The sequence below is a fragment of the Anser cygnoides genome, chromosome Z, assembly GCF_040182565.1.
Source record: "Anser cygnoides isolate HZ-2024a breed goose chromosome Z, Taihu_goose_T2T_genome, whole genome shotgun sequence".
Classification (NCBI taxonomy): Eukaryota; Metazoa; Chordata; class Aves; order Anseriformes; family Anatidae; genus Anser; species Anser cygnoides.
The window spans coordinates 47965645-48037733 of NC_089912.1; positions in this window are offsets into that span (position 1 = coordinate 47965645).

The following is a 72089-nucleotide window of genomic DNA, read 5'->3' on the forward strand; positions in this document are numbered from 1 at the left end:
AAGCCCTGCTACAAGTGGCTTGCAGTGAATTGTTATTTTTTCATGTGAACACTGTAAACACTGGAGTTGGGAAGAACCTCTGAAGGGCATATTCCTTCCTGACATGGGCTGAGTGCATGCAAACATGTTCAGAGCCAACAGCAAAGATTCAACATATTACTGAAAACATACCTGTGCTCTAAAAGCAGAGGTACATGAGGGATAACATGTTGGTCTCAGCACTTCTGTCCAGCTCATTGTTCTCATGTTACTTTCATCACCTTGCTGCTTGCTTTGTTGCACATTGTTTTCTAAATCGTTCAGTAGTAAGGTGATACCAAGACCCAAAACAGCAGTGACTGTTGGCAGAGTTGGCATATTTGTGGCCTACATAGTTGACCAACAGCTCATCGACTTGGAGTGAAGGATGGTCTGCTCAATATAGACCCAAACCTGCTTTCCCCAGAGCACAGTGTTATAGGGACAATGTCCATATAAATAAGATTAATTTGGTCATTCTCAGTTGTGCTTCATTAATAGTAAAGGCCATTCAATATGTATATGTATAAATATTTGTAAGGACCTAAACAGCCCTCCATTGCTATAACACTGTCTCTGCCGACGACTGCATGTGTATAGACACACGGAGCACTTTGATATGTCTGTGGACACCATGCACTTGCACACATACACAGAGACACAAGTGCGTAAAACAGATGTGTGCACAGGAATCTCATAAGGATTTGGATTATTAAAGAATATTATACAAGATTATGCCAGCAGTTGTAATCCTGGCATGTTCATGATCACTCTCTATATTTCACTGTGACAAAGGAAGGAAGGAAGGAAGGAAGGAAGGAAGGAAGGAAGGAAGGAAGGAAGGAAGGAAGGAAGGAAGGAAGGAAGGAAGGAAGGAAGGAAGGAAGGAAGGAAGGAAGGAAGGAAGAAAGAAAGAAAGAAAGAAAGAAAGAAAGAAAGAAAGAAAGAAAGAAAGAAAGAAAGAAAGAAAGAAAGAAAGAAAGAAAGAAAGAAAGAAAGAAAGAAAGGAAAGAAAGAAAGAAAGAAAGAAAGGAGCTCTCATTTTTCAATATATACTGCTCTGTAAATTGCATCTTGTATGCATTATGATCCTGATATCCTTTTGACCCTATTATTGTTATCTGTCTCAGTTCATCAAACTGGCACAAAACTAACCTATTGAAACGGGAGAGGGATAGTTTTTTTAGCAGTTCAGTAGGTTACATCCATCCATGTGTGGTCTGGCAAGCTATTAGAGATGGTGGAAGAAAAGGTATAAGACAGGTGAAAAATGGGCCCACTTCAAAGGTCGTAAGATGTTGAATCTGTTAAAATGTATGTTGAAACTAGTCCATTAGACTTCAGGATATTCACAGAGAGCCAAATTGCTGATTATAACAATTTGTCTTTGGACATTTTGTTATTACATTTTTTGAATTAAAAATCAATTTTCTGTTGTGAATTTCTGTTGCTGTGTGGCAAGTGTCCTGTTATAAATTCATAGAAATGATACAGTGAAAAGCTGGTCTGAAGCTATCTGCATCCATTTCAACATCATTGATCTAAAAATCACATTACCGAATGAATCTTTAAAAAATCTACTGTTAGTAACAAAAATAACACATTACAAGGTTTTCACGCTTTTCCTAATCTTGCCATTTGCAGCTTCTACAGATCTTTTGCCCATGGATACTAAACTAAGGACTTCAAAAGAGAGTCTCAATGTCTTTATTTCAGAGTAAAACTGCCAGGCTTCAAATAACCAGTAAGGCTCACAGTACACCATCTGAGTTTCTGTTCTAACAGCCCTACATTCATGTAGTAAAATAAATGGATCTTGGAATAGCATCACAGAATAGTCAAGGTTGGAAAGGATCTCTGGATGTCGTCTTGTCTTACCTACTCAAGGAAGGCACCTACAACAGCTTGCCCAGGACCATGGCCAGGTGGCTTGCGAATATCAACAGAAAATCTTCAACCTCTCTGGGAAACCTGTGCTTCACCTCTCACACAGTGGATGGGTTGGGTCGATAGGCAGAGGCCAATGAGATGAGGTTCAGCATGACTAAGTGCCAGGTCCTGCACTTTGGCCATAACAACCCCATGAAACGCTACAGGCTTGGGGCAGAGTGGCTGGAAAGCTGTGCAGGGGAAAAGGATCTGGGGGTGCTGATTGATTCTCACCTGAACATGAGCTGGCAGTATGCCCAGGTGGCCAAGAAGGCCAATGGCATCCTGGCTTGTATCAGGAATAGTGTAACCAGCAGGATGAGGGAGGTGATCATCCCCCTCAGCTCTGCTCTGATGAGGCCGCACCTCGAGTACTGTGTTCAGTTTTGGACCCCTCACTACAAGAACGACATCAAGGCCCTGGAACGTGTCCAGAGAAGGACTATGAAGTTGGTGAAGGGTCTGGAGAACAAGTCCTATGAGGAGCAACTGAGGGAACAGGGGCTGTTTAGTCTGGAGAAGACGAGGCTCAGGGGAGACTTTATTGATCTCTAGAACTACCTGAAAGGAAGGTGTGGAGAGATGGGATTCATCCTCTTCTTGCAGATAACTAGAGATAGGACTAGAGGGAATGTCTTCAAGTTGCACCAGGGAAGATTTAGGTTAGAAATTAGGAGAAATTTCTTCTCAGATACCATAGTTAGGCATTGGAATGGGTTGCCCAGGGAAGTGGCAGAGTCACAGTCCCTGGGGGTGTTTAAAGAAAAGTTGGACCTGGTGCGTAGGGACATGTTTTAGTGGGTGACATTGGTAGTAGGGTGGTGGTTGGACCAGATGATCTTGGAGGTCTTTTCCAAATCTAATGATTCTACAATTCTATGAAAAAAAAAAAAAAAAAAAAGTGTATCTTGATGTTCAGACAGAGACAGATACAGTTTATGCCCATTGCATCTTGTCCTTTCACTGGACACCAACAAAAAGAGCTCAGCTCTCTCTTCCTTGCACCCTCCTTTCAAGTGTTTATAGACACTGATGAGACCACACCACCAAGCTTTTTCTGCTCCATGCTGAACAGTCCCAGCTCTCTTAGCCTTTCCTCACTTCTCTTAATGTCTTAAAAATCACTGGTGATTGAGTAACTTCCGTCAGATGCTTATAGAACGCCTCATCTGTGTCTTCATCCTGGTTTGGCAGTCTATAACACACTCCCACCAGGATGTCCACCTTGTTGGCCAACCCCCTGATCCTTATCCACAAGGACTCTACCTTTTCATTCCCAACCCCAATCTCAACAACATTGAAACACTATCTAAAAGAGAGAGGTACACCACCACCCCTCTTTAGTTGCCTGTCCCTTCTAACGAGCTTGAAGCCATCGCAGCACTCCAGTCATGGGAGTGGTCCCAGTACATTTCAGTGATGGCAACTAGGTCATAGTTAGGCCTGCCACATGATGGCTTCCAGCTCTTCCTGTTTGTTGTGCATGCTGCGTGCATTGGTGTAGATGCACTTCAGTTGCGTCATTGCCCTCACCCTGAACCCTGGGACTGCTTCTCCAGGATCATCTCTATCGAGCTTCATTTCTCTTCTGTCCCCCTTCATACCTACTTTAAAGCCCTCTCAATGAGCCCTGCCAGCTCCCAGGCTGGAGTACGTTTCCTCCTTTGGGACAGGTGGGACTCATCGGCAGCCATCAGGCCAGGTGCCAAGTAAACCTCCCCATGATCAATAATAATAATAATCCTGCGATGACACCAGACTTTCAGCCATGTATTAATCAACTGGACCCTCCTGATCTGCTCAATATCCCTCCCCACCACTGAAGGGGTAGAGGAAAACACCACCTGCACACCCACTCCATCCAGTAACCTTCCCAGTACCCTGAAGCCCCTTTTGATAGCCTTCAGGTTTCTCTCAGCAATTTCATCACTGCCAGCCTGAATTATTAATAAGGGGTAATATTCGGAGGGGCAAACAAGGTCAGGAAATTTCCTTGTAATGTCCCTGACCCAGGCCCCAGGTAGGCAGCAGACTGCCCTATGGGTAGAGTCCAGCCAACTCTTAACCAACACTCCCAGGTCCCTTTCCACCAGGCAGCTTTCCAGCCAATCTTCCTCCAGCCTGTAGCATTGCATGGGGTTGTTGTGCCCCAAGTGCAGGACCTGACACTTAGCCTTGTTCATATTCATACAGTTGGCCTCAGCCCATCAGTCAAGTCTATCCAGATCCCCATGTACAGCCCTCCTACCCTCTAGAAAATCAACACTCATGCCTAACTTGGTGTCATCTGCAATCTTACTCTGGGTGCACTTGATCTCCTCATTCAGATTATTGATAAAGATATTAAAGAGAACTGGCCCCAGTACTGAGACATGAGGGACACCACTACTGATTGTCCTCCAGACAGATTTAACTCCATTCACCACAACTCATTCAGCCTGGCCACACAGACAGTTTTTAACCCAATGAAGCATACACTTATCCAAGCCATGAGCAGCCAGTTTCTCCAGGAGAATGATGTGGGAAACAGTATCAAAAGCCTTACTGAAGTTAGATAGACCACACCTATATCTTTTCTGTCATCCAGTAAGCACATTACCTTGTCATAGGAGATCAGGTTCGTAAAGCAGTACTTGTCTTTCATAAGCCCATGCTGACTGATCTAGGTGACCAAGCACCTAGTTGTCCTATATGCATTGTGTGATGGAACTCAGTATGATCTACTCCATAACCTTCCCTGGCACTGAAGTACAACTGATAGACCTGTAGTTCCCCCGACCCTCCTTTCAGCCTTTTTTGTAGATAGGCATCACATTTCATAGCCTCCAGTCAACTGGCAGACTGATAGCCAGGACTGCTGATAAACGATGGAAAGTGGCTTGGTGAGCACTTCCACCAGCTCCCTCAGTATAATCATGTTAAACCCATCTGGCCCCATAGACTTACATACATCTAAGTGGAGTAGCAGGTCACTAAATTTTCCTCTTGGATTATGAGGGCTTCATTCTCTCCCTGTCCCTTTCTACCAGCTTAGAGGGCTAAGAACCTGGAGAACAACTGGTCTTGCTGCTAAAGAGCGAGACAAAGAAGATGTTAAGTACCTCTGCCTTTTCCTCAACTCTTGTCACTATGAGGTTGGAGATTCTCCTTAGTCCTTCTTGTTTATGTATTTGTAAAAATATTTTTTATTGTCCTTAAGGACAGTAGCCAGATTGTCCTCAAGTTGGGCTTTGGCCCTCCTAATTTTCTCTCTGCACAGCCTCACAACATCTTTGTAATCCTCTGAGTGGCTTGCTCCTTCTTCCAAAGGTCTCTCTTTTTTTTTTTTTTTTTTTTTTCTCCTGAGCTCTAGCCACAGCTCCCTGTTCAGTCACACCAATCTTCTTCTGCACCATTTCATACTTCTTCATGTGGGGACAGCCTGGTCCTATTCCTTTAAGATTTCCTTCTTGAAGAGTGCCCTGCCTTCCTGGACTCCTTTGCCCTTAAGGACTGCCTCCTCAGGGACTCCATTAACCAGTCTCCTCAATAGGCTGAAATCCAGCCTCTGGAAGTCCAAGGTGGCAGTTCTGCTAACACCACTCCTTACTTCTCCAACAGTCAAAAACTCTGTTAATTCATAATCACTGTGCCCAAGATAACCTCCAGCCTTATTATCACCCACAAGTCCTTCTCTATTTGTGAGCAAAAGGTCCAGCAGAGCACCGTCCCTAGTTGGCTCACTCATGAGTTGTGTCAGGAAGTTACCTAACACAGGCTTCAGAAAGCTCTTGGACTGTTTCTTCTCTGCTATGCTGTACCCTGTATCTTCAGCAATGTGTACCCTGGCACACATTGCTGATTAGTGGCCTTCATATCACTGATCACATCCTAAGCACAGTCATTCAGCCAGTTTTCAATCCATGTCACTGTACTGAGTCTGTATCCAGTCTGTACTGAGCTTCTGTGAGAATCTTATGATAATGTCAAAAGCCTTGATGCAGTCAAGGCAGACTACATCCACTACTCTCTCCTCATCTAATAAGCCAGCAAGTGTAGGTTATCGAGTCAAATATTATTTCCTGTTGGTAAATTTATGATGAATCATAGAATCATAGAATCATAGAATATCCTGAGTTGGAAGGGACCCTTAAGGATCATCAAGTCCAACTCTTGATACCGCACAGGTCTACCCAAAAGTTCAGACCATGTGACTAAGTGCACAGTCCAATCTCTTCTTGAATTCAGACAGGCTCGGTGCAGTGACCACTTCCCTGGGGAGCCTGTTCCAGTGTGCAACCACCCTCTCTGTGAAGAACCCCCTCCTGATGTCGAGCCTAAATTTCCCCTGCCTCAGCTTAACCCCGTTCCCGCGGGTCCTGTCACTGGTGTTAATGGAGAAAAGGTCTCCTGCCTCTCGACACCCCCTTACGAGGAAGTTGTAGACTGTGATGAGGTCTCCCCTCAGCCTCCTCTTCTCCAGGCTGAACAGGCCCAGTGACCTCAGCCGTTCCTCGTACGTCTTCCCCTCCAGGCCTTTCACCATCTTCGTAGCCCTCCTCTGGACACTCTCCAACAGTTTCATGTCCTTTTTATACTGTGGTGCCCAGAACTGCACACAGTACTCGAGGTGAGGCCGCACCAGCGCAGAGTAGAGCGGGACAATCACCTCCCTTGACCTACTAGCGATGCCGTGCTTGATGCACCCCAGGACACGGTTGGCCCTCCTGGCCGCCAGGGCACACTGCTGGCTCATATTCAACTTGCTGTCTACCACGACCCCCAGATCCCTCTCTTCTAGGATGCTCTCTAGCGTCACATCGCCCAGTCTGTACGTGCAGCCAGGGTTTCCCCGTCCCAGGTGCAGGACCCGGCACTTGCTCTTATTGAACTTCATGCGGTTGGTGATCGCCCAGCTCTCCAACCTATCCAGATCCCTCTGCAAGGCCTTACCACCCTCATTCGAGTCCACAACTCCTCCAAGTTTGGTGTCATCAGCAAACTTGCTCAAAATACCTTCTATTCCTACATCCAGATCGTTTATAAAAATATTGAAAAGTACCGGCCCTAAAATGGAGCCTTGAGGGACCCCACTGGTGACCGCCCGCCAGCCTGACGCAGCCCCATTTACCATAACCCTTTGGGCCCTGCCCATTAGCCAATTGCTCACCCATCGTATGATGTTTTTATTTAGCTGTATGGTGGACATTTTGTCCAGTAGGATCCTATGGGAAACCGTGTCAAAAGCCTTGCTGAAGTCCAAAAAAATCACATCAGCTGGTTTCCCTTGGTCCATCATACAGGTGATCTTATCATAAAAGGAAATCAGGTTAGTTAGGCAGGACCTGCCCTTCACAAACCCATGCTGGCTGGGACCAATGACTGCTTTGTCCCCCAGGTGAGCCTCAATAAGTTCGAGAACCATCTTCTCCATGATTTTACCAGGCACTGACGTGAGACTGACAGGCCTGTAATTGCTAGGGTCTTCTTTCTGACCCTTCTTGTAAATCGGCACAACATTTGCCAGCTTCCAGTCTACCGGGACCTCTCCAAATTCCCAGGATCATTGAAAAATAATTGAGAGAGGTTCCGCGATGACGTCCGCCAGCTCTTTCAGCACCCGGGGATGAATCCCATCCGGACCCATGGACTTGTAGGGATCCAGGTGGAGTAGCAAATCCCGCACACGTTCAGGGTCGGTTGGGAGTTTGTCATCCCCACCGTCCCAGTCCTCTAGCTCAGGGCACCCTGGGTCCCGAAGCCCATCATCAGCATTGAAGACAGAGGCGAAGAAGGCGTTAAGCGTCTCTGCTTTGCCTATGTCATTGTCTGTGAGGAGACCTTCCCTATCAAGGAGCGGCCCTATGTATTCTTTAGTTCTCCTTTTTCCATTCACATATCTGAAAAAGCCCTTTTTATTTTCTCTCACAGACACAGCCAGCTTCAACTCTAGGTGTGCTTTGGCCACACGAATTTTCTGCCTACAAACACGAACGGCATCCCTGTATTCTTTCCATGACACCTGGCCCTCCTTCCAGTAGCGAAACACTCTCTGTTTCCGCCTAATCTCCATTAGAATGTTCCTGGTCAGCCACGCCGGCCTCCTGCCCCGCCTGCCTGACTTGCGATATTTAGGAATTGCTTGATCTTGTGCTTCTAGGAGGCATCGCTTAAAGAATGACCAGCACTGGTGGACATCGAGGCCTTCAAGAGCAGTTTCCCAGGGGACCTTGCTGACTAGTTCCCTGAGCAGCCTGAAGTCCGCTTTCCCCATATCTAGGGATGAGGTTTTGGTGGCACTTTTCTTTCTGTCACCGTAAATTTTGAACTCAACCACTTCATGGTCGCTTTGACCAAGGCGGCCACCAATCACCACATCTCCCACCAGACCCTCTCTGTTTTCTAGCAACAGGTCTAGGAGGGCACCTTTCCTAGTTGGCTCCGTTAGCACCTGCACCAAGAAGTTATCATCTAGGTGCTTCATGAACCTCCTGGACTTGCTCGTGTCAGCCGTGTGGCACTCCCAGTTAACGTCTGGCAAGTTGAAGTCCCCCATAAGGACAAGGGGAGTTAATCTCGAGGCCTCTCTTAGTTCTGTAAAGAATAATTTATCGGCGCTATCGTCCTGGCCAGGCGGTCTGTAATAGACTCCCACAACGACATCCCCTTTATTCGTTCGTCCCTTGATCCTTACCCAGAGGCTCTCAACTTTGCCATCTCCGACCTGAAGTTCCACACAGTCCAGCCCCTGCTTCACATACATCGCCACCCCACCACCTCGCCTACCCTGCCTGTCCCTCCTGAAGAGCCTGTAACCATCTATCGCAACACCCCAGTCACAGGACTCATCCCACCAGGTTTCGCTTATGCCGATGATATCATAGTTGCAGGACTGGGCCAGGACTTCTAGCTCATCCATTTTATTCCTCATACTGCGTGCGTTCGTGTAGAAGCACTTCAGGTGCGTCTCCTTACACTCAGCACCTTGTGGATCTGCCCGAAGGACCTCACTGGCACCCAGCCCCTCTGATTCTAGCGTACCTTCCCTTAGGTCTTCACCGGCGTGCCTGGTTTTAGCCCCTTCCCCCTTCGACTCTAGTTTAAAGCCCTATCTATCAGCCCTGCCAACTCCTGACCAAAGATCCTTACCCCTCTCCGAGAGAGGCACATCCCATCCGGTGCCATCAGGCCCTGTGTAGCATAGACCTTCCCGTGATCAAAGAACCCAAAGTTCTGCCGGTAACACCAGTCTCGAAGCCACGAGTTTATGTGAACAGCACGCCTTTCAGCTTCGATCCCCCCTATCGGAAGGACAGAGGCAAACACAACCTGCGCCCCTGATCGTCTAAGTAGTCGCCCCAAATCCCTAAAGTCTCTTTTGATCGCCTTCGGACTTCTTGTTGCTACTTCATCGCTACCAGCCTGAAAGACCAGTAGCGGGTAGTAGTCAGTGGGCCGTACCAGGCGCTGGACTTTCTTGGCGAAGTCTCTCACCCGAGCCCCAGGGAGGCAACAGACTTCTCTGCGGGTTGGGTCCGGTCGGCATATCGGTCCCTCTGTCCCTTTCAGAAGGGAGCCCCCCATAACAATAGCCCTTCTTTCTTTTTTGAAGGATGATGTGGCAATGCAGTGTGTAGGTCGCCTTGTTTTAGGCGCCCCCTCCAGCTGGGACGGGTTTTTATCTACTTTATCGTTCGGATTGTCTTGTTCTAGTCCTTCATATCGATTATTTAAGGGTAGATGAGAAGGTGAGGTGGGCAGAGAGAGGGCTCGCCTACCACCCCGAATAGGCACCTGCCTCCATTCCCCCCCTTGATCTAGGTCTCCTCCCGCTGCCTGGCAGGAGGAGGGAACCTCCGTCTTCTGCATAACAGGAGACGCCTGTGCTGTGGCAGGCTCATGAGCCTGCCTCAGAGAGGGTAGAGTGCACCTCCACCAGTCAATTTCCATCTCCGATTCCCTGATGCTTCTGAGCCTGTTCACCTCCTCCCGGAGCACCGCTACCTGGCTGAGCAGTTCTTCAACCTGGGCACACCTCCCACAGGCATACCCACCACTGCTGTCAGAGACCGACAGAAGGCTGGGGCACACTCTGCAGCCCAGAACCTGGACGGCTGCGTGTTTCCCGGGTCCCTCCGTCTGAGTAGCCACCGTGGTGACCGTGGCTGGAGATGCCGCACGAGATGCGGAGGCCACGGTTTTCTGCCTGGTTGATACCATGGTCAGGTTCTACGCAAGCAGGTTACAAGCACGGAAGGGAGAGGTAGCTGCAACAGAGCGACGATGGATCCCCGCCCTACCTGCCCGCCCTTCCTGCCCGCGCTAACTGCCTCGCTAACTGCCGCGTCACTCCCCCGCGTCACTCCCTGTTTGCCGGCCCTGTTCGCCGCGCTCCTGGTCGCTCGCGCTCCCTAAGGGCTGCCTTTGAACGGCCGGGGGGAGGAGCTGTCGCTGACGCTGCTGGCTCCGCCTACACCTCGTCAGCCTCCCTCACGAGGGCTGCCGGTGCCTGGCGGCTCCCTCACGTAGGCTCGATGCCCGAAAAATAGCCCTGCCTGTCCCGATCCCGCGCTCCGCTGCAGCACGCGTCTGCCCCGGAGCCGGTCGCCTCGGCAAGTGAATCTGCCTGATCATTGTGTTTCATGTGCCTGGAAATAGTTTCCAGGATTAGCTGTTCCATCACCTACCTAGGGATCAAGGTGAGGCTACATAACCTATAGTTTTCCAAGCCCTCTTTGTTCTTTTTGAAGATAAATGTGACTTTTGCTGACTTTCAAACCTCAAACACTTCTGCTAATTGCTATGATCATTATCAGGAACAGCTCTGCCAACTGCCAGCCCCTCCAGAACTCATAGGTGCATCCCATCTGGGACCCTAGGTCCCAGTTTGCATAAGTACTCCCTGACAGGATCCTTTTCCACAAGGGTGTGTCTTTCGTTGCTCCAGACTTTTCATCTGGTTTCAAGTACCTTGGATTCCTGGAGATGGGTCTTGCTAGTAAACAGAGGCAAAGAAGGCTTTCAGTAACTCAGCCTTTACTGTTTTTGTTTGTTTGTTTGTTTGTTTGTTTTACATGTCTCCTGTTTAATTCAGCAATGGGCCCACATTTTCCCATCTTCCTTTTGTTTTTGTACTTTTGCACTTATAGAAACCTTTCTTTTTGCCTTTGACTTCCCTCACCAGGAAAAGTTTTAGCTTTACTAATTGAATATTGCATGCTTACACAGTGCCTTTCTATGCCTCCCAGATTTCCTGTGCATGCTTCCACCTTCTACATACTCCTTTAGATCTGGATTACACCAACACATACTTGTTCATCTACTCGTTCTTTCAGGCATTTTTTGCCTGACAAGCCTATCATTGGGATGGGCTGCTCTTGATCTTGGAGGAGGTATTCTTTGAATATCAGCCAGCATTCTTGGGCTCCTCTTCCTTCCAGAGCCTTATCCCATGGGACTCTTTCAAGCACATCTGTGAATAGGTCAAATTCTGCTTTTACAGCCCAAGGTTGTGATCTTACCTTTTGCCCTCTCCCTCATCTCAGAATCCTGAATTCCATTGTCGCATTGTCACTGCAACCAAGGTTGCTGTCAACATTCGCATCCACAACAAACACTTACTCATTTGTGAGTATGAGGTTCAGTAGAATATCTCTTCTCATTGGTTTCTCTTTTACTTTGTATTGAGTTTACATGGCAAGGTTTTGGTAGCAGGAGGATGCAAGGGTGGGCCATATGAGAAGAATACACGTTAGATAAGGGCCAGTTTCAATGGGCTCCAAAAGGGATCCACCACTGGCCAGAGATGAGCCAGAGAGCAATACTGGTTGGACCTCTAAGATAGCATATTTATGAAAAGGAAAAAAATCCTGTGTAACAACATCTAGGAGGGAGAGGAGTGGAAAACAGCCCTGCAGACACCAAGGGCAATGCAGAAGGAGGGCAGGAGGTGCTCCAGCCGCTGAAGCAGAAGTTCCCTTGTGGCCCACAGAGAGGCCCCTTGTGGAGTAGTCTGAAGCCCATGGGGTACCACAGCAGAGCAGATTTCCATGCTGCAGCCTGTACTGAAGCCCACGGTGGAGCAGGTGGGTGTGGCCTGGAGGAGGCCGTGGCCCATGGAGAGCCCCTGCAGGAGCAGGCCCCAGGCCGGAGCTGCAGCCCATGGAGAGGAGCCCATGCAGGAGCAGGAGATCTAGGGGGAGCTGCCACACATGGGGGAACCATGCTGGAGCAGTTTGCTCATGACGGATGGACCCTATGGTGCAGGCCCATGCTGGAGCAGTTATTGAAGAGCTGGTGCCTGTGGGAAGCCCCCGCATGATCAGTTCGGGAAGGATGGCATCCCGTGGGAGGGACCCCATGTGGAGCAGGGGAACAGAGTGGCCATGAAGGGATAGCAGAAACAAAGCATTAGGGACTGACCGCAGCCCCCATTCCCTGTTCTCCTCGCTGCTTGGGAGGAGGAGGTAGAAGAGGGTGGATGAGGGGAAGGTGTTTTCAGTTTGCTTTTAGCTTCTCACTGTTCTAGTCTGTTAGTAACAGGCAATAAATTATTTTAATCTCCCTATGTTTGTTTTGCCCATGATAATAACTGCTGATTGATCTCCCTGTTCTTAACTCAACCTTGTAACCCTTTTCATTGTATTTTCTCCCGTTACCCTTTGAGGAGGGAGGCAGAGAGCACTCATGTTGGAGTTCAGCTGCCCAGCTGGGTAAAAGCACCACATACCTGGGTCAGGAAGTGCTCATCAATGTTCTTCAAGAACTGCCTGGGTTACTTGTGCCCAGCTGCTCTGTTCTTCCTCCAACAGATATCAAGGTGGTTGAAGCCTCCTGTGAGAATCAGGGAATATGAACATGAGGCTAATTTAAGCTGTCCGTAGAAGGCCCATTTAACTTGCCTTTCCTGGTCAGGGGGCCTATAGCAAGTACCCACTGAAGAGGCACCCATTTTCATCTGACTTTTTGTCTTTACCTGGAAGCTCTCGGTTTATCATCCATCAATGGGCACAGCTCCATGCACTGTGGCTGGTCTGTCACATAAAGTACAACTGCACCTCTTCATTTTCCCATCCTGCTCTTGTATCACTCCATTGCAGCACTCCAGTCATGGGAGCCATCCCATCATATTCCCATAGTCTCAGTGAGATCATGTCCTCACAGCTGCACACAGACTTTAATTCCTTTTATTTTCCATACAATCCTTGATATCCAGATAGCATGTGACACCTCTTTCCTTTACCCTTGTAGACTCTAAAATAGTGTAGTTTTATACATACTCTTGACGGTTGGACAAGATGATCATGGTGGTCTTTTCTAACCTTAATAATTCTATGATACACCTTAACGATAATGCTCCCTACAATACTCTAAATCCAGATCACTGTCCAGCAGCAGCGAGGGGTACACGTGGGCATAATCCAAAGCACGGTACAGACTTTTAAGGGAGTTTAGCATAGATTATGATGTTCTTGGACACTGTCTTAATTTACTAATGTAGACATAACCACAGATTAATTTTAATCTGAATGAGGCAAAAGGGAAATTGCTGATTATCATTTTTAGTTGTTACTTTAGAAGATAATCAAAAGCACACAAGGTCTTATTGCTTTGAAGAAGACCAACAGTAATACAACTTTGTCTTTCAGTCTTTTCAGTATATGCACATCCTCAGACTGGGTGCTGTCTAATTCTGGGGACAACATAATCTTTTGTTTTGCATAGAGGCAACAATGTTTTTGTGAGGAAATTCATGTTCTGAGATGGCATTCTCTTCATAATTCAAAATGTTTCTTTTAAAACACATAGTGAAATTAAAACTCTGGGAAAGTCAATGTCAAAGTGTTGGCTGCTCTGTAGATCGATTCTTTTTTAAGTCTTCTTTATTTCTTATTTCCTTTTTTTTTTTTTTTTTTTTTTTTGGGGGGGGGTGGGGGGGCAGGGAGGGAGAGGGAAGAAGGATATTAACTTTTTCTTCCCTGTCTAATTAGGTTAGAAATGTATAGCTCTGTTCATTTGTTGGAAATAATATTAATTTATCTTCAAACGAATATAGAGGTTCCCTTTAAAAATACACTCCTAATCAAACCCCATAAACTAAGCAGGTAGCTGTGTGTGACACAAATAAGCTGTCACTTATGTTTTCGACACAGAGCCCTGGAAAGCTGATGTGGTTGCAGTCTGGGATGTGTAAGGGCTTTCACCAAAGTTTCTGTCATGAGGCTACCCCTTTCCCTTCTGTGTCTCTTCTTTTTCCCACCTGGAAACTCAAGCCCTCAAAACATAATTTTATCTATCTTGCTGAGAGGCTTTCAATGGTTCTGTCTGTTGTTATCAGTTTATAATCTAAGTGAGGAGAATTAGGTTGTTATTTTGCCACTTGTGGACATAGTACAATGTAGATTATTAAAAATAACCAAAAAAAAGTTTTGAAATACTATGTCATTATACATCTTCAGATCTATATTACCGCAATCAACTTAATAGTGTAAAACATATGAAGAACTTATGAAAGATGAAAGACAGTCTTTACTTGACCATCTCAGAGACCTGAGAGCATTATGTTCAGCTGTCAGATCTAGGCACTTTGCCAGGATGCTGCTATATTCTGCAGACCCTTTTTTTTGTTTGTTTGTTTGTTTGTTTTTTTAAATTTTTCTCCTGCTTCTGCAGTCGTCATTCAGGTTCCAAACTGATTCAGCTTCAGCAGAAAGCAAAAAGATACTCCTCCCCCCCCCCCCCCCCCCCCCCTTTAATTTTTTTCCATTTGGAGATGATTTGCACCACTTTTTGAATTTTTACTAGTAGAGAATGTATTTTAATCCTGATTTCTTATTTTTTGGAGGCTAGGGTGTTGTATAAAAAAGCCAGCAGAGACAGTGATCATTAATATGTCCATGATGAGTCTGCTGTGTGACAAGTTTAGTGCTGCTTGGCTTCAGTGGCCTGTGTCTGAACATGCCCAGAGGACTGACTCTCCTAGCTTTTGAAACAAAATGTGATGAATAGGTGGCAAACCCTCAACACCACCAAAGTAGGAGGAGGTGCCTATTGAAATGTCCAATAGTAAATGCATGGGCATTCAGCCAGCATTTATGGCAGGAATGGTCACTGGTGTTCTAGTTACACAAAGAGTCAGGTGGATCACTGAAGTGGGCTATGTGCTGAACTGTGCTCTAGACCCAAAATTCTGCTAACAGGGCAGGTTAGGCACCAGATCACTTTCTGTATCTCCTGATGCCCCATCACATAAAAAGATTCAATAGTTTTTTATGAAAGGAATAGGACAGCCTGACCTTCTACTATTTCTTTCATGTTTATAATAATTATGTGCTTGAAAATCTCTCAGCCATGGTTTCATGATTTGAGAAGGGATAATATAAAATGAAAAAATAACTGAATTTCTTATTTTTCACTTGAACTGATTAAGGAGCTTAATCAACTGGCATCACTGAGCCAGACATAAACTTTGATTTTAATGTTCCTGTACTCATCACTGTGCTATGACAACTGCAGTTAGTTGAGATGCTTTAGGAAGAAGTCCCTAGTTTAAATACAAGAGTGCAGACAACAAGGACTTTCTTCCAAGAAGACCTTTTTTTTCCTGGAATGTGCTTTATCAACTGTTCTGATACAACTAGAGTTTATTGCATTCACAGAGTATTAGGAAGTATCAGGAAGAGGTTCTTCACTGAGAGGATTGTCGTGCACTGGAACAGGCTCCCCAGGGATGTAGTCATCGCACCAAGCCTGTTGGAATTTAAGAAGCATTAGGACTGTGCTCTTAGTCATATGGTCTGAATTTTTGGGTAGAGCTATGTAGGGCCAGGAGTTGGACTCGATGATCCTTATGGGTCCCTTCTAACTCAGGATATTCTATGATTCTATGATTATATTTTATTCCCCCTCCAGCACTCATTAGGAACCTGCCAAATTGGAGGAAAGCAGTATAGATAATTTGCTTAGAAAAAGCGGTCCTTTTCTTCCTAAGAGTAGTCTTTACTGTTACATGTATTTCTGTCTGACAAAATGGTAAATACATTATATGAGCTGAGTAAAGGATCATGCGTCATTCAAAGTAAACAACACAGTTCTTCTTAATACAAATTTTTACATGAGATTTTTTTTTTCGCTCAAGTAAACTGCTAACAAAAATTGATTGGACTTCCCAAGGATTTCATTATCTGGCCTCCATTGCACATCTTTTTTGTTTGTGTAATGCAAAAAATAATAATAGTAATATTAAAATAGTAAGCATTCAATTCTGCTTCACAGGAAGAAACATTCTGTTACTGAAAAGATTTTACATGTCTAAAGGACTTTTTTTGATTGAATTATTTATGTAGATATCACATTTTCATTTTTTTTTCTTTCTACCTGATACCTTCAACTGTTTCCAATGTGCCACAGCTCCTTACAGTACATGACTGTTTAACCTTAAGTCACCTCAGCAGTGAAAACTGTGGATGCAAATTTTGAAAAAACATTTTGAATGTGACAGCAAAATTACTTGTGACGTTTATACATTTTTCATATTGCTGTTCCCAGTAGGACTGATTTTTATATTTCTTACAGCAACAATATGAAGAACCAGGCTTTTAAAATGATGGGGTTTTGCTGATGCTGCTTTCACTGTGCCTAGTTAGCTAAGAGACTATGCTTAATGCAAGAGTAATAATGGTGATGCTTTAGGAAGTCTCAAGAAGCAGAAGTGTATCTCCTCATACATGGCTGCTCTAGGGTTGGAGGGCATGTGTGCATGTATGAGGTAGCACAAAAGCATTATGGCAGATGGAAATGGAGTAAGACAGCCAAGCAGAGGACTTAGACAATGTGCCACAGAGCTCAATAAATCTATACAGTTTCTTTATGCCCTGCAAGGTTGTAGATGACGCTGACACTTGTCTCCTAGCAACCCACTCTACTAACCTACTTTTGTCCCAATCACTGGAGAATGGTTTTAATGCTCTGAGCTGTGTTTCAACATGTGGAGGAAAGAATCAAATTGATGCTGGGTAATTGCTGATGTGCAAAATGCTAAAAAGCATTTTTCTGGTCTGCCTCTGCTCTATATTGGTTGCACACAAAAGGCTTCTTTAATAAAGAATAACAGTATAACAGCATTAAAGAGTTCCTAAATTTCACAGAAATATTAATTTTATTGGAGAATATAGGAACATAATGCACTAGCTGTATATGTGTGTATTTAGATAGTAGTCTAATACAAACTTTCAATTAAGGAGGTTGTACCCAAATCAGGAGACGTTTTATATAAAATATATATATATTTATTTAGGTGTTTCAGAAATACAACATTTTAAATTGTTAAAATTAAGCATGTTTTTAATAAGTTATGGATCATGTAACCAATTAGTTAAAAACTCTTAGATAACCATAATAATGAATAAAAAAATCTATATGATTAGTACCTATTCTACAGAACTTTCTTTGACAGAAAGCTCTTCTTAACATTCAGAAGGACTTCTATTGTGGTGAGACTTATCAATAAACAAGGGTGATGTGCCATGCTAACATTTTTTCTTTCCACTGCCAGAAGACATCACTGTCCTGTTGAATGTTTCACTGGATCAGAGAGTACTGAATATTATGGTGATTTCCTGAGGAATACTGCAGAGCTGAATTCAAGGTTTTGATTTGTACTGACACAGCACTGTTCTCTACCTTCCCCCTAGCCTTTAAAAAAGGCATTATTGTTAGCAAGAGGGAAACAGTTCTTTACTGTTAAATACAGTAATTACCTAACCTTTGGCTATCACCCATCAGTACATACAGCAAAATGGAGGATATAAGGGGTAGGTGTAAAAAGATTATCAAATTATAAACCTTGTATGTGCTACCATGGTGCCTGTGAGAAGTGAAAACATCATGAGGATTCTCCTGAACTGTTTTGACTGTCAGTGGCATTGAGAGACCATAACAAAAGACAAGGGTAAAGAAAGTAGGAAAATACATTCATAGCTCTTTCCTATATAGGATTCAGAAAGTAAAGAACCATGAATGTTGCCAGCACAGCAGCCCTTTCACAGTGGGATATGGCTCCTCTGGATTACTTTGCCTCAGCTACACAAAACACTCCTTATGTGGGAAGAGTCTGAGCCAACATAAAAACCCATCACTCACATTTTTCTTCTGGAGCACATTTATCTTACTGATTGCTGATGTTATTTGAGATTATTTCTTCCAGTTTATCCAGCTCTCTTTTGTAACCACAGAATGACAGGTTTAGGTTGGTTGGCAGAGAAGTCTGGAGTATTTAGCCCAGAGCAGGACTCAGAGCAGGTTTTTCAGGGTCTTGTCCAGGAACGTTTTGAGTGTCCCAAAGGGTGGATATTTCACAGCTTCTCTGGGAACCCAAAGTCTTCAATCACCCTCGTGGTGGTTTTCTTTCCTTACAATTAATAGAAATTTCACACTTTGTAACTTAATGGAAAAATTTCAGTTCATGTTCAGGACTGATGAGTCCCACTGCTTCAGAAAATGTCGTAGTAGTGACAACCACCTCCATGAAGGTTATGTGTGGATGTTGTTTAGCAATAGCAGGAAAATGTTAATTGATTGAAAACAACCTCAAAAATGTCTGAGTTCTGTTCAGTTAGAGTTTTCCAAATAACAAGAAGAGATGTAAGAATGTGGTAAGTCTATGCACATAAAGAGAAAAGGAGAATAATAATAATAATAATAATAATAATAATAATAATAATAATAATAAATATTCCAAACAATATTGTGGGAATAATAATTATTAATAATAATAATAATAATAATAATAATAATAATAATAATAAAACTAAGCCATACAGGAATGCAGGTCACAGTGCAACCCTGAAAAAAAGCAAAGAGGGGTCCTGAGCAGAGCTGAAGTTCAAACCAACCTTGTGGCTATCTTTTCAATCTTTTCTCATTTAATTCAAGAACAGAAGATATTTTAGACATTCGCTGTTAAGTAAACGGAATGGTAGCAAAAAAAAATATAGATTTAAAAAGTCATCAATTTCCATCCTCAGTGTCTCTGATAGTCGGCCAGTGCCTTGGGTCTCAGAGGAGCTGCACTACATAACTTGTTCTTGAAGACAGCTTGGTGGTGTTAAAATACTTACTACTGTTACTTTTGCAGTATTTTGCTTTTTGTATCATTTCAGCTTCCAAGAGTCAGGTGTTCAATTCTACAGATCTGTGAACTGGCTTCTTTAAATTTATTTTCAAACAATATAATTATTTGTACTAATAATATCAGCATATTAACTATGTATTGCTGAATGCACATAGAAAAACAGAAGATTTTTGTAACCAAAATTCTGAAAGCATTTTCAGATTAGTTAATTTTCAGTTTTGAATCAGTAAAGTCCAGATGAACTTAGTGGTAATACAGATACAAAGATCTTGACTATTAACAGAGCAGCTTTTTTCTAAGCCCTTGAGGCCGAGAACTGGGCACAGCAGTAAAGATATAAGCTTGAGTAAAAAGGAGGTATTTTGAAAAGGACCTGCAATAAAAGTCTGTCTTTCCACAGGTTCCTCTGTTTTTAGAAAGAAGTAATACTTTACACAGACTATAGAATTTGCCTAAACTCTACTTCTACATGCAGATTTTTCAATACTCATTATATTAATTTGCATACACTGGTTTAATACAAATTGATTATGGAGCTGTGAGTATAATTTTGATTTGTTAAACTGAAGCACATGCAGGGTAACTGACTCATTAGTTCTCACTAGCATAATTGAGATCATAATCTATGTGTGTGTGTGTACTGAAATATATTAATGTTCTCAGTTTGTGCTGTTAATCCTTACCTAGGTAATAAGCAATAAGCAGTATACTAGAGAGGGAAGAATCTTGCCCAGAGAAATAAGGGGGAAAAAAAAAAAAAGGAAGATTTTTTAACAATGTGTCTGCCATATTTTTCTTTCAGTCTGCATATACTTATGTGTTCATATCTGTACATACATTTAAGTATGTGGATATACAAACAAAATATATGTGTATGTATCCTACTTCTTGGTAGAGACCAAATGTCAGACAGTCAAGAATGTTTCATAGTCTAAAGCTAAACTAGCTCCATATGTATCACTTTATATTTTTAATAAGCGAAGAACATAGACTTAAACAACTAAATATAAAGTGGCATGGAATAACTTCTTACCCTGTGGTAACTTGTTCAACTCCAGGACCAGATAGAGAGAGAGGAGCACTCACAGTAAAAGACTGAATAAAATTATTTTTTAATATATTCCACAAAGAAAAATAATGTAAAAGATTAGGTGTACTTATGTCTGCCATGCCTTGCTTTTAGATACACATACTGTAGCTGCTAAAAATGAGACAGAGCTGCTACAGTCACTTAAAAACTCTGATACCTCTTTTGATCCTCAAGGAAAATGATAGGTTAATAGTCAGATTTTGCTTCTTCCTATCCTGAGAAGAAGAAGCCTGCTTCCAGTATTTAGAGGAATTAAATGGCTGGTGCAAGAGATAAGCAATACTTAAAAAAGCACTGCCAACTGTTTATTGTTTTTTCTGTAGCTGTGAAAAGGATCCTCCTTAGAAACATAGAATAAGGATCCTGTAGGTAGTCTTGGCAACAGCTTGAATGTCTTTCTCACACCTGCTACTACATTCCTTTTCTCTCTTTATCACCTGAGCTCTTGTACTTTAGGAAGGCAACAATGTCCATATATCAGTTTGTCCATGTGAGAAGGTGTAATGCAGATAAGTATCCAACTGCATCAGTAACTCTTTTTAGAAGGCAAACATTCCCTGTAGAGCTAAGAATTGCTGGAAATGCAATCTCACATAGTATCCCATTATTTAGTAGGCAAATACTACTAAAATATTATTCAGCTTTCAGATAGGCCTAAAGACAGCACCTTTCTCAAGAATTCCAACTATCAGTTGAGTATAGATGAAAATTTCTTTTGCCTAGTTATCCATTTTATATCTGACCAAGAACATCACATACACAAAGACACAAACATATATATACGACTTCATAAACACACACATTCTATATCATACATACATGGAAGGTGGATCTGTTGTCAGTAAATATATATTCAGTAAGGATTTCACACATACAGAAAAAATGCTTACGTGCCATCAGATGTATATTGTAATTTTTCCATAGCTAAACCATTCAGAAATTCTGTGGTACATATATATATATAGTTTGTTTGTTTGTTTGTTTTACATCATACCTGACTGAAAACTGAGTATATTGACACTCAGTTAAATGTAAATATACTTAGACCACAAATATGAAACATAATGAACACCAGAATTTGGACTGGGAGGGTGGAAGGGAGGAGAAGGGTGGGCGTAGGAAGAACACGATGAAATTAAGAGACAAACTGGAGAGAGTGCATGCGTGTTGCTTTTACTGGATAATAGTAACCCAAGATAACATTATGTATAATGTAGTCACTTGGAAAAGTTAAGATCTCAGTAACTACTCTAGCTCTATATCTTTCACATGCTTACATTTTTATCTAACTCAAAGAATATCTGTGTGTAACAAGTTATGTTTGATTTTGATCTATAGCCCTGTGGTGTTTTTTCTCATCTGAGCAGCCAAGCTCCACTGAATCCACTCTCTCATTCCCCCTCCTCAAAGGGAAAGGGGGAGAAAATACACTAAAAAGGGCTCAAGGGTTGAGGTAGGGACAGGGAGATCACTCAACAATTATTGTCACGGACAAAACAGAGTCAGCACAGGGAGATTAGAGAAATTTATTACCTATTACTAACAAGCTAGGGAAGTGAGAAACAAAGAAAACAAACTAAAAACACCTTCCCTCCATTTGCTGTCTTCTACTTCCTCCCACTGAGCAGTGCAGGGGAATAGGGGTTGCACTCAGTCTATAGCACATCATCTCCACCACTCCATCACAGTCACTCTGCCCCTGCTCCACTTGGGGTCCCTCCTACAGGATGCAGTCCTTCCTGTACTGATCCTGTGGGGGCTTCCCACAGGCAGAAGCTCTTCAAGAACTGCTCCAACACAGGTCCTTACCTAAGGATCAATCTGTCAGGAGCAAATTGCTCCAACTTGGTCCCCTAAGGGTGGAAGCTCCTCCTAGATCCTCTGCTCCTTTATGGGTTCCACTCCATGAGGTCCAACCCGGAGTCTGCTCTGGTAGGGGTTCTCCACAGACCACAGCCTCCTTCAGGCCACATTCACTTGCTCCACCGTGGGCTCCTCCATGGGCTGCAGCATGGAGGTTTGCTCTGCCATGGGAACCATGGGTTGCAGTGGGACAGCTTGCTCCACCAGGGACCTCTCCACGGGCAGCAGGGGAATTTCTGCTGTGTGCCTGGAGCACCTCCTGCCCTCCTTCTGCACTGCCCTTGGGGTCTGTTGGGCTGCTTCTCACTCCTCTCTCTCCCAGCTACTGATGCACAGCAGTATTTTTTTTTTTCCCTTTCTTAAATATGCTCTCACAGAGGTTCAAACAACATCACTCACTGGATCAACTCTGGCCAGCAATGTGTCCCTTTGGAGCCAGCTGAAACTGGCACTTATCTAACATGGGGCAGCTTCTGGATTCTACTCACAAAATCCAGCCCTGCAGCTGCCCACTACCAAAACCTTGCCACGTAAACCCACTGCAAACCCAAATTAACTTTGAATTATGGTGATCTTTTATAATCCTCATAGGAGTGTCCAGGAGAAGTGAAGTGCAAGTCCAACACATCTGAGCGCAAACCTTGGATTTTGCTCAGTTGCCAAAGCACCATCTGCAGGTATGAGGTACAGCCAGACAACTGCATGCTTTGGTCACAGCCCCATCCTAGCTGCCTAATATGCGACAAAATTGGATATTTTTGACTCTTAAACTACTGAAATGATTGAGATGTTTTCGTTCTCTCATTTGCACTGCAAGTGTATTTGCTACTTTAGATTTGTATAATTTTGTCTTAAACTAAGTCTTTACTTAATTGCACTATATCCATATAAACCAGGGTTAGATGTGGATTAGGAATTCTCATCTTTGAGCTGGTTTAACAAAGCCAATGTAAAACTATATTCTCAGTCAAACCAACGTACCAATAAAGTCTGAATCCATAATATGTTGACTGTGTACTTTCTGTGTAATTATTGATACTATTTCTTGCATTTTGTGTGTTGCTAAGTCATCACAAGCATAACATTTTTTGAGGAAAGAATAAATAAGCAATAAAAAATGGAAATATAATAAAACTAATTCTATTTTAGGATGACCTGGTACCATTATGAATATTATATCTGGATATCTATCTTAAATGTTCAGAGAATTTTAGACAACACCCCACAAAATAATGTCCCATGTCTAAACTACCTGCAGATGATGCTTTGGCAGCTGACCAAAACCTATGATATGTGCTTAGTTATGCTGGACTTGCACTTCATCTCTATGCACTTTCACTCCAATGAAAATTAAAAAAAAATAACCTATGGAAGTATCATCTCACCAGGCTCTCAGTAGTGGAAGATTGTTCCAGAACTCTTCTCATGCCAAAAAATATTTCCTATGAGTCTTCAAAATATTTCCAACTAAACATAAACAGGTTTTTAGAGTGAAAAACCTCTGGAAAAATTTTGCCTGTTTGTTTTTTCAGTTTGTTTTTCAGTGAAGGTCTTGTCAATTTTCATACCATAGAAGTCTCATTGCCCTCAAGTTACCATGCAATGTTACATAAAGATGTTAAAGCTGAGTTTAAACAAGGAGAGTATTGCACTGTCATCCACATGGTCCTCAGAATGTTCAGACCCCCATGCTGATGCATGAGTGTAGCTTCTGGCCTCTGAGCAAGAACCTTACCCCACCGTTCTAGGATGGGCTTTGACGACCTATGTGTATCTTCAGAGATGGCTCTGATCTTTCTGACATATCACGCATTGCAGACATATGTTATGTGACTAGCTGATTCCAAAAGAACAAAATGAACAATTATAATGTAAGTTTATCTGTCATTTATCTGCTAATTCAAAAGGCTATAGCTGATGGTACCCTGTTAATATCTGGCAATTGATGTTTGATTATTTCTGTAACAGAAGTCTTTGCTAAACACCATTCTGTCTAACTAATTCTTAAATCAGCCTTTTCTTGATATCAAGCATGCTGTAGTGATAATACACAGGAATGAAAATACACATTTTAACAATACATGCAGTACAAAATGTCACGTCTTAATATGACTTGGAACAGATCCTCAGAATGTCCTTGGCAACTAAATGCATGAAAAAATCTGGTATTTTGGTGCCAAGTCAGTCACTATTTTGGCTGTGGATTCTATTTTCAATGATTCACCCATGTTGGTCTGCTCAGAAATTTCAAAGCAATCATAAATTGTGTGTCAAACTACTTTACATATAAGATCAATGCATAGGAACTATTTTTAGATGTGGACAATCAAAACAGGCAAACAGGTTGCTGGAATTTTTAATTGCCATATTTGGTGGCTTTCTTTCTTAAATTGTTTGCAAATTCAAATGAATTTTGTTATTATATCTGGCTCCACACTGAAAAAATATATATATAAAATAATAAAATATTTGACATTCTGGCTCAAGTTGGAAAATTAAATACTTGCATAATTGTTTCTGACTGATATTTTTCTTTGATCTTATATATTTATTTGTATATGAATTTTTAAAAAAATATCATTTTGGAGTGATTTAGATCTGGATCTCAAAATAGATAGAGAAATAACCTAAAAAATATTTGGGTACTGAACTTCTAAACAGAAGCTTCAAAAGAGTTATCATAGCCTCACTTGCATATTTATAACATGAATATTTTCTGCTTTTATACCTTTCTTACTGTGGCCATCCTCTTCACTGAGAAACTACGGAAGCCACAACAGCCCATTTTAACTTTGTTCACATTCAGTTAATGAGGAGTATTGTGTTGTCAAATGGGTGTATTCCGCTCCAGCCTCTCACAGAACTTTTAGGACTAAGTTGTGAGGCTTTCTGAAGTCATCAGAAAATGCTGAGGTGATTCTGGATAGATCTATATTTTCAGGTGATATTTCCACTTCTTTCCCAAGCAGAAGATCTCATGATTTTCAGTGCTGGATGAACGATGTTTGTTTGGTGACTGTTTTTCTTGTACTTTGATCCTCTTCAAATACTTTTTGCAAGTTATAGCAATAAGATGCAAGTCCATTCTAATACTAGTTCCCATAAGTGATAATAATCAAGCAGCTTGACAGCAAACTCTGTCCTAACTGAAACCAAGACATAAGCCTAGGTAGTCTAAGGAGAGAGTTTGCAGACACAAAATTCTGGACAATTCTCGAGAATAATTGCTGGGGAGTATGCAGGCATCTACATTTATCACTTCCTGCCTTTCTTTCTAACCCTGGTTTGTATAAATATTGTCTTGTTTTCCAGAGAGTTCACACCAGTGAGGTCAGTGGCAGTATCATGATTTCTTATCTGAGATTATCCTAGTTTTCAGCTTACTCATAAAAATTGCCGAAGAAGAAATAGCTTTTGTAGTTGTTGTTTAGTTAGTGAATTGTGGATTTAACTTTTTTTTTTTTCATTTTTCTTGTGGTTTTGTTTGTTTTTGTTTTTGCTTTTTTAAATCAGAGACCTTTGTAGGAGAATGAACAGAAATGAAGTTCATAAACAGAATATGGCAGGTCTCAGACAGCACTTGTCTTAGTGAAACATTAGTAATGACTTCAGGGTTGATCCAAACCCCTGGGAAACATACATAGCATCAAAGCAGGTGGTAGTTCAGTCTTTAAAGAATTGACTGCCTTTGGTGATTTTGAAGAATACTTTGATGCTGATAAATATCCAGTACACATGAAGGCTCATCAGCTGTTGAACACAGTTTAACTTAGAAAATAAAATCTTTCAGGATATCTTCCAGAAATGGCTTTTTGTGAATGGAAAACCTTTACTGTTACTAAATGTTTTAAACTTTACTCAAAGAATGAGTCAACTGATAACATAATTTAGAATTGAAAATAAATAAATAAATAAAAAATCAAAAGAATGTTTTAGAACAAATATCTACTTAGCATTATATAGGGACAAAAACTAATTTGCTATTAAGCCTTGTCTGTGCAGGCTTAATTTAACTGATTTTACATGAATTAGCCCCTATATTGATACCTTAGAGGTTCATTTAAAAGTGTTTTTTCAAGTTCAAAATGATTAGGAGTTTATCTTGATTAAGCATAAAATGAAGTTTAATCAAATTAAGGTATTCTTCAGGCAAAATAAAACAGTTCAGAAGAGAGTTTGATTAAGTTGGTTTAAAAACAGAGTTAGACCTGTTTCGGAAAAACGTAAGGGTGTAATGAGAGAAGTTCCCAAACATGCTAATATTTCCATTTGAAAAGAAATATGTTGCCAAATTTTCAAGGATATATATATCAAGACTTTCTATATACATCAAGTCTTCTGTATAGAAAAGAACTGATGTCACAATCTGTGTCTATGCTGTCTTTGTCAGCCATATCTAAAAGTAGACACAAACAGGCCATGCAAAATTATTTTAATTAACTGAACGCAGAGGCAGATTTTGGTTCAAATGCACTCACAAGACTGAATGTCCTTCCTAGCAAGTTACTTGTTTTAATCCAAATGGTAGTTTATTAGCTGTTATGTTAGTTGTGTGTATAATAGTTCCAATCTAGTATGAAATTTTTACTAATGTAAAAGTGAGGATCAAGAGGGTTGTATGTGAACAACATCAAACAAAATAATTGATAGGAGTCATTATCAATACATATAATATGCACATACCATATATATTATAACAGCATAACACAAGTGGCTTGTCTACAAATGTGGCTGTCTGCCCGTGGGATTATTTTTACATGCAGGTATCTCAGGAGAAAATTCTTCAGAAAGTGTGACCTGATGTTGAAAGTATAAAACACAATTTCCTTTTTGAATCTGGCCTCCAATCATTATACATCAGAAAAATCCCAGATAGATAGACTAAGTCCAAGAAACTGGTAACTCAGTTTTCATAGTCCTCAGTTCAGCTGTTGGTCCTCTGTTAAAGTAGCAAAGGCTTCTTGAAGACTTGTTGATCTCCATGGTACAGGACATGCCCTTATTGGAGAAAAAGTCGGTGCACATTATAGCCCACCCTCTGTGAAAAATTCTTTGAGAAACTGTATTTCTCCTTTGTGAAAGTTAGTCCAGCCTATAGTAAGCTGTTTAGCTCCAGAGCTTTCTGACTTCTGATGTCATCTGTTAAATCTGGAGTAACTTACTATATGAGAAATTTGATGGTACTTACTCTTCAGTATTTTAATGTCTACCGTGAAGGCTCTCTGCAATCAACCCTCAACCTAAGCTGAGTTCCACCAGCAATAGATTTGGGGAGCAAAGCACCAGGCACGCATCACCCTCACAAGGTGAGAGGAGACTTTAACTTTAGTCGTTAAGTAATGTTAAGTATAAAACAAGTCCATATAAGGGAACTGGAGGCCAGAAAGCAATGTAAAAGTAGCAAAACACTATGATAGTAGCATTTCATGGGTGTCAGTGTGGTCAAAATGTTGAGGTATATATTTTCAGCTACCACATAAGCTCACAGTTACCTTCCATAGGACTGGAAACCCTGCTACAAGGAACTAACATTTTCCTCTACTACTTATTTGCTAATTAGATTAAACCTGTCATCAATCACTTCAGGAGGCTTTGTGAATGATTAGATGATTGAGATATAGTCTTGGATTTGTAGTTAGCATAGGTTCTTCCCAGAATCAAAACCTGTAAAAACAGGAAGGGAAGGGGAGGGGAGAGATGGGGATGGGATAATATCATAGATGTGAATGGACATTTCTTTGTATAGGTAGATGTATTGTCAAAGAGCACTAACTTTGCAATGCTTTTTGTAAATATTTCTGTGCACTGAGACTTCTGAACACCTAACTATATCTCTTTGTACAAGTACAGTTCATTCCGCAATGAGCAAATTCAAGAACTTTAGGAGACAATGGTACATTTAGGAGACTAATCGCTTTTGCTTCTAAGATACCTGTATAAAGGGCTTGGTGTCTTAGCTCTTGTTGTTTACCCTGGTTTCTTTCTTTTTCTTTCAGTGAAATTTGTTCCACGGCAATTTGTTGATAAAGTTAAGTGCCTTAGTGACTGTTTGAAGTGTTGTTCAGTAAAGAAATAATTTCTAACAAGATCATCAGACAGTCCTTACTTTCCCAAATAAGACAGAAAATAAACTCTACTCTTAAATTTTCTTTGGTGAATATGGAAGTCATTCAAAATAAAGAATATTCAATTTGAGATTTATGATGAGGCAAAGTTAATTAGCTCATCAGCATGGGGAAAAAATTTTCAGAGGGTTCATGAATCTATAACAAACAGAAACTATGGAACCTAATTTACCTTGTTCTGAATACCATTACAGGTTACATTGACTTAGGATGTACAACAGAGCATTCAGCTGCTGTCTTTAGTGACATTACAGGATAAACTTAGGCTGATTTTCATTTCATTTAAAGAATACTGATTGCTGGGAAAAAAAAAATGATAGTGTTTCTAATTAGTTTTAAGACTAACTTTGCCTGGAAATGTAAGTTCTCTATTACAAATATTTTGCCTGTTTGTTTTCTTTTCTTTTTAAAGTAGTACCTAAAGCAGAGAGATACAATGTGTTTAGTATTAACAAGTCTTTTAGATCTAACTAGTAAGAGAAAATAAAAATAATAGTTTTGAAATATTTTATCATTTCTACAGTTGTGATAAATGTATCGTTAGAAAAATCATTTGAATATTAAACTCTGCTAGCACAAGACACTTAATTTCTACAGCTCAATCTCTCTACATACTTTGAGAAATATTGTGGACCTCTGGAAGTCATCTGATTAAAGTTAGTTTAAAGTATATGTGAAGGTAAAAGAACAATCACTCTCCCCTCAGTTAGCAATAATCCCCTCAGTGCAATGTATATATGTATTTCCTTTTACAAATGTACCTAAGTCTTCTGTAGCAAAAACTTGACACAACACCCAGATTGTTAGTGTTCAGTGTCTAAATTAAGTGATTCTATTCCTGGTTTTATAATGAATAACGTATCAATAATACCAAAAGGAACCTGAATACAGATATTTTGTTGCCTTTAAAAATATTTCTGAGATACATGGCGACTATGAAGATAGCAAAATTAAAAGGATTTGCACCTGTTTTAACACAGAATTGGAAGGGATCTACAAGGGTCTGCAAGTCCAACTCCTATCTCTACACAAGGTGACTTAAGAGTTAAGCCACACATATCTGAGAGTATTGCCCAAAAAATTCTTGAGCACCAACAAGCTTGGTGCCATAGCTACTTCCTTTTGGAGCCTGTTCCAGTGGCTGATGACCCTTCCAGTGACAAACTAATTCCTAATATCCAATCTGAACCTTCCCTGACACAGCTTAAAGCCATTCCCTGGGATCCCATCACTGGTCACAAGAGAGAAGAGGTCAACACCTCTCGCTCCACTTCCCCTCATGAGGAAATGGCAGACCACCCTTCAGGCTTCTCTTCTCTAATCTGAACAAAGCAGGTTATCTCAGTCAATCCTCACAAGTCTTTCCCTCTAGACCCTTCACCACCTTTGTTGCCCTCCTCTGGACACTCTCTAGTTTTGTTATGTCCTTCTTATTGTCCTTCTTCCTTATCTTGTGGAGACCAAAACTACCCACAAAACTTGATATTTAGCTGCACCAATTCTGAATATACTGGGACAGTCACTCCTCTGAACAAGTCAGCTATACTGTGCTTCATGCACCCCAGGATACAGTTGACCCTTCTGGCTGCTAGGGAACATTGTAACCTACTTTTGTTCTGTGGTTTGTATACTTCAGTAAAGACAAGGTGTTGTTGCAAATGATAGATTTGCAAGTGTCACTGCTTGTTTTGGTTATTTTTTTGTATTTTTTGTTGTTTTCTTGTTGTTGATGTTGTTTTGAAGGCAAGATTTAAACATGTCTTTTTATCACTCTAGTCATTTTTTTATAGATCTTCCTATGTAATTTTCCAGATGCAACATATTGGATTGAAGCCAGAAAAACTGCAAACTGGTTTGGGAGAAGAATTTGAAAAATTGTTTTTCTCACATTTCTCTTCTTCCTGTACATGTATCTGTCTAACATAAAATATTGTATTGTTCTATCAGATAGTAAATATTGTTAGGTTTCAACACCACTGAAAACACTTCAGTGCTAGATTCACCAAGATCTATTAAAGCATTTATAAAACCCTTATGTCAAGGAATGTCATCTCATTACAAAATAAAGTGTTTCTGTTCATCGTCAGGTAACGTGAACCTGGAACTACCATGCAAAAATGCAGTAGTTCTTTCTCTGCTAGCTACTGTCTGAAGTTGATTATTGATAATAGTAAATACTCTTAGTTGTATCTGGGAATTCTGCCTGTAATACTGTTACTTCTGAGGTTTTCTTTCTTGTTCACTAAACTTTTCTGTAATACTTTCTCATCCCTAGAATGTCTTAATTACCCTAATCTGGTAGTGTTGAAATCCTTTATTTCTTGTGATCATATAAGTCCTGATCACATTGTTTTGCAAATGGAGAGCTCATATATATAGACATTTTCAGTTGCCTATTTCCACCTATTGTTAATAAGTGAATATTTTATTTCCACAGTTCAGAGCATGCTTTACATATTAGAGGTAAGGCTTTCTTCCTAGCAAAACACAAGAATTTGCCATCAGTTGTAATCCTGGCATCTTTATGATCACTGTATATATTTCTGTGATGAAGGAGGGAAGGAGGGAGGGAGGGAGCAAAAGAAGGGAGAGGGGGAAGGGGGGGGAGGGGAGGAAGGGAGGGAGGGAGGGAGGGAGGGAGGGAGGAAGGAAGGAAGGAAGGAAGGAAGGAAGGAAGGAAGGAAGGAAGGAAGGAAGGAAGGAAGGAAGGAAGGAAGGAAGGAAGGAAGGAAGGAAGGAAGGAAGGAAGGAAGGAAGGAAGGAAGGAAGGAAGGAAAGAAGGAAGGAAAGAAGGAAGGGAGGGAGGGAGGGAGGGAGGGAGGGAGGGAGGGAGGGAGGGAGGGAGGAAAAAGAAATACTAATAATCAATATTCTCCCTTTTCTACATGGATAGACCAAATAAAAGATCTGTGTTAAGAAGGAAAATCAGAGAGGTTAACAAGATCAATAAAAAGTTGGGGAAGGAAAGAAGGAAACAAACTTTGTTTGTGGGAAAGCAATATTTTTTCTTCTTTTCTGAAATGAACAATCATAGCATTATAGTTTTTATTAGAAAAATCTACCTGCACATCCATTTCTTTGAATGAGATGGAAGTGGTAAACACATATTTGAGATAGTGCACCTTTTGTATGTATTTTAATTAGAGACAGAAGGTATGAAATATCTACATTTTTAAGGTCTAATTAACATTGCTTCTCGCCAAAAACACTGATTAGTATTTTAGTATTTCCCTTTCTACTCATCCATTAAACTTTGGTCACTGAAACACAATGAAAGGAATAATTTGCTTAAGAGGACAGGACAGTGTCCTCCAGTACCTTAAAACTGGTGGGGGTCTGGAGAACAAGTCTTACGAGGAGTAGCTGAGGGAGCTGGGGTTGTTCAGCCTGGAGAAGAGGAGGCTCAGGGACAACCTTATCGCTCTCTATAGGTACATTAAAGGGGGATGTAGCGAGGTGGGGGTTGGTCTATTCTCCCACGAGCCTGGTGACAGGGCGACGGGGAATGGGCTAAAGTTGCATCTGGAGAGGTTTGGGTTGGATATTGGGAGGAACTTCTTTACTGAAAGGGTTGTTAGGCATTGGAATAGGCTGCCCAGGGAAGTGGTTGAGTCACCATCCCTGGAGGTCTTTACAAGACGTTTAAATGTAGAGCTTAATGATATGGTTTAGTGGAGGACTTGTTAGTGTTAGGTCAGAGGTTGGACTAGGTGATCCTGGAGGTCTCTTCCAACCTAGATGATTATGTGATTCTGTGAAAAGGAATACTTTGGACACCTATGTGACAGAAAAAGCACATATTCACTAACTGTGAATAATATTAGAAAGTTTTCTGGAACTGGTGACTTGAGCGGTGCTGTTGGATTTGTTTGTTTGTTCCGTTAACTGTGTGATTGAAGAAAGGAAAAATTTTAGTCCTTATGAAGCATTTGTGAATATGAAAAATATTCATAGTTTTTAAAATAGATTTACAACAGAGAATGACAACATTAAAATGTTAAGAGAAGACAGGACATTGAGAATACATCTTTTGTTCAATGTGTATTTTAGAAATTAAGAATTTGAAAACTTTCCTTTGTAAAAAATTTTGCACAACATGTTTCCTGTATTTAAAATGATCTTCAAATTAAGGAAAACAAACAAACAAACAAAAAATAAAACAACTAACATTTGGTATTCTGTTTGTTTAGAGTGTTCTCAAACTACCAAGGGCAGGAAGGCAGAAATTCTGTGTAGAAACAAACTATCTCCAAACTACACTGCTGTAGGTGACAAAATAAAGATGACCTGCTCAATTAATAGTTCCTGTTTGTTTGTTTGTTGAAGTAACCCATGAGTTCCTGGACCACTGTGTATAACAGTGGTGGAGATAAGAACTATGTTCCTCCCCCTCACTAGCTTTTTCAGTGACTTTGAAGTTCACTAGCATTTCTCCCTCTCTCATTGCTAAAGGAATTCTTCCTTCTGGCTAACATAGTCTTCCCCCTACATAATATTCCATGTTGTTTTATACAATCTCCCATGCAACTAATTCCTGAAATTGCTGTCTTCATTGCAGATTTTCCCCTTGCAGCATTACTTATAAACTTTACAACACCTTCCAATTATAGGAATTCCCTTGTGTGGTGGGACACAGAGGTTTCTGTTACGGCAATATTCGGTATTGCCGGAGCTAGGCTCCCTGCTGAGGCTGGCGGCTCTAACAGCTTAATTTTATGTACCAACAGGATTTTAGCATCTTTGATGAATGAGCTGAAGCTTCCATATGGCTATTTTATATGATACGGGGAGGAACTGGGTTTTGTGATTTTATTTTCTTGCCATCTCCTATTTGCAGTAACCTGTGCCTGTAAGAATATGGTTTACTCAGCAAAAATATCTTATGTAGACATGAGGGCCTATTTGTCTCTGCTAACTGTCTGCAGAAGCCAGTCTAGATGAAAACAGAACTCTTATATCTACTGAAAATAGTAAACTTGTGATGGTCCTTCTGCCTTTTAGAAAACAGGTTAGAATTAGTGAAAATTATATATATGGGCTTTTATATACTGCTCTATCCTGTTATGATGATGTTTTTTTATAGATTACTATACTCATACAATATAAGTGAGTGCAGATTTTGCATTTTTTTGCTTTTTTTTAAATCTTTTTTTTGCCCTTTTTTTTTTTCTTACTAGTTTAGGGAATGTGTGTGTCACATTTATATAGTCATTCTACAAATAACTTGCAAAATTATCTAGGCCTTTGTGTGTTCTGCTTATATAATTATATATTTTTTTCCTTACATTTTTGACATATGAAGCAATGTTTTGGAAACCAAGTACCTCCCAGAAAACTTCATCTATAAGTAGTCAACCCATTTCTGTATTATGATGCAATGAAAGGAAGTTAATTATGCAACATCGAGATAGTAACTTGGTAGTAAGACCGTAAGGTGATCTTACCGTAGAGAATAGCGAATGTTGTAAAAAAAACACTTGGAAAAATACCAATCCAATTTCCTTATTAATAGTAATCTGTTTAAGTATATTCAGATGAAGGAACAGGAAGAAAACCTTTAAGGTGTCGAGGGTCTCTATATCAAAGCTTGTTGGAAACTCTCAGACCTTTGCTAAGACTTTGTGTTTTTAGAAAGCAAAAAATATTTTGGTGGGTTGACCTTGTCTGACTGCCAGACACCCCCACCTCCCCACACCTGCCCCCCTTCCAGCCCCAAACTATTTCTCACTCCATTTCCTCAACAAGGTAGGGAGAGAAACAAGATTAAAAAGTTCATGGACAGAGTTAAAGACATGGAGATCACTTATCAGTTACAACCCCAGGTAAAACATATTTGACTTGGAGAAAATTAATTTAATTTATTGCCAAAAAAGTAGCAGTAGACAGGTAGATAGGTAGGTAAGTAGGTAGGTAGGTAGGTAGGTAGATAGGTAGGTAGGTAGGTAGGTAGGTAGATAGATAGATAGATAGATAGATAGATAGATAGATAGATAGATAAAAATAGTGATAGGATACTGAGAAACAAAAACAAAACTAGAACACTTCTGTGCCTTTTTTCCCAAGCTCAACTTCATTCTTCATTCCTTACTCCTTAACCTCCTTCTCCTTCCCAAGCAGCGTAGGAAGATGGAGGATGGGGGTTATGTGTAATCCATAACTTCTCTCTGTCACTCATTACTCCTCACACTTTCACCCTGCCATGGTGTGGGTCTTTCCATGAGCTACAGTCTTTCACAAACTGCTCCAATATGGATCCTTCATACTGGCTTAAGTTTTTCAAGAACTGCTCCAGCATGGAGGTAGAGTCCTTCAGACTACTCCAGTGTGGATACTCCATGGGCCACACAGTTCCTGATAGAAAACCTGCTCCTGTGTTGGGTCCTTCATGGGCAGTAGCGTGGATATCTGCTCTGGTGTGTTCATCTATGGGCTGCAGGGGAACAAGCTGCTTGATAATGTTCTGCTTCACAGGCTGCAGTGGAATATCTGCTCTGGTGTGTGGAGCACCTCCTTGGTGATCTTGGTGTCTGCAGTTGTTTCACATTTTTTTCTCATTTTCTCTCACAGATGCTGTTTGTTAAACATGTTTTCCATAGGTGCCACAAATTTGGCTACTGGGTTCAGCCATGGCATGTGGTGGAGCTGTCAGAACCAGCAGAACCAGTAGTGTCCAGCACAAAGCAGTCCTGGCGTCTTCTCAGAGAGATGGCCCTGCAGCCCACACTGCTAGCACCTTGACATCTACACACCATACAGACATGCTGATATAATGCAATGGAACAAAAAAAAATATTTGCTGGCATGCTGTAAAGCACACTAAATAACAAAAAATGAGAAAGCTGTAGTTAGCTGTTGGACTTTTTGGCTTTAAAGTTTTGCATATGATTTGTTTGCTGATTAAGACTGTAAAAACAAGTTTTACTGCATATCCTAGAGAACCCAGCTTCACTGCATATCACCCAAAATACTTAGCTAAGTTTTTTAAAGCTAACATGAATAAATTTCAGGATTTTGCTACCAAAAATAAGTGTGCTGAATATTTGCCATTTCTGGGAGAGTTTATTGTACGAACTGTTACAGGAGTTATTAAACTGTGAATATGTAGCTATTATGGTTGTGCTTCATATCAGCAAGTTGGTACTTTGTGCAAACAGCTTTCAGCAGTGAGGTTTTGTTGTGAACACTCCTTTCTCAAAATGACAAGGTGACACACTGACCAGGGTCAACTTGAGCTTCATAGTTTCTGTAGCACTTAAGGCTAGCCCAGACCAATGATGATTGCAAATGAATCTGAATGTCCAACAGAAGATCCTTTAGGCAATGAATTTTGATTGTTCTGTTCATAAGAGACTGCAAACTATATGAAAAGAAAAACTTTAAATGTCCCCTGATCCTATTAGAGGGTCATTATTCCAGGCCATGAACGCATTGCACTGTTGATGTACTATAATAAATGCTGACAACTATAAAGTACCAATTATGGACAGAGGAAAGTAACATCTATGGTTATATACTAAACTATTCATTTATAAAGTGGTGCAGCAAAAAAAATAAAATTTATTCTAACTGAAATTTGAGATATACATAAAGGAAAAAGCATTCTTTTGTTCACACCTAAATTTATGCCTTTGTTTACAAGAAATAAACTTTTTTATAATTTTGGGAAAGTATTTATTTTTTCTTGCAATCTGTTTGGAGAAGGAACTGCTATAAGTCCATAGAGATCAATAACTACTAGCCGTTTTGAGGCAGTATATGTGCCTCTTTTTCCTAAGTTATTATTTCAAAAATATAAGTATTTTTCCTTTGGTTATACTAATGTACCATCGTGAGTGATATTTACAATGTGTCTTTAGGCAGAGCACCACCAAAATAAAGTGAAGGTGCTTCAGAGATGTTCTGTAAGCACCACAGCTCCAAAGAGTACAGAACGCAATGCAAGTAATAACCAAGAATAAGGTAGGATAGCTACATCATAAGATACCTATAAACCCATTTTAAATGTATAATTCTTCTTAAAACAGCATAGCTATCCATTCTATTCATTTGTCTCCTGGGACAGATATTTCAGCTTATTATTATTCTTGGAACATTTTCTCATTTACTGACAGTATACTGAAACATGTTATCCAAATATTCTTTATTCTAGAAAATTTTGGTGTCAAGGGTGTGTTCCAATTGCAGAACAGATTTAATTTCTCTTCTAGCTACAGTGAGAACCAATATCCATATAAATATATTTACTGTTTGTAAATGAACAATCACCTCAAGTGTTTCTGTAACTGACTGTATGAGGTCAAAACATATCTTGTCACCCTCTCAAGCCTTAAAGTAATGCTCAGGTATGATTCCAGTGATTCCTGTGCTTTTAGCTAACATTTGGCCCAAGGAGCTATTAAAAAATAAAAAAATAAAAATAATAATAAAAAATTTTTATTGATTTAATTTTTTTTTTCTTTTCCACCAAATCGGCACTAAAAATATTACTTGTGTACAAACTGAGCTTTACAAAGAAGTTATATTTTTCTCCTGCTTTATCTTTCTCTGTCAGACTGGGAAGTGTCTTTACTCCTGTCCAGTTCATTGTGAAACGGCCTACAATTAGAATCACAGGTATCATATATATCTGTTTAAAGTCTTTTCCTGAGATATCATAATAAAGGTATTCCTAAAGTGTTAGTTTGGACAATAATGAATAGTACTGTGATTGTCATCTTGAACAAAACCATCCAGAAAACAGATTTTCAGAATCAAGTCCAATAAATGAGGCTGTAACAAGTGCACTTTTAGCACTCATAGGAAATGCAACATTACTAAGTGTCATCAAAAAATAATCTGTGTAATCACTATCCTAACAGGGGGGTCTTTGCAAATACTGTTCTCTGAGATGTGGACACAGTTATCAATAAATTGTGAAACCTACTGAACAGAGAAAAACAAATGACTGTCCGTGGGAAATTATTTTATGTGTTCCCTGAATATGACAAGAAAGAGTTCATTGTATGTTTATGAGGATTCTTATGAGCACATCACCCAGACCAGATTTATCCTTGAATAGGAACACTGTCTTGATATTTAGGGATGTCATGAATGTTTTTGCACATGTGAATTAGATAGCTAGGTAGAAAAGCATTATTAAGAGAAGCATTTGTCTGCAGTCTATATGTCACAGTTCAGCTGTGTGCAAAAACATTATGGTAAGTAAGGAAACTAGAATTAGTCATATTTCCTGGTGATTTTCTCACTAAAATTATGTTAAAATAAAGGCAATCCTTTTGGAAAGCATTTTGGATTTTCTTTCTGTCTTGTATGGGAGAGGAACAGTGGAAAATTTCACTTTTCTACTTAAGCTCAGATACCAAAGGGAAATCAGAAATCAAATGTGGGAACGAAGTGTATAGGGAACATATGCTCTTTCTCCCATATGCCTATTTCTTTGCTTTTTCCCCACAGATGTTTTGTTTTCTTTGCTACTAACATCTTTGAAAAAATATATATATATATATTACACAATTACACATCTTCTCTCTTCTGTGATTGAAACATTGAAAAAAAAGTGCAAAATTGCATTCAAAAAAATAGTCATATATGGGCCCGGACTAGAATTTAATCAATATTTATGTCTGGTTTACAATGACCAGAGGCCTGATCTCTCATTTAAAATATATATGTATTTATGGGAGTAGAAAAATTGGAGTCAGCTAGTGAACAGGCAGAGGGTCATATTTTGAGCACTTCTTCTTGTAGTTTGCATGTTTATTCTTCTTTTCTTTGAGAGAATTCAAGCTCTGACATTAGGCTTTAGTCCAACACTAGTGATTTGACACTGGAGCAAACTTTATCAAGATCACTGGATATCATCAGCTGCACAGTTCCACTAACTTTCAGAAAGGATTGGTTGGTATAATCTAAAGACATGTTTCATCAGCCTTTCCCTTCTTGCACCCCTCAACCCACACATTTTCATTCAGCAAATTCTGGACTGGAACATACAATGCAAACACAGTAAGTTCAGTGCATCCATAATACATCAGACTTACTGTTTATGTCATATACTGTTGAGTTGCACATGCACAATAATTCCAACAGATCTGGAATATGTGACATTGGCTGCAAACTTGCTGGCATCTGTGCCTTCCCAGAAAGTTTGTAAGGGATTGCTGCTTCACATAACAGCTGAATCTGACAATTCCAACATGAAAAAGAAGATGCAGTCAGTTTTTTTATTTTTTATTTTTATTTTTTTTCCAAGTGAGCAACCAGAATTTTAAGACTGAGAATCTCACTTGTTCTGTATCACAAAAGTCTACAGTGAGAAGGTCTTTACAATGTGGTATTCAACAACAACAACAACAACAACAACAACAACAAAAGACCTTTTAAATTAAACTTTCAAACTAGTAATCGATTTAGCGCAATTGACCTCTGAGTTCTTTGAGCAACTGCATGATAGTAAAGATCATTTCACTTCAATTCTGTACTTGTTTTGAATTTTTCTTTAGTAATTTTGTGTTTTGTGCATCTATCTCTGCATGCTCTTTGTTGACAGTAACTTGTACTATTCCTGAACTACAGTGACACTGAAGCTGTGTTACAATCTAACCTGATGTGTTGCAGGGTTTTGTGTTTAAAAGGAATATTCTCAAGCAGAACATAGCAAGCATGATAGTAAAGACAAAGTGTAGCACAGATCTCTATATCTGGTCACGCAAACCATGCACTCGACTCCCTTTTTTTCTGGTATGTTTTTTGTTTTTGTTGTTATTGTTCAGTCACAATAAATGGCACCTTATAATCTCATACAACCTGCCTTCCCCTTTTCTTCATTGTTCTATTATTTTCGGTTTCAGACTACCATTTTATAGAGCACATTAACTTGGGAGACTGAGCAAAGAAAGCAGACATCAGAATGGATAGGTGTCTGTATGAATGTCCCTTACCTTGAATGCCACTATTCAAGCACAGACACTACAGCCAGCCTAAGTGCTCTCCAACCACTGAACTCTACATCATTCACAAGTTCTCATCAACACAAACATGTAAGTGCAATTCATCACTTATTCTTGTTGTCCTATCTTGGTGAAGTCTGCTTTCTCCAGGTCACTGCTCCAGACTATTTGTTTCAGCCTTGAAGAGAAGAACAAAACATACAAACAAACAAACAAACAACAAAACAAACAAACAAAAAGCTTCTTTCAAGCATAATAGAAGAGGTAACAGCACAAAAGAGACTGCTAATGACCAAAATTCTCAGTCAGTCCACTTTCCACAGGCTATTCTGATTAATCTGAAATGTAAAAAAGGCTAACAGAGATGGACAAGCCAGTGCTGGTGCAATGTTTATTGCTTCACCTTGCACCTGAAGTACTCTCCTGCAGAACAACTACACAAAGGTAAGCATAAGGCTAACTGATCAGCAAATGCCAATCCCATGATGGGGCAAAGCACTCTGCTTCCTCCCTTTGTCTTCCTTCATTACTAAAGAACATAGTACAAGTATAAACACAGACTGTTTATCATTATGTCTGTCCCCAGACACTCTAAGTCCCTTCTTGGTCTCAGGAGTTAATTTAATAGTCAGCTGCTAAAACAATAAGCAAGGTTTTGGTTATTCAGTAATATATACAATGAAACTGCTGAAAAGAAGGAATACATTCATTTACTTGGCATTAGAGGTATGTTCCCACACCCCAAAATTGCACTCTATGTGAGTACCACCTTTAAAATCTAGCACCTTTTCACCACTATTTAGGTGCACATGCCACAACTGATCCATTTGTAGTTCAGAGCACCACCACAGGACATTTGTACAATTAATTTGTGGCAGGATCCGTTAGAGTATAAAGCAATACTTCAAATAAGTTATGTTGTTATTTCTTCTCTCCTCTGCTTTTATCTTCTCTCCAGCCAATCCTCATGCTTTAGGACATATGCTGATTACCAGCTGGGAAGGGGGAAAAAAGATTCCCAGTTTTGTAGATTTATAGAATTAGATGAATTGTGAAATTGTGCTGTTCCTCTGAAATCTCCAGCAGAACTAGGAAGAGCACACCGGATTAGATGAACTGCTGATCTGGTTTTGCAAATCCTCTGGAACAGGTTCTAGAACTGAGAATGTATACTAAAAATGTATTTCTATTTAATAACAATAACTGGAAGTTTCCTTCAGTTTTTTTTTGTTGTTGTTGTTTGTTTGTTTGTTTGTTTTGTTTTGTTGTTTGTTTGTTTTTAAATTAAACATTTTCATGTTGGCTCTTTTCGAGTTATTCAGATGAGGTAGGGAATCTGATGATTGCCAGCATAACTCTTTAGACTGTCTTCTTTCCCCAGTACCACAATGCTGGCAGGAGACAGCAGTGGTGACCTGAATCTATTCATTGATTTTAAAGGACTTTGAATCTGGCTGATGGGCATGGATTTGTCAGAATCCTAATTTAACTGATGTGTACCATTGTAAAAAGCTTCATCACTGGGGGGCAGGGGATGAGCCACAAGAGAATGGTTAAGATGCAGATTTGACATTCTTCTATGCAAGCAGTTGTTACAAGCCCTTTCACAAGCATCAGAGCTACCTTGAGGTTCAACATAAAATGGAGCAGAATTTTCTATCTCTTTATATATTTTTATGAAAAAAAAAGCAGCAACATTAATTGGAAAGACAAAAATATGATGTACATTTGTTTGAGAGAGTATGAAAGAAGTGTGTCCGTTGATGTATCTCTTTTACCATGCCTCTCCATATTCTATTAATGGCAAATCCTTCCATGGCAGCTGACTGCCTGCTAACCCTGTTTTGCCCGGGGTATGTTTAGAGAACGGAGAGCTTGCCTCTACACTACTTTTCAGTCAGTATTTTATGTGGTATTGCTGGTTAAATTATTCCCCAGTGAGACATGCTAGCACTGGTACAGTTCCCAATAAACATTCAAATTGAATTTTTGTGGGTAAACCTGCCAACAGTAAATCACTTTTTGGTACCTTCAGGTGCAAACAAGCTGTAATATTTCAGTTCTGGAACATTTTTTTTTAGTCTGTGTGGGTCTGAGTGAGATGCCTGCTGAGTAATGTTTTTGTTGTTGTTGTTGTTTTCAGTGAAGTACGTGCTGTTCCTTCAAATATAAACCCTTCTGGCAGTATAACCATAGGTGTTCTTTAGGCTATTCAAAGTGTTGACGACAATTTTTTTCTGGCAATACTGAAACCTTGTTAGAGTCAATATATTCAGCTAGCTAAGTGAAATATTTAAATGACTGAACTAAACATTTATGTATTTATTTGACCATTTTACAAAGGTTCTTCAAAGTTTAACTCTCTCCCTCATCCCCTTTAAGCCAGCAGGACAATTTCACTAATCTGAAAACAAAAAGTTCTAATGGTAATACTCTTCTGAAGCCTGGTCTGGTGTGCTATGAGCAAAATCATTTGAGAAAATGAAGGTTACTTCAGAAAAAAAGGAAGCTTTCATCTTTACCAGGGACTCCAAGGGAATTCTGCTGGCTGAAACCATCTTTGGGATGCTCTGATTCAGCTCCCCAAATCAGCTCCAATCTCAGCAAGTGCCATCCACTTCTAATACTGTTTCACTCTACATAGACCCCACAGAAGAAAAGACCACTGCAGTTCTGTCTCAGATTTTGATGTCATTCTCCAGGGATGCTAGCACATTTGGTTAATACTCTGCAGCAAATGCTCGGACAGAGTAAGCATATCCTTTCCACAGAGGTGTTTCCCTATGGTAATACTAGCTCTGGCAGAAATGCCCCTTTAGAAAGCAGTAGATCAGAAAGTAAAGTCTTACATGTTAATGGATGTAGCTGAAGTTTTGATGTGTTTCCAGGAGGGCTGCTGTTTTTAACTTTATTGGATAACTTACTATACCAGCCATGAAGCTCAAATGCCTGTGTGCAGTACTAACAGAGGTATCAAAGCTGTTTTGTATTTCTGTAACAGCAAGAAGTTCATTATGTGTTACAGCAAAGCTGCTGAGGGACAAATTCAAGTCCTCTTTCCAAAGATATAAAAGGTTTCCATGCTGCTGACTCAAAGATTTTATGCTAAGGTTTTCCAATTTACTTCATGTTTATGTTTTAATTTTATCTTCGGGTGATATCTTTCCCTGAAATAAGAAAATGTTGTTTAAAATGTCCACCAAAATCTTTTTTTTTTCTTATTCCACTTATCTGTGATTCTGTTTATGACAGAATTAAAAAATAAATAAATAAAAAAAATCTTTAATATCTTTCAGAAAGTTCCAGGGGTGTCTGTGTGTAAAAATACTCAGGACAATATTGCCATTCTTACTAGAAGCTTTTTTTTTTATTGGTAGGGGGAGGTTGGTGCTTTGGAGATTCAGCTATTTGACTGGTTGACAGAGGGAAAAAAAAATTATTGGGGCATTATCAAAAATATACATGAGCTTTCTGAACTTCTATGTAACAGTTACCAGGGTTATTCTGTATTTAATATCACATACCAACATAATTTGATAATTGCTATCAAATTTTGCTTTTTAAGTTAATCACAATAAAATGCAACCAAAAATATTCTAAAAGCAAACTTTTTTTTTTAATTAGAAATTATATGTATATTCCTGAACAACAAATAAATTATTGTCCAAAATATACTTAGAGAATGCAGGTAATTGATTTCACTCTCACTCTCTACATTCTTCTTCCACATCAACTTTCTATTTATGTTTTAGTTCATATGTTTTAGGAGTTATTTACATTTTTTAAGTTGGTTATTAAACAATTCATGTTTTCGGACTGTTTGGATACCTTCACCCTTTCAAAGGATATGTATAAAACATACCTTTACTTTATATATTATTAGTGCAGATCTGGCCTATTGATGTAGCTCTGCTGGTTAATAGGAAGTATTACTGTATACCTAAACTGATGTAGTTTTCCTACATGAAAGGAATGAACACACTGCATATGCCCCATGAAGTGTTATCTTTAGAAGGCTGTTATTTTTGATGTCTTAATTCAGCATGTTTTCGGTAGTGTTGAAAGTTTAATACAAATATTAGCTATTTATCTGAAAAAAAATGCTAATTAATTATTGAGGTTGAACTGTTGTTAGAGAAAGCATACCGAGGGAAAAAAAAAAAAAAAGAGGAAAAAAAAAAAACATTGATTTTTTTTTTTCTGACTATTCATTTTTCACTCTCTTGGGATATTATTTTACTAATCTTCAAGTAATCACAAAGCTAACCAGCCTACGCATGTTTTGAACTATTAATTTATTTAAAATATAAATAAAAATATCAAAAAGGAGACAATACAATTAAACTCTACGATATTTTCTAACAATATTAAGAAAAAGTCCATCTTTCTTTTAAGGTTACCTATATGAAAATTTCAGCTAGTGAAAACAGAAAACAATATTTAATTCATTAATATGTTTGACTTAAAAATCTGATGATTTTTCACCCATCTTCTCTCAGAACATAAATACCACTTACCCACATAAGAACAATCAACACAGCTCCAACGTTATATAGAATGAAATGCTCACAAGCCATCTACAAAGAATATCTGTTGTAAAACCTCAACTCCCTTTTGCTTTCTCTTTGGTGCCAAAATGTATGAAACTTTCAAGTAACACTAAAAAAATAAATAATAATAATCTGTAAGTGCCCAAACAGAAATAGAGACAGAAATCATCAGATATTTGCGAAGCTCCCTGGCAATGTGAGGTTGTGAAATTACTGTAACTGAAGATGAACAAGGCCAGACTTAACATCCATCTGTTAAGGATCAATTAGGAATAATTAAATCATGATGCATGGCACAGTAGGTTAACTCTTCCAACCAGGTGATAATAACATCATTTCCCCTGTAGCCCACACAGCTAATACTGGGGCTCTGTTTCCATTAGGAGAGCAAACTGACTACATGAGCTTGGAATATTCTTTGAGTAGCTGTGTTTATTTACAGAGAGTGTACATAGTCCTGTTAGTGTGAACAAAGTAGAAATAAACAATGGCAGGCAGTTTTTGTGTAAGCAAATCTCCAAGATTTACATTTATAGAATGTTTCTTTCACAGAATCAGAGAATGGCTGAGGTTGGAAAGGACCTCTGAAGATCACCTACTCCAACCCTCCTGGTGAGCAGGATCACCTAGAGCACATTGTGCAGGATGGCAACCAGGTGGGTTTTGAATATCTCCAGAGAAGGAGACTCCACAGCCTCTATGGGCAACCTGTTCCAGTGCTCTGCCACCCTCACAAATCAAGAGTGCACTCTTTCTTCATTTCTAGCCATTGGTAGATCCCATTATTTTCTGCTTTTGGATGGTTTTCTGAACATGCTGTCTCACCCTCATACAGAGTTTGACAGTTATTCCCTGAAATGCAGCTCTACATGTCAGCCTGTCACTGTGCCGTATAGTAGACTACAGTGCAGGGGCATACAAGCTAGTGAATCATCATGAGGGAATGTTAAGTGACCATGCAAGGTCATGCTGACAACACAGTAGCATTCACTAAACCTTACAGCAATCCTAGGCTGGGAGCCTGTGCTCAGTCATTTGGCTGCTGAGGCTGGCTCATGTTAAATTGGTTCAGAAGGATTCGCTTCCATGGTACCTCTCTGGTGTTCTGTGACCATCACTCCTCACCTATGCAACACACCTGTTATTTTAATTATATTTTTAAAAGGGCTTCACTGTCCTTTCACTTATCTGAAACAGAGTGTGTTCACATGGGTTTTAACCACATTTATTGGTTAAAAAATGCAAAAATCTAATTATGACAGATATTAATGCCTAGCATAGTAATGTTTCAGAGGTAATAGAAGAAAGCCTCTTTAAAGAATATGAACATTTAAAAAATGCATGAGAGGTGGGGAGGATTCTGAAATTCAGTAGTTACAGTTCCTCTTTCACAGTTCCTCCAGAATAGTCTCCAGCATGGTGACAGCAAATTAATTCAATCTCTCTGAGCCTTAGTGTCCATAGGTCAAATGGCTAGAGCAATACGACACCTGCTGTAGACACTCTTAAATTGTGGCTGGTCTTATTTTGTAGGAATATGACCCAAGACTTAAGGAAGTCAATCAGATTTCCAATGACTTTCCCAGTGTTTTAACTGTACTTTTAAACACAAACCAATTGTTTGTTTTGTTTTGTTTCTGTGTGGGGATATGGAATGAGCCTTCTGCCCAAAATATCTGAGGGAATAAATGCTGTGTAGATCATGTTTGGGGGAGAGGAATTGTTATCAAATACATTAATTAGAAAAAGTTACCATGCATAATTAAATAAGTTTTCTAAATCTTCAGTCTTCAAGATTGAAAGTGCAGGGTGAAGAAGTGCTGTAGGAAAGGTTAATGGAGAGTATACTGTTTAGGAAGACTGTCACAGTGGATACGTAAACTTTGTGCAAAAAAAGCATCCTTTCTCTCTTTCTCTTGCTCAATCTTTTCTGTCCTCCCTCTCTCCTTTCTATTTACAGTACCAGGTATGATAGGCTGTGTTCAGTACGCTTCAAAATATATGCTAACTTTCACACAGATGTATAAAATGCATGAAGGAATTTTCACATTATACACAGATGGGTCATGTGAATGAATGATACACAAATTACAAAGAGAATGCACTATCACAATCTACAGTATCCTGTAATGTTTACTGTGTAAATAATCCTGTATTTTTTATTCAAAATATAATTCAAAGATGCTTATCTAAACTTTTCGCAGTACACCCAGTCTATCAAAATTGTAGAGCTGGTACAAACACCTCTGCTCAAGAACAGTTCTGTAGAATAGGTTTACACTTGAATGAACTTTCATGCAAGTTTTCTAAACTGGAGCAAGAAAGAGAGATGAAAAATACCCCTTTATGCACAAAACACAAGCTAATCAACTGTTTGCACAGTCCCTGACCATCACCCATCCTTAAAAGACTAGGAGTGTTCGTCTGTGCCCTAAAAGATGTACAGTATGTGCTCTGACTGATTTCAGCTTAATAAGCTCTTACTGTTTTGTAAAACAGAAACAAATGAAGAAGATGTAGAAAAATTACACAGGCAAGTGAAACTTGAAATGAAAGAAAAAAAAGAATGTTATGCACATGCAGAAGGACTGCGGGTATTGAGCATGCAACTGATTCAGTCGCTTATTTTTTCATATCAATTAACTACTAGTTAAATGCCACATATTGAGAAGATGAGGCAAGGTTGTATGATTTTCCTCAGAAATGTAAGATCAATCTGAAGATGAGGCACAGAGAGCCTGTCAATGCTACAAGATAAAGACAGCCATTAAGAAAAGGCAATAGCACAGAAAAAAAATTGCTTCAATACTCCTATAAATCCCTTCAATTGCTAGGGGTATATAAGCTCTGTATACATTCCTCACTGATATGCACGTGAGAATTTGTGCCAGTTTAGACCAGCAGGGAATATGTATAATAAAAGTAAAGGGTAAATGGGGTGAATAGCACTTGTTGACTAATAGTTAGCTTTTCATAAACACTGACATTGTTTCCAAGGTTCATGTGTATATATTACTATATTTCTGCAAAATTATCTGATTAAAGCAAAAATTATGTTAGAGCCTTGGTGAAATTGTAGTGTCCTACATTGTTCTCTGGACACTAGATATGTAAACTTTATTTTAAAGTATGGAGAAGTGAATGACTTTTAAACAACTTTTAAACAATGCAAAACTTATTTCTGTCTCAGATATTAATTTCAGTATCAACATGACTAAGCATTATTCTGCAACCTTCCTGATAGTAAAGTAGAATATAAGAATAAACAGAGCACAATATTTTCTTTGCTGGAAAGAACTTGTCTTCTGCTGGAAACAAGCAAAAATAAAGGGATAGTTACACGCAGCAGATAAATATTACACTCATATACCCTGCTGACAGGGACACCCAGACACTCTGGTGATAGGGATTCTTACTCAAACTGAATTTTAAATAAGTAGCACAGAAGTACAGTGCTGCAAGCCATAACCACTTTGCTCCTTTAACCTTACTGGTTTTAAAATTACTGCAAAGCTCATGAATATATGTTCTGATTTGTGTAGACTCCTAGAAGATTAAGTGCTTTCAGAACATTGGTTCATCTGCTTTTTTTTTTTTTTGCCTTTTTTTTTTTTTTTAAGCTGAGAAATAGACTGGAGGACAGATCTGCATGTTTGCATTGCTTTTTAACTCCGCAGTCTCAGAGGCAAGGTGAGTTTAGTGATCACACTCCAAACAAGGGAAGATTAGTCTGTGGCTCATTTTGACTATATCAATGTGATCAATAATAGCCGTGTCTGCCTGCAAAATGTGTGCTTATAAGTACTGCATAAACATTGTTAAATGAAAGACTGCAGCATTAAATAATATGACCTTGCTACCTTTTAGCTGCAGTCTTAGAGTGCAAACTTGTTTTAATTAGCAGTCAGCAAGCAGACTGTAACTTCAGTGAAGGAGCATTGAAGAATCACTGCCTATTAACAACCCAGCGGTAAGTAAGCCAGTACAAATACTTATAACCAAATAGTGTGCATTTCAAGAGTGGAGAGGATTAGCTATTGGGCACACAACACTGTGGAGGAAATTGCTTTATTCCCAGTACTGCTGGGTACCAGGAGGCAATCACTGTGCCTCCAGCCCATTAACAACATTCAGAGTGTTGCTTCCCATAGAAGGGGTTATTGGCTAACCACTGGGTGACCAATTAAATGCTATGAATAAGTCCCAAACCAAACAGCATGGGGCCTGTTTGTGGCACAGTGGTATCGTTACTAAAGTGAAAAACTTGATGAGAAAGGAACATATTTAATTATAGAACTATACAAATGGCTAATTAGGACCATAAAGTGAAATGAATGACTTTCCAGTGGATTTTTGAATGTTACTGATAACTACTCAGCTTCTTTGGAGACCATGAAAGTGATCTACAGCACTAGCCTGCATGTTATGGTAATGGATGGATCTTCATTACCGGGGACGTGTCTGACCTGGTTGCTCAGGTACCATAGGCAGCCCTTGATTCTTCTCCCAGCAGGGGTTCTCCTGCTGCAGCCCCTGGTCTGCAGTGGGTTCGGCTTGCTTTCATTCCCCTTCTTGCAGGGTTAGAGGCAAAAGCATTACCTGCAATAGAAACCCGCTCTCACTAAGAAATCGAGAGTCTCGCTAATTTTGTAGCAGTTTAAACCCATGTGTAGTTTTGGTCTTTAAAATCACTAATGGGTTTGAAAGAAGTCTTTCCTCTTCATAGCCCTCCCCAGGATCTCACAAGCTCTTGCACCCATACCAGTTATTTCCATCTTTAACATACAAAGTAGAGATTCCTTTAAATTACTTAGTCTGGCTTTGAAAAGAGACCCCAGAGCTCAATGATCTCTTAACGAGTAGTGAACTTTCCATTTCTTCACTACATGTATCCTCAAAATGAGGAGAGGAATGTTTCCACTTCACGAAAATAGACAGACCTGATTTTTTAACTGAGCTTTTTTTTCCAGCTGTGTAGGCACTCTTAGGCCTAGAGAGAGTGCTTGTCTTTGTAAACGACCCATCCAATTATTTATTGACTCAATTAGTGGCAACAGTAAAAGGAGAGGGTGAATGTTGGTAGGTATAGTGTGCATAGTGTACTGCAGTATAGCCATTATATGTTATGAGGTATCAGGACTAATGCAAAGTGATAAAGACAGAGGAAAGCTGTATCTGTGGAGCCCCTTAATATTGACAAAGCCCTAGCAAAATTCGTGCTTCAGTGGTACCAGGTTGCACTGAGATCTGGTTTCACAGTGACCCTTGGTGCACAGGTGACAGGGGTCTTGCAAATTCAGTGTACAAGAAGACCCTGAAAGACCTAGGAGTAGGGAAATCTGTGTGCATACTTCCCTAGCCAGAAACAGAACCAGCTCAGTTCTGTTGTTTTATTTTCAGTGAGTTTCATCTGCACTTTTAAGTCTCCAGCAAAAATAATAATAATAATAATAAAAATCTTCCTTTCTGATTTCCAGACTGTTTCACTGTAAATGATCGATGCTAAGGGTTTGGAAGACTCAATGTCTTATGCCTTCACCTTTCATGTCATCCATCACCATCACTTCTCTATTCTACCACGTGCAAAACTTAATGTAGCTCCTTGTTGACAAATAGAAAATCAATTAATGTGTTCCAGTAAAGAGCATTCTTAGGTAGATCAACTCGCCTGAAGTGCTTTTCCACCCTAATTAAGTGATGAGACTCTGTGATTCCCATTGTGGATCTCAACTATGCACCATGGAGACAATAAAATACCACACTGAAGCTTAATTCAAAGATCAGGTAACCTATCTTATGAGTTTATTTCAAAGTGACATAACTTTTCTCAGCTGTGATACCTCTTCAAATACAGGCCTACTACTTAAGCTATAATAATTTTGTGTGTATGTGTTGTTGTTTTATTTCACCAGGGGGAGGCTTGCAAGCAACTATTTGTGGATTTTTTTTTTTTTTTGAGCATATAAAAGAAATCTCAGTAACAGGAGACTTACTTTACCTACCATGTTCAAAGCCCTTGGTGCAAGAATTAATAAAATTTTCAAAAGCAGCAGAAAATGATCGACAGAACATTGATGACCATATTTCTTTACAGCCTCTAACTTCCTTGATATTTCAGATTCTGAAAGTACCACATTTTTCCCCTGAAAAATCTTCTTTTTTTGAAGTATGGTTAAAGGTACAGGAAATCATGATTTCATTGTACAGGATAAACAATGTTCTTCTTTGTAATTTTTATGTTGAATAAATCAAGAAGCTGATTGATTAGTACATTATGATATGAGAGAGGAGAAGCACCAAAAATAGACTAATTTATCATGAATCATTCTGTGAGCTGAACACAATAAACTTCCAAACTTGAAGTTTGTCTACAGATGCTTATACAGCATGCTGAAAATAATTTGATACATAAAATACATGAAGATGCTTATACTTTGCCTGAAACTGGCTAAAGAACAATCTTAAGAGCTGAAAATATTGTTTACAAATGTTTTCTACTGATGTCCTGGGTCTGTCCTCTCCCAGCTCCTGCTGCACCCCCAGCCTGCCTGCTGGCAGGACAGAGCAAGAAGCTGAAAAGTCCTTGGCTTAGGGTAAGCACTGCTCTGCAACAATTAAAACATCAGGGTGTTATCAACACTCTTCTCATCCTGATCCAAAACATAGCACCCTACCAGCTACTAGGAGGAAAATTAACTCTATCCTAACTGAAACCAGGAGAACTGATTCCATTTATTAGCAGATGAAGAAGACAGTAAAGCTGTAAATGTCATAGGAAGTGTGTGAATATTTCACCCTACCATTAACATAGGAAACACCATTTTAGTTGTATTGTTCTGGCCAATGGAAGACTTATTAAAATTTTAAACTCCTGTTATAATATGGAGAATACGTTTGTATGTTTTTACCCTAAAGAGAGATTGAGAACATTTAGCTCTTCTGATTCTTCTCATAAACTTTTCACTGTTAACAGGTTATGCATGAGGAAAAAGTCTGGTAAATTCAGTTATCATTAACCTTATTGAATGAGACATTCTGCTCATTCACAGAAATTTAGGATAATCTTATTCTAACATGGGTTGTACCAGTGTTCACTTTACACTGACAGAAATATTCAATCCATATTATGAGACAAGAAATGACTTATATTTATGCTAAAGAAGTGTAGTAACAGAAGACACTGTACAGAGTTTAATATCTATATCAACAACATAGGCAATGGGATAGAGCAAGTTTGAAGATGACACCAAGCTGCATGATGCAGTTGATACAACAGAAGGAAGGGATGTCATACAAAGGGACCTGGACAAGCTAGAAAAGTGGGCCCATTTGAACCTCATGAGGTTCAACAAGTCTAAGTGCAAGGTCCTGCACCCGTGTTGAGGAAATCCCAGACATGAATCCAGATTGGGTTAAGAAGTCATTCAGAGCAGCCCTGGGACAAAAAGTGTGACATGAGCCAGCAGTACACTCTTGCAGCTGAGAAAGCCAATTGCATCCTGGGCTGCATCAACAGAAGTGAATCTAGTAGATCCAGAGAAGTGACTGTCCACCTCTACTCTGCCCTTGCCCCCTCACTTTGAGTGCTGCATCCAGGTTCGGGGCATTCAGCACAAAAAGGATGTGGGTCTGTAAGAGCGGGTCCAGAAGAGCACCACAAAGCTGATCAGAGGGCTGGATCACCTCCCCTAGGAAGAGAGGCTGAGAGAGCTGAAGAAGAAAAGGCTCTGGGGATACCTCATTGCAGCCTTTCAGTACTTAAAGGAGGCTTATAAAAAAGACGGAGAGCAACTTTTTGCTCAGGTAATGATAGGAGAAAGGGGAATTCTTCACTCAGAGGGTGGTGAGGCACTGGAACAGGTTGCCCAGAGAGGTTGTGGATGTTCCATCCCTGGGAGTGTTTAAGGCCAGGTTGGATGGGGCTTTGAGGAAGCTGGTCTAGTGGGAGGTGTCCCTGCCCATGGCAGGGGCGTTGGAACTAGATGGCCTTTAAGTTCCTTCCAACACAAACCATTCTATGATTCTATGATTCTATGATCGCGCATTTATTTTTTGCAATCTACAGGCAACAGAAGGAGTCATATAAAAGAGTCAAGTAATAAATACAGTGAGTACATTAAAGCTTAAAGTAAAATTCAGAGTTAATTAAAATAACATTTCTAAAAAGTACAGCGTGTATAACATTGAACTAAAATGATGAAACCATGTGGCACCTATATCCTGATCTCATATGTAAGACTTAATTGGCTTAATATATTGTCCCTATTCTATGTTGTATTTGCTCCAAAACATACCATACCCTAGTAAGAAAAAGCTCTAATTTGCATTAGCACTGTCTGAAACTGCCCATGCACATACAACCAAGGTCATGTTATTCAGAGCTGAATTTCTGGTGAGATTCACTGTTTAAATTCAGATATGAAGTATTTCATTTCCACTAGTTTAGGACATGGGATTTTTAAAGTTTTTGAAGATGTCTATTTATACTAGTATCATTCGACCATGATTCAGTGAATTTTTATCAGTCAGTAGGGAAAAAATCAAATAAAAACATATACCTTTGAGTTAAGAATGAAACGGGAAAAGTACAGGAGAGAGAGAACTTGCTTGACAAATCAGAGGCAAGTTTGAAAAGATCAGCATTAAAGCTAATTTTCAATTTTACACAATTGGCCTTCAGAGTAACATTTAACTGGTAGACAAGTGAGGAAATAATTAGGTCTTCATAAAAACAAACAAACGAAGAAAAAATGGGTTTTGTGGATTTAACTTTGCTATTGGAGATGTTAACATTTTGCTGAGGGACTAAAGTAGCTGCTATGTGCTCTGTTGCTTGTGGATTTGCAAAGTTTCAGGTGGCCTTCCATTTACTGAGCTGATATCTGTTAGGAGAGAAATCATTAGGCTGGAGCTGCATCGGAATTTGACATGGTTTTCTTTGGTGGTGGTGGTGGTTTGTGGGTTTTTTTTGTTTGTTTGTTTGTTTTGTTTTGTTTTGTTTTTTTCTTTTTCTGTTTCAGCACAGCAATGTGCGTTTGCTTTATATGATGATAAAATAATTCATAATGCACTTTGCAGCAATATACCATATTTCTAGACCCTAAATATCTACTGATGAGACTACAAATTTCTTTCTAGTCTCTTACAAAACTTCTCTAAGTTTTCATGCTTACAGGAAAGCTGTAACTATTTTGTTTGTGTTGATATATGGAAAAAGCAAAATGAGTCCTCACCATAAAAACAGTTATCTCAGTAGAGGCATTGGCAGTAGGGAACAGATAAATGAAGTGTTGTATCCAAGATATTACATCCATGGACAATGAGAAGATTGACTTTTGTCTTTTGAGTGTCTGTGGGAATTTTATATTTGAATGAAGATATGAAATGTGTGAATTCATTTGATTCCTGCAAGCTTTTTGAAGAGCACTAGTGGGAAAGTGGCATAAGAAAGTTTACATAAGCAGAACTCATTCTTGTAGATCAGTTTCATTTCCTTCTTCTGAGTTTGCTGATCCTTCCGGAGAATATCTGGGAAAAGGAAAAATGACACCATGTAAGAAGAAGGCTTGCCCTCATCTTCTCAGCATCTCAAGAGACATGGATTTTTATCTTCTTTTCTACCAAAGGAGCCAAAGAGACAGTAAAGATTTAGTAGTTGTCTTCATCAGCAGTATGGTGGTTTTACTTGGGTGGGTGGCCAAGCTCCACCATAACCGCTCTCTCACTCCCCCTCCTCAAAGAGGAACGGGGAGAAAATATGATGAAAAGGGCTCAAGAGTTGAGATAAGGACGAGGAGTTCTCACAGTAATTATCGTGACAGGCAAAACAGACTCAGGGTAGGGACATAGTAAGATTTATTGCCTATTACTAACAAGCTAGAGAAGTGAGAAACAAAGGAAAGAAACCAAAAGCACCTTCCCCTCCATCCACCCTCTTCCACCTCCTCCTCCTGAGTGGCGCAGGGGAATGGGGGAATGGGGGTTATGGTCAGTCTATAGCACTGCTTCTCTGCCACTCCTTCTCAGTCACTCTTGTCCCCTGTGCTGTGGGGTCCCTCCCACGGGATGCAGTCCTTCCCGAACTAATCCGGCATGGGCTGCCCACAGGCAGCAGCTCAAGAGCTGCTCCAGATATGGGTCCGTACCACGGGGTCCATCCCTCAGGAGCAAACTGCTCCAACCTGGATCCCCCATGGGCAGCAGCTCCTGCCAGGTCACCTGCTTCTGCATGGTCTCCTCTCCATGGGCTACAGGTCTGGCCTGGAATCTGCTCCAGCAGGGGTCTTCCACAGGCCGCAGTCTCCGTCAGTGCAGGTCCACCTGCTCCACCGTGGTCTCCTCCACGGGCTGCAGTGTGGAACCCCGTTCCACTGTGGTACTCCATGGGCTGCAGGGCTGCAGGGGGACAGCCTGCTTCACCATGGTCCTCACCACAGGCCGCAGGGGACTTCTGCTCTGGCGCCTGGAGCACCTCTCCCCCTCCTTCTTCACTGACCTTGGCACCTGCAAGGCTGTTCCTCACTCCTCTCACTCTCCCAGCTGCTGTGTGTGGCACAGCGTTTTTTTTTTCCCTGTCTTAAATATGCTTTCACGGAGCTGCAAAACAACATCAGTTGGCTCAGCTCTGGTCAGCAGTGGGGCCCTTACCAAACATGGGGCAGCTTCTAGATCCTTCTCACAGAAGCCACCCCTATGGCCCCCTGCTACCAAATCCTTGCTGCGTAAACCCACTACAAGCAGTAATCATGTAAATGCAGCTAATCCCATGCTAATTCCTCCTTATGTTTGAGGAAAGTGTAAGCGACACTGGACAAGCTTGTGTTTCTCTCTTGCCAGGCAGAAGTTTTGGAATAACAAGCAGGATCCATGTGCGTACATAAAGTAAGTGAGATGGACATCTGATTTTATGTAGGCGAAAAGTTAGGTGTTTGTTCTTCAGTAAAAATAAAGAGTTGAGTGTTTAAATCTACATGCTGTGATGCTGTTAAAGCTTGATGTCTGGCTCTACTTAGAGCACTGCAATCTTGTTAAAGGACTGATGACAAGCATGAAGTTACTAAATGCTTAAAGTGTACTGTGAGTAGCTATTAACAAAAGGAACCTTGAAATAAATCCCTGCCCTTAGACATAATCTAATCTCTCAGTCTTCACCAAAGAAGCTTCTCTACTCTGCTTTATACTCATCTTGTTCTGCACAAATATTATGAGATCAGGGGAAGAAGAAAGTAAAAGGGGATTGAGAAGAAAGATGAGCTCACTTGCTGCCAACAACTTTCACTCTCTTCAGCTATTGTTTTAACAAGCTCCTTCTCATCTTGTCATAAAGCCTTCAGAAATGTCAGAATTACAGCCGTTTATTAGAAGCCAAATACAAGACTATGTGTTTTGACACCAATTTCCACAGTATTCTCCTGATGAAGCTGGCTGCTCAAGGTTTAGATGGGTGTATGCTTTGCTGTGTTAAAAATTGGCTGGGTGGCTGCACCCAAAGAGTTGTGCTGAATGGAGTTAAATCCAGCTGGAGGCTGATCACTAGTGTCCCACACGGCTCAGTACTGGGGCCAGTTCTCTCCAGTATCTTTATCAATATTCTGGACGAGGGGATCAAGTGCACCCTCAGTAAGTTCACAGATCACACCAAGTTAGGTGTGAAAGTTGATCTGCTTGCGGGTCAGAGGGTTCTCCAGAGGGATCTGGATAGGCTGGATCAGTGGGCTGAGGTTAACTGTATGAGGTTCAACAAGGCTAAGTGCCTGGTCCTGCACTTGGAGTGCAGCAACTTCTTCCAATGCTACAGGCTGGGGAAAGACTGGCTGGAAAGCACCAAGGGGTATTGGTTGATAGCCAGTTGAACATGAGCCAGCAGTGTGCTCAGGTGGCCCAGAAGACTAACAGCATGCAGGCTTGTATCAGAAATAGTGTGGCCAGAAGGACTAAGAAAGTGATGGTCCCTTTGTATTTGTCTCTAATGAGGTCAGTCCTCAAGTACTGTGTTCAATTTTAGGCCCCTCACTACAAGAAAGATATCGAGGTGCTAAAGCATGTTCAAAGGACAGCAAAGCTATTGAGAGGTTTAGAGAACAAGTCTTATGAGGAGTGGTTAAGGGAACTGGGTTTTTTTAGCCTAGAGAAAAGGAGGCTCAGGGGAGACCTTAGCATGCTGTCTAATTACCTTAATAGAGGCTGTAGTGAGGTGGGGATCAGGCTTTTCTCCCAAAAGGCAAGTGATAAGACAAGGAGAAATGGTCTCAGGTTGTGCCAGGGCAGGTTTAGGATGGGTATTAGGAAAATTTTTTTCACTGCAAGGCTTGTGTGGCATTGGATGAGGCTGCCCAGGGAAGTGGTTGAGTCACCATCCCCAAAGGCCTTCAATAAATGTATAGATTTAGAATTTAGTATCATGGTTGAGTGGAGGACATTAATACTAGGTTAAAGGTTGGACTAGATGATCTTAGAGGTCTTTTCCAACCAAATGATTCTGTGATTCTGTAAGTTTGGATGACACATGGAGCATTTTGAATATGATAAATGATAGCAAAAAAAAAGGATTGTTGCCTGACTGTCTCTCCAAAGAGGCACCAAAGAACAACATTAAGGATACAGTGGGGCTGTGATGGCGTTTTTCTACTTGGATGCATGTTTCAGGAAAGAGACACTGAAATCTTAATCTACCAGTCTTTTTTTTTTTTTTTTTTTTTGGAGAGAAAGGGAATAACAAAAGAAAAAAATGCTGAATTAGTCACTTATCTAAACCTTTTAAGAGGACAGCGAATCTTTAAAGAGTGGGCCTAAATACACAGAACAGAGGTCCAAGCAAACAGTGTCATTTCTTGGTGAGAATCTGACAAAAAATATAACCTGGTCTCAATCCATCAGGACTCAGCTTCTGCAGATCTCTGTTACTAAAGGCAGAGCTGGTTATATGTGAACAGAAGGTTGGTATCTGGTTCAAATCCCAACACTCCATCTGTCAGCTTAAATATTAAGAAATTGGTAACATGAGGTCACTGGGGGCACTTCATATAAAGCACAAAACAGTGCTGTATTTCAGTTGTATTTCCAGAAGTAAAATGTAAGGGAAGAATTAGCAATCATCTCGACAAAAGATGTCAGATTTTGTCTGACAAGGTTTTAACAGTCTGCCAAATATTTATTGTAGGTTTTTGTTTGTTTGTTTGTGTTTGTTGTTTGTTTTTGTGTGGTTTTTTTGTTTGCTTGTTTTGTTTGTTTTGTTAAATTTACTGTGTGGACTTAATATTTGCCTCAAGATACTGAAATAATGAAAGCAATAGCAGTTACCTAGTTCTTGCTACTCTTCTGTATATTCAAGCAAAACTCTAAATTTGATAAAGCTTTACCTTAAGGGAGATTGGTGGATCAAATTTTGACATAACTTAGTGGAAAACAGGTTTCCATAAGTCATATTTTCAAATTCATATGTTTGCATTTGTTAATGAACACTTGCCATACCAGCCTCCTTATGGCTATCTCTTCTGGTATGTACAATGAAAGTACTTGCCACCATTGTCCCACTCCGCTGCACTTCCCAACCTATGTACTATTATATTTCTTTACCATGTCCACTAATTTCCTGCTCTTAATTTAAAATAAAAGGCATGAGAAATGGATACAGTCTGCCTAGATTCTTCCTAAAGAAGATTCATGTAACCTGAGTCTGCACTACTGAAATACAAATGCAGCTCCACTGCCAGACTCACTTCCACCAAAACACAGTTAAGGAAAGCTTTCTATTTAGCTGTCAGAGACCAATGGAGGTCATCTTACCAATGGTAAAACCTTCAAGATTATATAGAGATAGTTGGAGAGGTTGTTAGGAAATAATGTATGAATAAAACTCTAGTAGACACTAAATTGAAGTAAGTATGTTGAATTATTGGGCACAAGAAAAAAAAAATAAAGTTAGTATGATGGTAGGATGAAGGCTCATTCAAATAATCGTGCTGTGGGAAGAAAATAAAATAAAATGACATAGTCTTTTGAAACTTGGTTTGCACAAACAGATGTTTTTCTGTTTAAGCATTTGCTCCTGATCAGGTGGATATACTCTAGTGATTAATACATTAGACTACATTATCTGAGCTCTATTAAGAAGTTAGAAGTGTTAGCTCAGGCACAGTAACAGAAACATAGTTAAGGTTTGGAATACAGGCCAGAAGCCCACAACTCCTGTTTGAGCAGTGATACCAAAATATTGCAGATTTTTAATTGAGATACCTAAATTTTTTAAGATAGGGCACATCTTAAAGAGATTACCTGTCACAGAACAAAGAACTTGTATCTTAGCTAAAAGCCTGCATACTGATGCCTTCTTGTATTTGGGCTTGTGGTTACATAATTTTTCTGTCTAGACCTACAGTTTCCCCAGGTTACTAAAATAAAGTCAATTAACACCACTCCTCCGATCATGACTGAGCTTCCAACAACAGATATTTATCAAATGAGCAGTGTTTTTGAATTGTCTTGATATAGGAAGGATTTTTTTTCAGTATACATTAGACTTCTTAGACTTTTAAAACATAAATGTATCATACTCATTGTCTTGATAACTGAGATCTCTTCTGTTCTTAATATGATGGGAAAAAAATGAATTTTTTTTTATTTTTTTTTCCACCAATGTGCTCTTCATGTTTAAAGATACAGACATAAGTTGAGAACTTGGAGAGGAGCATCAAAACAAAGCAGGCTTTCAAGTCAGTTTATCACGTTTTCAGTGATTGTCCTACTATGTGAAGATATGTTAGTCAAAAGATCTTCTGTTAAGTAAATTCAAATCATGTTGATTAATTTTCAGTTAAGACTCCAGAATATTTTTCTGTTAGTTTTCTTTGGAAAAGGCAGTCTTCTTGGATTGTTCATTTTCTGACACTGACCTGAAGTTGTCTTCAACAGTCAGAGAGAGAAGGAATCTTCAAAAAGAAGCATAACACCCTTCTCTCCCCACAAGTATGCAAGTCCCTTCAAATGATGCTCAGTGATTGACATCTTCCTTCGCGTACCACAGTATCTTGTCAAAAGTGATGCTAACATACTGTGTGATTTTCTGAATTCTCTTTGAAAATATAATTTTGACTTTAACTTCTAAATAACACATTTAACCTATGATGTCCCAACTAATACTTTTACAGGTCAACCTGACTGTAATCACAGTGACTCTTAAGGTAAGTTGAATAGGAAAGATAGCAAAAATGAGATCTCTCATTAGTTTAACATTTTATCCATTTTCAGCCTGATTAATTGAGAAGTGGATTGGACTTTTGTTTTGTTTTATTGTTGATTTAAAAACTACAAATTAGTATTTATTTTTCATAGCAAAATACAAAACATTTCAATATTTAATATTTTCTGTGAAAAATCATTTTTATCACTTCTTGTTATTCAGGTTATCTTTTTGTTGTTGATACAGTTTTATTTCAGAACAGAATGATATTGGTCTATTGCTCCTTGTTTGTTGGGTGGAAGTGTTGTCATTTCATTTCTCGGTCACTACAATAAGTATAAAAAATAGTAGAGCTTGTGCTGAAAGTTAAGATATGGACAATTTAAAGCATAATTATTGTTATGCCTAAATAACTTGGAATCTGCTTGCTCTGGACAATATTTCTAAGCAAGGGAAGCACTGGGATTTCCATCAAAACATTTGATGGAAATAAACTAACCAAAACTTAATTTTAACAAAATATTTGTATCCTATAGAGTGGCAATCTTTGACATACTAGCTATGAAATTGTCTTAATGATGGAATGAAAAGGTGTTTTTTAAAGCAACATTACACTAATTTTTTCTAAAAAGGGAAAAAAAAAAAAAAAAAAAGGAAACACCCAGAGAGTTTCAAGCCACTTTGTCTCTTAAGAGAAGCTTTCCCTAAACTTCACATCAGTAAATAATGTTTCACAGAGAATATCTATCAAACTGCCTAATGTGATGTATCTTCAAATCAATGCATGAATGTAGGATTTCTACCCTGAAAACTTAGTCTTTTGAATTGTGGAAAATACCTTATACCATGCAATACACTGAGACTTTGAGATGTTTTCAAATGAGAGAAGAGTTATCTTCATTTCAGTGCAGCCAGAAACCTTCCAGTTACAGAAAATAGGACTGATTCCACAGAGTAGCACATTTCTTATGAGCTGTAGTATTTGCAGACTTTCTGAGATTTGTCATTGTTCAGCATCACAATGAGTATGGGCTATAAAGTGAGGAACTCTAGTCAAATTTACCAAAACTTCAGTTGTTGGCTTCTGAAGGAACAAGGAAGATATGATGAGCTTTGTAACAAGATTGTTTTAAATAAAAGTGAAGGCCATGGCTGTATGGAAAGAACAAAGAAGCAACAATATTGTAAGTCCCCATTGTTTCCAATGTCAGCTTAGGTTTGAAACAAATTTTGGCATAAGAGATGCTGATGTATTTCATTTGCAATAACTGCTTAATGCAGACATGCAAACTATTCTGTAAAATACATGTTAGAAAGAGGTCTCTTAGGAACTGATCTGTAACAAGGGTCAGCAAAGGTGCCACATTTATTTGAATCAATGCATTTGGGGATTTCACAGGCTGATAATAGCCTATGATGTACCATGGACTGTGTTAAAGGTAGTACATCACAGTTCTTTCAGCCTGAACTGAAGGAAAAGGAGTTTTAATTGGCTTCAGCTATCAGCTAACACTAGTTAAATCTGTGTGCCCCAGTATTCTGGTAGAAGCAGTGAGAGACATACACACAGCTCATTGGGTAATGCACGATGGGTAATGCACGATACCTTTGCCAAAGGAAACACTTGGAAACCATTAAAAAGGAAAACACCTGTTGCCAATTGTGTTTGTCTGAGCTCATGACAACAGGATCTTGCACACAAATAATAGAACATGTAAAGCAAAGAAAAAAAGACGGACCAATTTCAGTACATGCAAATCTTCAGGACTGCAATGTCAGGTGAAAGCTTGGGAAAAAAAAAAAAAAAGTGATGCAAACAACCCCTGTAAAATAGGGTCATCAAGAAGCCAGTGCAGTTAGGATGCAAGCATTTAGTTACACATTCAGTTATTCACAGTAGTTAGTCATAGCAAATTTGTCTCAAGTAAATTCTGAAAGGTTTTATCCCTGAAAATACACATTAGATGAAATGCTGGAGTCATACGACTATACTAAAGTCTTCAGGTACATCCTACAAGTAATTTCTGGCTAATAAGAAAGTTATATTGCTAGTAATTGAAAGATTGCATCACTATTGTTTATTATTCATGAATGTCATCATGTTCTTTTTACCTGAATGCAAATGAAAGAATAATATATAAATCAATTAAAATACACATCATCTCATCCCTTGCAAAATATGCAAATATAAACAAAATGCAGATACTTGGAGAGGCCACGTACTATATCAAAATGAAGAAATATATTACTTCTTAGATGTAGTAGAAAACATATGAAATGTTGTCAAATATAAAATATAATGAAATTTCCATACATTATCATCCGCAAATTAATACCTTGACAAGTACAATGAATTCAATTTTCAGACTTGTGATTTCCATATTAAGAGCTGGCATTCTAGTTCTGCACTAAAAATGTTGCAACAGTAGATCCAAAACAGGAAAGAAGAGAATGAAAGCTGGAGTCCAAAGAAGTGTGGCCAGGCCTATAGATACATTGTACATTAGCTATGATATCATATATTATTATTAAAGTTGTTGCATTCCTTTTATGAATTACTTTAGGTCCCTAAGTGAGGCATGCTTTGTAAAAGAATTTTTCTTCTATTTTGTTAACATCAAGGTACGTGCCTAGGTAATATACATATCAACAAGTAGTATATGCTTGTTCTACCACTCCCCCAGGCTGATGAATTACAGTTGAGTTGTGGCCTTTAATTTCCATTGCGCCTGGGGAAAAAAAAAAAAAAAAGATTAGTAGAAGGCACATGGCTATTTTTACGTGTTGTATGGCACGTTTCCAGGTAATAATTTTATAACTATGACATTAATGCAACAGTCTATGTTTTCTGTTATGAACATTTGGCACTTACCTTCAAGTGGTTACTTCTCCTGTCTTTCCTCCCCCACCTTTCTCTCTTCTCTTTCCCTCATTTGCCTCTGTCACATTGACAGAGACAGAAACAAAATTCAAGAAGCACTAAGAAAGCAATAATGATCTTTTTCTGAGTCTATAATTCAGCCAGGAAAAGGTAGACAACATGCAACTAAAATAATTTCATCTAATCCCTTCTCACTGCCAAAAATTATAACCTCAGATTTTGTATAATTTGTTTATATTTTAATGCCTTAAATTCTGTCAAGGGTAAGTCAGGACAAATTGTCTCATTCACTGAATATCAGAAGAGCCATGTAGCCCAGTAGTCAATTTGCTGCTGATGCTTTCAGACCTGTCATATGACATCTGTGTTATAGCATTCAGTCATCTATCTTATTAGCTATCTTGCTTTAAAGCCTCCCAGGGAGGCTATGTGAAAGAGGAAGAAACTGAAAGCAAAGGTAATTGTAATTACAGTCATTTTGTACTATTATGTAGTAGTGATAAATCCAGAACTGTAATGTAACACTCTGAAGTAAAGTTAGGTCTTAAAGCACAATGGAATTAATAGCTGTACTTCATTAGTGCATCAATGTGTATGTATGGAGACAGCAAATTTTAGGGGTAGTGGAGAGAAAACATTATAATATTATTTTATTCCAATCTGAAAGTCTTTCTTGATTAACTTAACTACTCTCAAGATCATGTAATTTACCCTTGGTTACTTAGCATTCCACCTCTGTCCTTCTTTTAATATACCTTAAATCATAATATTTCTTAAAGGAAAAACATCCATAAATGCAATTAACTCACGTTCACGCACATGATATATGTGAGCAAGAGGTGGAAAGGCAGAAACACAAGGAAATGGAAATGTAGTATGTTTCATGTTTGTTTCTGTAAAATATTTTTAAATTGTTAATTAAGATTCATAAATGTTTACCACCTTGTTTCCCAGTTTTAATAATAAAAATAAAATGCAATATGGTTGAAATGAGAATTAGTCCCTTGTGTACAAAAGGACTTAGTGGAGATCAGTGCATTTCCAGACTGTATTTTTCTGCTGATATTAGACCGTATTTCACTGCTAAATGTGAATCATGCATAATTTGGCACTGTTGTTTCTTTATTTATTTGCTTTTAGCACATATTTGAAGCTAATAAATCATGTAGAGTATCCTTTGCTATTCCCCACCCCCAAATATAATGACAGTTTATATGGCTGGAGATGAAGTGCAGTAATGTTCAGTGAGTCAATAAAAAGTACCAAGCAAAATCAAACAGGAGAAATGCCTTTTGGAGAACAGTTTGATTCACCTTTATTTAGGTGATCAAATTAAATAATTAAATTAATTAATCTAATAAATATATGAATTATATATTAATATATTTTATCTTGATATGATATAATATATAATAATTGTGTTATATATTAGCATATAAGTTATTATTTAATGAGTAATTATAAAATTATTAATTAAACAAAAAAACAAAGGACTAACGATCCAGACTTCCTTTAAGTACCTGGTCTTCAAATGGGAGCAAGATCCAGTAGCAAACTCTGTATGCTTAGTCCAGCTCACATAAGCATTGGCCAGATGTAGCAACTAATTCAGAGGGGAGTAAAGACCTGTACTTTAAGAAAACAAGGGAAAGCAGGTTTCAGAATGAGACAATCTTTTTAAGCATTAAAAAGAATAAACCTAGTGAATAGTATGAAGAGGCTATACAGCCAGGCTCCCTTTCTCATTAAAAAAAAAAAAAAAGCTGTCTGTATAAAATGAAGACACAGCACTTCAGTATCTGCAGATTAAACTGAGAGCTGTATTAACAACTTTGTTAAGTTATAAGAATAAAATGAAAATAATAGGCAGAACAATTATTCTAAACTCTTGTGCTAATGAAAATTTTAAAGTAAAAGCAATTATATGTTAGACATCTCATGTCCACCGTCGTGGCCTACCTTTAATGATGGATCTCATTACAAATGAATGTAGCTTTAATCCTCTTGTCTCTTGCTGCACTGATTTTGAAGATTAGCATTCTGGGAGACTGAGTCATCAGGTTATTCTGAACAAGTTTTGCAATCATTGACTTCGAGCAGAGTTCTGATCAGTGTAGTAGAAGGTTAAGATAATGCTTGCTCTTCTTGACATTTTGCCTCTCATTTTCTGTTAGAGAGACAATCAGCTGGCTGTGAAAGATTTAACACATGAAGGAGTTTTAAAGTATTCTCTAAAACCAAGTTAATGGCACAAAATAATGGGGAACCAACCTATTATAAAGCCTAATTTAAACATACTTTACCAAATTAAAGTGTAGCCTTTCACCTGTAAAGCCGAACATCCTATCCACATTTGTCTTTTCATTTAACTTTTTCAGGGCACCTCAGTTTGACATCTAAATACCTGAAGCTGAAGGCATGTAAAATGAAGATTGATGTCAGACTGTATCATGGTCTCCTGTATCATGCCGCGTTACAGGACCTGTATGAAAGAAGCTCATGTGGTTCTTATTTTCCAAACACAAGACACTGGCATAGTGGGGATTTGGGTAATAAATTTAGGTAATAATCTCAGTTTACGAAGATGTTTTTTCAAATTGAAAGTCACTCTTCATGTTGGGGTTTTAATGCTGAGTCTACTTTTTTTCTCATCTCTTCTTGATTGTAATGGTCAGAAACACTAAGGAAATTTGGCCAGGAGTTAGGTGCTAGTGAATTGTATGTATGAATATGTATGGATGTCATAGACAGAGATTCTACAGCTGGAATCAAGCTGTAGAAACTGTATTCTACAGTTTAGTCAAAACTTTCTGGGATACCTAAAAAGTATTGTTGTCATGTTAGTTTTTAGTCTTAGTAGGTCTTTACCTGAGCTAACCTGATAAATTTATATAAATATCGATGCAGAAAAAATTTGTTTCTTTGTATGTTTACTGAACCAATATTTACAAAGAGCAAGCAATGCAACGTCTAGAAAACTAATTAACTAAATAAAAAAAAATAAAAATAAAAATAAAAATACAAATAAAAATAAATTTTTAAAAATTACTTTCCTAAGTCCTTCCCTTGGGTTTCTTACATTCATTTTTCTCTTAATGTGTTTCACAAGATGCTGATTTCTTTTGCATTTTGCTTCTTTTTATATATATATATATTCTCATTCTGATTCTTTGCTAGAGATATTTTGAAGTTTTGTTTTAGTTTTTGTTTGTTTGTTTTGTGATTCCTCTCTTCTGTGTAGTTGATTGATTGGTTGAGTTATTTCTGTCATGGGAGATGGGTTAGTTTTCTTGTGTCTTCTCTTTGAATTGGATCAAAGAATTACTCTCTCTTCAATTAAGTGTTAGTGACTACACTATATGTTTCTTATAGATAAGTTTCTATACAAATTTATTCTGTACACTCATTTAGTAGTCATCATGATAAGGTAGTCAAAGGGATGTGTTATATTCATAGTCTCACTTTTACATTTAAGTAAGCAAATTATTATTCAAAATAAAAACAAACAAAACTCATGAGAATAAAACTATTCTACTGACATATTCAGTATAGCAATGTGCTTTTGCTTGTATAATTAAAAAAGATTGTTACTTCTAATGTAGATTAAAAATACACTCTAACATGTGAGTATGTTTTGCAAAATTGGGAATAGGTGTGTTGCTTATAAAAAACATCAAAGACAAGTCTGACTCAAAAACTCCTTTTACAGAAAAACTAGATACTGAGAATGATGTCTTTCTTTTACATATTTTTCTCCTCCAGAAACTACTAAGTTATTGACATTGATTCAAAAGCTATTGAAAAGGAGAAAAATAATGTTTAAGAGAAAATTTTTAAAAGGAGAAAATAAAGTGTTTTTTCTTTTTTTTTACTTTCAGTAAGAAAATGTTAAATTGTTGAAAAATTCAGTGAAACAAACATGCAATGCATTATACATATCATAGCTTAACAGGTTTTTGTATTAATAAAACCTCTGGGTTAATGAAAATCATTTGTAATACTTTCATTGAAAAAACTCGCTTTCAAAAATGTTTTTTATTAAGGTTTTGAAAAACAGTTAAAATTTATGATGTTTGTAATTTTATAAATTTTTTTAGTTTTGTTCAGTGGTTTTTCATTTTATAAATGTGTATTAATTATATCTAAAGAAGACTGAATAGCTTGTTATATTTGCACATAAAGATCTTTAAAAATCAAGTGAAGTACTTTATTTATATTTTTAGTCACTTAGAACTTTCAGATGCTCAAACTTTTAGCAGAACTGAAAAAAAAAAAAAGTTTTTTTTAGGAAAATGCAGAATTACAGTGCAAATCACATTACCTTACAATACATTACAATTACATTACATTACAATACAAATATACAATGCAGAAATACAGACTAGTCTATACTATATCTTTTCACTGTGATGGTGTTCATAATGGTAAATTCACAGATACTTTCTCTCTTTAGTGATTGTAACTGATTCAATTACCATTGTCATCTCTGACAGTTTAATCACAAAGGGTGTGATTTATAGCACAAAACATCAAATTCTAGTATCATTCAGCTTCATTCAACTTTTAGGACTATTTTGTATACTAAGCTGAACAACACATGTACAATATAAAAACACAGGAGTTTCTTTTTCTTTCAATCAGACAGGGCCAGAACATCCGCAGTGTGAAGATCCATATGATCTCGGTGAAGGAGGTGGATATATTTAATGAGTTAGCGTACATATATTTAATGAGTTAATGTACACATGGTCTAAACTAATTTTCTTTGATTGTCTCAACTAGGATTTTCTGCTTCCTGAAACATTAACTGTGATTATAGTAGAAAACTTAGGGTCAAACCAAAGAACATAACCAACTGAAACATTAAATCTATATAACTGAGACACATTTATATTACTCATTATATCTCTCTTCCACTGTTTTACATTCCTTTTCAACATTTGATTGTCCTGTTCTCTGCCTGTGTGGTTAGTTGATCAACTAGTATTTAATACATATTTTAAAATTATATTTGCATTGTACATACAATTATTTATCATAGAAACATAGAATCATAGAATGGTTTAGGTTGGAAGGAACCTTAAAGATCATCTAGTTTCAACACCCCTGACACAGACAGGGACACCTCCAACTAGATCAGGTTGACCAGGGCCCCATCTAACCTGGTCTTGAACAACTCCAGGGATGGGGCATATACAATCTCTCTAGGTAACCTGTTCCAGTGCCTTACCACCCTCACAGTGAAATATTTCCTCCTAACCACTAATCTAAATCTCGCCTCTTTTTGTTTAAAATAATTCCCCCTTGTCCTTTCATTACCTACCTGAGTAAAGAGCCCTTCCTCATCCTTGTTATAAGAACCATTTAAGTATTGAAATGCTGTGATGAAGTCACCCCAGAGCCTTCTCTTCTGTAGGCTGAACAGCCCCAGCTCTCTCAGCTTTTCTTCATAGGAGAGGTGATCCTGCACTCTGGTCAATTTCATGGCCCTCCTCTGGACCCACTCTAACAGACCCATGTCCTTCTTGTGCTGGGGGCCCCAGACCTGGATGCAGCACTCCAAGTGGGTCACAAAATCACAGAATCATCTACGTTGGAAGAGACCTCCAAGATCTCCTAGTCCAACCTCTGACCTAACACTAACAAGTCCTCCACTAAACCATATCACTAAGCTCTACATCTAAACGTCTTGTAAAGACCTCCAAGGATGGTGATTCAACCACTTCCCTGGGCAGCCTATTCCAATGCCTAACAACTTTTTCAGTAAAGAAGTTCTTCCTAATATCCAACCTAAACCTCTCCTGATGCAACTTTAGCCCATTCCTCGTCGCCCTGTCACCAGGCACGTGGGAGAATAGACCAACCCCCACCTCGCTACAGCCTCCTTTAATGTACCTTTAGAGAGCGATAAGGTTGTCCCTGAGCCTCCTCTTCTCCAGGCTAAACAACCCCAGCTCCCTCAGCCGCTCCTCATAAGACTTGTTCTCCAGACCCCTCACCAGCTTCGTTGCCCTTCTCTGGACTCTCTCGAGCACCTCCATGTCCTTCTTGTAGTGAGGGGGCCAAAACTGAACACAGTTCAGTACACTGAACACCTCTGGTGAGGTGCAGCCTCACCAGAGCCAAGTACAGGGACAGAGCAGAGGGGCACAGTCACCTCCCTCCAGCTACTGGCCACCCCTCTGTTGATGCAGCCTAGGATGCAGTTGAGAATAGGTATGGCTCAGTCTGTCTGTACTCATGTCCAAGATTGCCCCAGGCCAGGTGCAGTACCTTGCACTTTGATTTGAATCTCATGCAGTTCATGTGGGCCCACTTCTCAAGCTTGTCCAACTAATTTTATGTTCTAATTCTAAGTTAGTTAACTAATTTAACTAGTAGTTCCTTGATGTCTGTAGTCTATTATGTTAGAATATAATCTGTGAACATCAGAATTGCAAACAGAACTGTCATTTTAAGCTTTTATTTTGTTCGTGTGTGCAGTAATTTGTTGTATTATTATCAATATTCGCATACTTGTTTTAATCGGCTTAGAGGAGATAGCAGAGAAGTTGTCTTCTTTAATTGCCTTTTTACAATACTTGCACACGTTCAGTACAATGTAATTAATGACCAAGCTGAAGTAACAGCTGGCAGCAAAATCTGCTGTTTGGGAATGAATTTTATGTTTTGGATACTTACTTTACATCTAATATGGGGTACTTTAACTCCAACACTAGAATTTTAGGAATGTACTTTAACTCCAACACTAGAATTTTAGGAATGTTTTTATACTTGTATCACTGTGTGTTTCTCCATGTATACTTATACCCATGCACACACACACAGATATATGTGAATATGTGTCTCCAGCAGTTATGCTTTTAACTCAGGGCAGGGAGGAGAGCAGGGGAGGGGAAGAGTGTATTTTCACATAATCACAAAATGTTAGAATTGGAAGGGACCTTGAAAGATCATCTAGTCCAATCCCCCTGCCGGAGTAGGAACACCTAAATCATGTCACATAGGAATGCATCCAGGTGGGTTCTGAATGTCTCCAGAGAAAGAGACTCCACAACCTCCCTGAGCAGTTTGTTCCAGTGCTCTGTCACCCTCAACATAAAAAAGTTTTGTCTCATATTTAAGCGGAACCTCCTATGTTCCAGCTTGCAGCCATAGCCCCTTGTCCTATCATTAGATGTCACTGAGAAGAGCCTGTCTCTGTCCTCCTAACACTTGCCCTTTACATATTTATAAACATGAATAAGGTCACCCTTCAGTCTCCTCTTCTCCAAGCAAAGAGAAACAGCTCCCTCAGCCTTTCCTCGTAAGGGAGATGCTCCACTCCCTTAATCATCCTTGTGGTTTTGTACTGGACTCTCTCAAGCAGTTCCCTGTCCTTGAACTGAAGGGCCCAGAACTGGATGCAATATTCCAGATGTTGTCTCAGTAGGGCAGAGTAGAGGGAGAGGAGAACCTCTCTCAACCTACTAAATACACCCCTGTTAATACACCCCAGGATCCCCTTGGCCTTCTTGGCCACAAGGGCACAGTGCTGGCTCATGGTCATCCCGCTGTCCACCAGGATCCCCATGTCCCTCTCCCCTTCACTGCTCTCCAGGAGGGCAGTCCCCATCTTATACTGGTGTCTGGGGTTGTTCTTGCCCAGATGCAGGACTCTACACTTGCCCTCGTTATATTTCATTAAGTTTCTCCCTACCCAATTCTCCAACCTGTCTAGGTCCCTCTGGATGGCAGCACAGCCTTCTGACATATCAGCTACTCCTCCGAGTTTAGTGTCACCAGCAAACTTGCTGATGGTACACTCCATTCCCTCATCTAAGTCATTGATGAACATACTGAAAAACACTGGTCCCAGTACTGACCCTTGAGGGACTGCACTAGATACAGAACTCCAATTTGACTCCATCCCATTAACCACAACCCTCTGGACTCTTCCCTTCAGCCAGTTTACAGTCTAATTTCATATTCTACTTAAAATTAAAATTACAGATGAAGAGCTATTGGTGCAAAGTGTTATCATAACTACCAAAATCAATCAAGTTTATGGCAGAAATCTAGGCTGAGAGCCACACACATTATGATATATTGCTGCTAATTCTAAAACTCTCATTTGTCCTTTAAACATCTTTGAAATATGTTGTCACTATGAAAGATGACTGTATACCTTTGTCTCCTTTGTTGTGCATGTATGAGTGTTTCAGCTAAAGGGGCAGTATATGGAAGACTTACCTTCAAGTGACAGTTGAATCAACTAAATTCTCATACTTGTATAATCCTATAACTGAAATGGGGTAGTCTGTGAAATGAACTTTGCCTGAAAAATGCAGAAAACACAACCCTAAGATGTGAAGGGCCCACCTTGAAGATACAGAGAAATGAAAGTGCAGTATGGGTGAAAAGTCCTTATGCAGTACAGTGCATGAGTTTAGCCAGGATCAAGCAGTCTCTTATAGCCAGCACAGAAACTGGTCTGTGCAGTCTGCAACTACAAAGACCGGCAAACACATGCAGACTGAAATTGTGCAAGTTTGTCATCCCTTCCACTTTTATTTACATACCTAGAAAGACACTGTTGTGCAAAACAGAGAGATAAATGGGAGATAGACTCAAAATGGGAGATAGACTGGTGGAGCAACTCCCTGCAAGGCCTGAAGGAAAGGCGCCAGGGTGAGACAACCCAAACAATGGTGGACCCCCTGCCCAGTTGAGCGGAGGGAGGAGACCTAGGAGAAGAGGAGGAATGGAAACACGTCCCTGCTCAATGTCACAGACAACTCCCGTCCCTGCAGGCCCTGCCTTCCCAGGTGCCCTTACACAACAGGTTTGAGGCCCTGGAGCTTGAGAGACCGGTGGGTGAAGATGAGGTGAAAAGTCTACCCAGGAGGATGCCTAGGGTGAGGAAGTCAACTCCATGCCTCAGGACTGCCTCCACTAAGAAAGAAAGAAGGGTGATCGTTGTAGGTGACTCCTTTCTCAGGGGAACAGAGCGCCCTATTTGTCGACCTGACCTACCCGTAGGGAAGTGTGCTGCCTCCCTGGGGCCAGGGTCAGGGATGTTGCCAGAAAGCTTCCTAACCTGTTTTGCCCCTCTGACTACTATCCTCTTTTGATAGGCCAGGCTAGCAGAGATGATATTGAGGAGGGAAGCCTGAAGGCTATCAAATGGGACTTTAGGTGACTGGGAAGATTAGTAGATGGAGTGGGAGTACAGGTCGTGCTTTCCTCCATTCCTGTGGTGGCAGGGAGGGGTACAGAGAGGACCCAGAAACCCCACCTGATAAACAGGTGGCTCAGAAGCTGGTGCCAACACAGAAATTTTTTTTTTTTTTTTTTTGACCACAGGGTGCTTTAATTGGCACCCAGCCTGCTAACTGCAGATGGGTCCCACCTGTCTCTAAGTGGAAAATGGACACTAGCGCAGGAGCTGGCAGGGTTCATTGAGAGGGCTTTAAACTAGGTAGGAAGGGGGATGGGAATGAAGTAAGGCTCGTTAGAACTGTACCAGGGGGAACAATGTCAGGGTCTGGGGAGCAGGAAATGGCCCAGCTGAAGTGCATCTACACTAATGTAAGCAGCATGGGCTACAAACAGGAAGAGCTGGAAGACATTGTGCAGCAGGCTAGCTATGACTTGGTTGCCATCACTGAAACATGGTGGGACCACTCCTGTGACTGGAGTGCTTCAATGACTGGCTATTGGCTCTTCAGAAGGGACAGGTAGCACAGAAGGGGTGGTGGTGTGGCTGTCTTTATTAGAAAGTGTTTTGATGTTGTGGAACTTGAGGCTGAGACTGGGAATGGTATGGTTAAGTCCGTATTGGTTAGGATCGGCTGGAAGGCCAACAAGGAAAGCAACCTGGTGGGGATCTGTTACAGACTGCCAAACCAGGATGAGGAGACGGATGAGGAATTCTACAGGCAGCTGGCATCAGCGCTTGTTCTCGTGGGGGACTTCAACTTCCCAGACATATCCTGGAAATACAATACAGCTCAGAGGAAAGAATCTAGGAGGTTTCTGGAGAGTGTGGAAGATAGTTTCCTGACACAGCAGGTTAGTGAGCCTACCAGGGGAGGTGCCCCGCTCACCTTCTGTTCACAAACAGAGAAGGACTGGTGGGAGATGTGGTGGTCGGTAACTGTCTTGGGCAGAGTGACCACAAAATGGTAGAGTTCTCTATTCTTGGTGAAGTCAGGAGGGGGACCAGTAAAACTGCTGTCTTGGACTTCCGGAGGGCAGACTTTGAGCTGTTCAGGACACTGGTTGGCAGAGTGCCTTGGGAGGCAGTCCTGAAGGGCAGAGGAATCCGGGAAGGCTGGGCACACCTCAAGAAGGAAATCTTAAAGGCTCAGGTGTGGTCTGTCCCCACGTGCCCAAAAACAAGCCAGCGTGGAAG